Source organism: Aplidium turbinatum, chromosome 5, assembly GCF_918807975.1.
Source record: "Aplidium turbinatum chromosome 5, kaAplTurb1.1, whole genome shotgun sequence".
NCBI classification, from domain to species: Eukaryota; Metazoa; Chordata; class Ascidiacea; order Aplousobranchia; family Polyclinidae; genus Aplidium; species Aplidium turbinatum.
In genome coordinates this window covers 18226908-18287855 of record NC_137476.1, presented here as the reverse complement: position 1 = coordinate 18287855, position 60948 = coordinate 18226908, and the positions used below count along the sequence as shown (strand labels likewise).

At 39.1% G+C, this 60948-nt stretch overlaps 2 protein-coding genes and 1 long non-coding RNA gene across 4 annotated transcripts in view; 2 read left to right on the top strand and 1 right to left on the bottom strand.

Annotated features, from left to right (window-relative positions):
• Nucleotides 1–248: 248 nt before the first annotated feature.
• LOC145770316 (uncharacterized) lies at nucleotides 249–24890 on the top strand. Of its 2 annotated transcripts, XM_082581916.1 has the most exons (3): nucleotides 249–4854; nucleotides 22024–22134; nucleotides 24764–24890. In XM_082581916.1, the coding sequence occupies exon 1, from the start codon at nucleotides 324–326 to the stop codon at nucleotides 3738–3740; it is 3417 nt and encodes a 1138-aa protein (XP_082438042.1). In that variant the 5' UTR covers nucleotides 249–323; the 3' UTR covers nucleotides 3741–4854; nucleotides 22024–22134; nucleotides 24764–24890. The 2 variants fall into 2 exon arrangements, with proteins under 2 accessions (XP_082438042.1, XP_082438043.1); XM_082581917.1 differs by lacking the exon at nucleotides 22024–22134 and having other exon boundaries at nucleotides 24764–24859.
• LOC145771000 (uncharacterized) lies at nucleotides 19757–28118 on the bottom strand. Its single transcript, XM_082582740.1, has 3 exons — nucleotides 27980–28118; nucleotides 20602–20730; nucleotides 19757–20131 (listed from the first exon to the last, which is right to left on the bottom strand). The coding sequence occupies exons 1-3, from the start codon at nucleotides 28001–28003 to the stop codon at nucleotides 19757–19759; spliced, it is 528 nt and encodes a 175-aa protein (XP_082438866.1). The 5' UTR covers nucleotides 28004–28118.
• A 32435-nt stretch (nucleotides 28119–60553) lies between these two features.
• The window catches only part of LOC145770999 (uncharacterized), a 4317-nt gene continuing 3922 nt past the window's right edge, over nucleotides 60554–60948 (top strand). The window contains exon 1 of the long non-coding RNA XR_014289181.1: nucleotides 60554–60738. This is a non-coding gene — a long non-coding RNA (uncharacterized LOC145770999). The remainder of the gene's footprint in view (nucleotides 60739–60948) is intronic.

Below are 60948 nucleotides of genomic sequence, written 5' to 3'. Positions count from 1 at the left end.
TTGATTTTTTGGCTGTGCAGGGAATGGAAGAGCAAGCTGTGTTTTCCGTTGCAGATGCTCTGGTGATGGACCAGATTGTGGATGTCAGCCACAGTATCCCCACCGAAGCACTTAGTAGTGCATATAGTCATTTGGAGGACTTAAAGTTCCCTGAACTAAAAGATAGGAAGGTTGAGTTGTTATTGGGTAGCGATCTTCACCAGGCCTATCTTTTGCAGGAAGTTCGTACTGGCGCACCAGGAGAACCATGCGGACTGCACACCCTTCTGGGTTGGACCATATATGGGAAAGATGGTGGCGATAGGCAGCTCAACTCACCAGTAATGGTAAACTTTCTTAGCGTAAAGGAGTCTTGCGATAGAATGTTAAATGTATTGTTGCAGGATTTTAATGACATCGATGAGCCACAGGCCCCCTGTCCTTCAATTGAGGATAAACGTGCGCTGCAGATCATGCAGGACACGGTGAAGAAGGTGGATGGACACTATTCTGTAGGGCTGTTGTGGAAGGATGAAGACCCGGACTTGTGCAATAATCGCTCTATGGCACTCAAGCGCTTAGAGGGAATGAAGCGGCGATTTATTGCTGACCCGGAGTTATTCAATAAGTATCGTGGTAAAATGCAGGAATATGTTAAATGTGGCTATGCTGTGCCACTTGAAACTGGTGTGGTAGACACACCAGGGAAGACGTGCTATGTGCCCCATCACTGCACGACCAATGCGGCCAAGTTTAGAGTCGTTTTCGACTGCAGCGCGAAGTTTAAAGGCGTGTCATTAAATGACAAGCTGCTTCATGGCCCAGATCTCACCAATAACCTTGTAGGAACATTGTTTCGCTTCAGGCAACATCCGATCGCTGTTGTGGGCGATATTAAGGCCATGTTTTCCCAAGTACGCGTAGACGAAGGGGACAGGGATGCCTTTCGATTCTTATGGTATCCGGACGACGATCTCAAGCGGGAACCTATCGACTACCGCATGCAAACACATGTGTTTGGAGCAAAGTCGTCGCCATGCTGTGCTGCCTTCGCGCTTCGGATGACTGCCAAAGACAATGAAGCAGGTGCCGATCAAAACACTGTTAACTCAGTTTTAAAAAATGTTTATGTTGACGATATTTGTCATTCATGTGAATCGCCGGACCAGGCTATCGAACTAATACAACAACTGCGTGAACTATTACAAAGTGGCGGCTTCCATTTAACTAAATTCCTGTCTAACAGTGCAAAGGTCTTGAGTTCTGTGTTGCAGGAAGACTTGGCGTCGAAAGTCGATCTGCCGCAGTGCCAGCTTCCAACGCAGAAAATCCTTGGTGTTGTGTGGAATGCTGCGAGCGATTGCATGGAGGTGAGGGTGAGTATCCAACAAAAGCCTAACACCCGGAGAGGCGTTCTCTCCATGATTTCGCAAACATACGACCCACTAGGTCTAATACAACCCTTCATTTTACCTGCTAGGCAACTCCTGCAGCAGGCATGTGACGCTCAACTTGATTGGGATGAACCCCTTAATGGCCTTGGGCCAGTAAACATTAATTGGGAAGCTTGGTTAAAGGCCCTTCCAGAGCTTGAATGTGTTTCCATCGCTAGAAGCCTGACTCTTTTTGGTAAATGTGCTATCCGCTTTGAATTGCATGGTTTTTGTGATGCCAGTACCAGTGGCTATGGGGTCGTGTTTTATGTTAAAGTGTTTTATGATGATTCTGTAGTAATTTGTAATTTTCTATTTGGCAAGGCTCGAGTGGCTCCATTAAAGCCTGTTAGCGTACCTCGCCTGGAGCTCACTGCTGCTGTGCTCGCTGCCAAAGTCTGCAATTTTATCCTGACGGAGTGTGATTTTAAATTCAATTGTGTTGTCTTATGGACAGACTCAACTGTTGTGCTGCGTTACATTAATAATACTTCGACTCGTTTCCACACCTTTGTGGCTAATAGGCTGAGCACTATTCACATGCTTACCAGTGTCAATCAATGGCATTATGTACCGACTACCTTAAACCCCGCTGACCTCGCGTCTCGGGGAGTTTGGCCTGATAAAGTTAATACCGCTAAGCTTTGGTTTAATGGTCCTAAGTTTTTGCATGATGTCACGAGCAATTGGCCAAACCAGCCCGACTTTGTTGGCGGAATTTCGTCAGACGATCCAGAGGTTAAAAACATTGAACGTTGCTCAGCTCAGCAACACACGATTACGGACTCAGACTCTCTATGTCGGTTGTTTACCCGCTACTCGCATTTCCACGATCTGCAAAGAACGGTTGCATGGTTGCTTCGCTTCAAATTGTACCTGAAAAGGAAATGCCGAGATGACTCCTTGACTGTTAAGACAGATTCGCTCAGTGTCGAGGAGATGGACGAAGCTGAACTTGCCATTGTCACAGCCGCCCAGCATCAAGCATACCCGACGGTGTTCGCAGTTCTCCATAACCACCCAGGATTTGACGCCCCGGTGGAACTCGTGTCCGACCTGCAGTTGAAGAAGCATGTGGCTTTGAAGGAGCTACAGTCCCTAAACCCCTATGTTGTTAACGAAACGTTAAGAGTTGGTGGGCGATTGCAACAATCTTCTCTGTCAAGCGGAAGAAGGCATCCGATCATTCTCCCATATCAGCACCCAATCACCGATCTAGTGATCATGAGGTATCACGAACGAGAAGGACACATGGGATGCTCACAAGTCCTTACCGCCATTGCTTCCCGTTATTGGATTGTCAAAGGGCGATCAGCTGTCAAAAGGGTCTTGCATTCCTGTATGAACTGTCGTTTTTGGAAAGCTACCGCCGGAAAACAGCAGATGGGCAACTTACCTGCTCCACGCGTAAACAAATCCATTCCTTTTCAAGCTGCTGGCACTGACCTTCTTGGTCCATTGATGGTAAAGAGCGGCCGCAGCAGTGTTAAGCGATATGTTTGTATTTTTAATTGTTTGGCGACCCGTGCTGTGCACTTTGAGGTCGTGCAATCCCTGGAGGCAAGTGCATTCATTCAAGCCTACCGAAGATTCTGCAGCCGTAGAAACGTTTGTCCTACTGATCTGTACAGTGACAACGGAGGAAACTTTGTTGCTGCAGACCGCGAACTTCGGCAAGGACTCAAGAACCTCCATCAAAAGAAAGTCACCGATGCCTTACTTCGGCATGAAACGAACTGGCACTTCAACCCTCCGCGTGCTTCACATCAAGGCGGCTTCTACGAAATATTTTTTCGTTTATTAAGAAAATTGATGCGGTCGCTGGTAGGAAACGCTACGTTGGATGAGTTCGACCTTCTAACGCTGGTAGCAGAGATTGAAAGAATTTTAAACGATCGTCCCATCACTTCGCTCCCATCGTCACCAGATGATCTGCAAGCCCTGACTCCAAGTATGATACTCACCGGATCAGCTTGTGACACCCTACCGCCAGATGTTTTTATGAAGGCTGACGGTTATCGACGCTCTTGGAGAAAGACCCAATACCTCACAAACAAGTTTTGGGAACAATGGCTGTTGCAATATCTCCCTCTGTTGCAGCCCCGACAAAAGTGGTTTGGCACATCTCCAAGCTTGAAACCAGGCGATTTGGTACTGGTAACGGACGAGGCAACTAAACGTGGGCACTGGCCCAAGGCTATTGTAAAGGAAGTTATGCCGGACACTAATAAACTTGTCAGACGCGTGCGAGTAAAGGTTGCTGACGGTACAGAGTTTGTTCGCGACATCAGAAAGATCTGCCTGCTAGAGGGCAGTATGGACTTTTAAAATGACAATTTTGTTTTCTAGGCTGGCTGGTTGGCACGATTGCACAACTGACATTGCTCATGCTGCTTAGGTTTCATATTTGAATTGTATTGCGTGTTTGTGTTTATTTTACTATTATTATTCTTGTGCTCCTCACTACCGCAGCTAGCGCGGCGTCGTCGATGCATTTGCATCCAGCAGTTCTGCCATAACTGTGTTATTGACTCCCATTAATAGTGTTGTTTCTATTTGCATCCTGCAGTTATTTACACTGTAGCAGTCTAGCTCTGTTTTTGGTCTGACTATTTCACACACCTGTCTCACTACTAATGCTTTTGCTATGTGCGATATTATTTTTCGTGTTTTGTCAATTCATTGCTTAATTATCACGACTCGACTTAACAGTCGCGTGTTTTTTCTGGTAGCCTACTTTTGCTCTGACGTTAATGTCACTTGCGCTGGTCATAGCATTGTGCAGTATTAGGTTGTATGTGTGCTTTTGTTTATGCCATATCCCCACTTCTGCCACTGGTACCATGTATGCTATCATTTGTTTTTCGTGTATCCGTTTATGCTGACTTCCAGTTGTCGGTAGACTTATGTTTTTGTGCTTAATTTTAGCAATCGCTAAGCATGTTGGTCAAAAGGGTTTTTTAACTCCTCTTGGGCGTGTCTTCGATGTCCTTCTGTAGGCTACTGTTATGCATGTTCTATTAAGTTTGTGTGTAATGCAAGCCAGCCTTTGTGTTGCAATTGTGATCCTTGCTAACCGCGAATATTTTTGATTCTGGTCGATATTTGCATAATTCATGTTCATTGTCGTTTATTTGGCCACCTTGTGGCAATTAGTTGGTTTGTATTTTGCTTCGTTGTAATCGTTTTACAGTGGTAAAACCCTCATTTGTTAAACTCTGGTTTTGGGGGTGGGTATGTTAGAAACGATTCCCCGCCCATTTAATATTATTGTTGTATCTCTGCTCCATTCTATTTTCATGCTTGAGTGACCCGGCCATGCATTAACAATTTTTGCTAGTTGATCTTTCTTTTTACGTTTTGGCATGGACTGGAGTGGTCATTGTTTTATAAATCTGGAGAACTGGAGATTTGGAGTGACTAGGGAATATGTAAGAATTCGGTAAGCAACTGTTTGTTTCGTTTTATTATTGTCGTTTTCAATACACCATTTCTTCTAATAAGTAAGGCCTGCACTTTATCCAGTCTAGGCAAAAAACGTTTTAGACATTAACCATTAGGCAAAGTAGGAACGTGCCTACAGGCCAGTCAAAAATCCAGGCCACTTTAAAATCGATAGAAATTTAGTCATGTTTTCAAAATATTTATTTTCTAAACTAATAAGTAGGGCCATTTTTATTTTGACCTAAAAAAATATTTTTTTGACTTTATTTTGACCTAACGAAATTGCTTGTTTGTTGAGTGCACAGTTCTTCCTTGAATTGATACCAGTTACCCAAACATAATATTTTGTCAATTTCAGACCCAAACGTAGCCTAATATTTTGTCCAAAAGTCAAGGTGTTTTATAGCGATAGATTTAGGTAGACTATGTTATTTTGTCCTTGTGGAAAGGGCATTTTGCCTCGATTTTCTCCGCATGATAAATTAAATTCATCAGGAAAATCTCGAGAAAGGTCTAAATCTGAAAGCGATTTAACTTGCTTAGGCATTTTTGTATTTCAGAATGTCAGTAGGCTATTCGTAAAATCCAAACTGTTGATCTTCGAAAAGACCATGTTTGTGAAGAGAAGTGTTTTATAAGAATTATTTAAATACGTAACAATGAATAAACAATGGACAATTTGCGAGAAAAGTTACTGCTGATCCAAGTGGGCATTGTGACATATTTCCTGTTTTATGGGTTATATGGTTTAATCAAAGTCTATGGTTTAATAGACCTTTTGCATAACAAACCAACAGAGCGTGACGTTGGAGTCGTGAACGACTAGCCGCTGTTCACAATGCTGTGCGATAGGGTTAGTGGCGTAGTTTGCAGGCGAATAAATTGTTTAACGTTTGCTTTAGCTGTTGTTTTGTGGTCTTTACAGGCGTGTATCAGTGTTTCAGTATAATTTGCCAGAAAATAAAACTCTTTTAAGTTGTAAACTTAGGCCACAGAAGTGTAAACCTTCGACCAGTTCTTTGCTATATTGGAAGCGATCTTGCCAGGCAAAGATAGGAAGAAATTCTTGAATTATACAGCTTCAAAAGCTAAGCATGCAAATCAAAATATTGATGCAGAACTTAATGACGAAGCTACTTTCGAAATACCTCAAAATGCTACAGGAGCACTGCATCTACATAGATTAGCTGTGGAAGATTGAATTTTTGCTGGTGTTGAAGCTTCGCCTGGGTTTGTTTTATACAGACTTAAAGCACAAGATTTGGTATTAGTTCTGCATTTGTACTGTACTGTACATCGTATTTTTCATTCATGAATGCACCTCATGTATTTAAGGTTGATTGGTTTGAACATATTCCCTCATCGTGACGTTATCATAGCAACCATGAAGCCAGACTTCTAAAAGGACTACCCAAGCACCATGATCATCATCGACTGCACTGAAGTAGGCCTACGTCTCGAAACACTGTCCTCACTTCACCGTCAGTTGCAAACGTACTCGAACTATAAAAGTACGAACACTGCAAAGGCATTAGTGGGAGTTGATCCAAATGAGGGTAATATGTTTGTATTTCAGTTGTACACTGGTAATGTGAGTGACAAAGAAATATATCAGAGGAGTGGATTTTTTCACCTTTTGAAGCAGAAAATAGCTGCTAATGAACTGCACGTCATGATGCTGTTATGGCCGATAAAGGGTTTCTTATAGAAAAAGACTTAGCCTACATTTGAATATCTCACCGTTCCTAGGCAGAAGGCCTCAAATGAGTGAGGACAAAGTGTTGAATAAACGAAGTATTGCACGCCATCGCATTCATGTAGAGAGGACCATAAAAAAATTTGTCAGTTTCACATCTTCGACAGGAAAATACCAGTGACTATGCTTGGTATCATCAATAAAATGTGGTTGGTTCGTTGCATATTATGTTATGCAGAATGAAAATAAAATGTTGCAAGACAAGGTGCCACTATCGTGGTCCATAATTCCCGGTCAAAATGCACACGCTTCACAATGGCGTCCTAAATTGCCTTTCCTAGTCTATTAGCCAACACTATGATTAAAACGAACAAGAATTGAAGTGTGCCGATAATCTACAACAATTCATAAACACAAAAAATTTACTTTCACCTGCCACCGACCTCACGCTTGCTTGCAATAACAAGAAACGCCTTCATAAACCGTAGTAAACAAGCGATTCTCAACCCTCAGACTCCGCGTAACTCAAACGTCACGCTCTGGTGATTTTGAATGTGCAAAAGGTCTATTGTGTCGCAGTTCCTGATTTACAATGCTCCCACAAGGATTTTGACAAAAATTACTCTCAAGAAACACAAAAAGTTTGTCAAAAGCCATAATATGACAAATCATAATTTGACAAATTTTGACTTTATTTTGACCTATAAGCTTCTGAGAAACACTCCCCTAGGTGCTGAAAACAACTTTATTCTTTGATTCGTGGACATCAGACAAGGTCCTTAAAAAAATTGGACTTTATTGACTTTTGCGCCCCGACTAATAAGTATAGGCTATATCTTAACAACTCTGTTTTTCCAGATAAATTAAAGGTTGCAAAAATCGTTAAACTGATGTTTATAATGCATTTCCGACCAGGGAAGTAGCACTTAGAATGTACTTGTCTCTAATGGCTACGAATTGCTCGGGGAAACGCTCGTTTTCACAACTAAAACCAATTAAAGACGTCAAACGATCAAGAAAGTGTCAACAACGTCTTGGTTGGTACACAGGCACTTTTGTGTATTGAAAGCGATCTACTCCGTAATATTGACCTCCAAAAATTAGTTAACGCGTTTTCAATCGCAAAAACGCGCAAGTTGTTATTTAGTTAAGCATATGACCAGTGTTGTACGCGTCATTGAAATAATTTGACGGCGTCAGCGTCAGCGCAAATTGCCTAAAAACTTGACGGCGTAAAGGACTGCGTAAGCTCTTAACCCTTTGTCCTGTGGGGGGGGGGGGGGTCGGGTGGACTTGGCGCTTTTCAAAGCAATATCACTAAAGAACTACGCAATCCACACCTTTGAAAATTTTTGACTTTTCCTAAAAATTATTCAAGTATTTATTCCGCTTTAAATGGCATTGCTATTGTCTATAGTTTTAGAGATATGACATGATTTTCATAACATACTCGCATATTTTAGCCTGCTACTAGCTAGTCCTTTTGTTTTCTAATTATACGGATTAATAGGATTACTGAGCGCCGTCGTGCGCGGAACTGCGACGCAGATATCTCGTGAGTTGGCTTTGTTGTAAAGCATTCGACCGTAATGATTCCGCCTTTTGTTTGCAAACTCGAGTTTTGAGTTGCTTTGATTAATCTTTTAATTACATCTGAGTTGCTTTGAAATTATCAGAGAGTATCCGATAAGCTATGCTGAAAAAAATGTAATTTTACGTTGTTTTCTATGGCGAATACATTTTGTTTCTAACTTATAACAAGAAGCAGTAGGAAAGTTCTTGACTAAATTCTGTTTATCTCACAAAACAAACAAACTGATGTGGGAAGTTTTTTGTTGATTTCTTGTTGGAAAGCAACAAGGAGTGAGTTTTTGACCCGCCAATAAACTTCTGCATGTACCGGTACACTTATATTCACATAAATATTTATGGATGTTGTTAAAACGTTTTTATAAAAACGAGAGATTGAAGGATACTGAAAAGAACTTGACATCGTCTATCTAAACTGCTCTGCTTTTGTGGAAAAACACGCGCAGCGAAATTGTTGTGCTTTGACAAACATTGCACATACTGTATTGTCAGCAATGAATCTTTACCTAAATGGTAATTTTGCAGTTGCTTGAGAGATAACAAAATTATTTTTTCTCTACGAGGATTGAAAAGTTTTGATATATCTCAGCAGAAACACTATTAGGACCAACTCAATAATTTCAAACTTTGTTTTCAAATGTTGATCTTCAAAAGCTTATTTTCACAAAAGCTTACCTCAAAAAGGTGTAGGCATATATCATTTTCTCAATAAATTTGGATGTTTATGTCATTTGGAGCAAAGTTGTTTGTTGGGTTGAAAAAATCTGAAATCAATGCCTTGTTTTTGTAACGTATCGCAACGTAACGTATCAGTCAGCCCCTTTTGAGCCTTTTTGTTTTCGAATACATTTCCGTGACAAAAGATTGGCTTTTGTAATAACGCCATCAACCGCGAAGTTGCATTCTCTGACTGCATCTAAAACGCGATACCATACTCAGCAATTTTTCTAAAAAATTGTTGAACGAAATACATATCTGACAAAATAAGGGAAATATGTTGAATTGAATTATTTTTTATACGGATTGTTTTCCTTGTCTCCTAAAAGTAACTAAAAAAAATAAAAACGATTTTTATCGTTTGGCATAAAAATATGATATTGAGGTTCACCTTGGTTTGCATGATGAAAAATGAAAATCATAACAAACAATTGCTCGAAGTGATTTTCACAGCTATTTGATCCTTCGCGATGATATCAATTGTAGTTTCTATTACATGAAACCTGTTCAAACTATTTTTTTTTAAAACTGTGGTTGATTCAAGAATATAATACTTTGTAAATATAACTTACTTCATTTTTGTGTTTTTACTTCGACTTTTTCACAAGCAAGACTTTACACAAAACAACTTCAGTGTGAGCCTACCCAATAATGTCGATAAGTTATTTGCAACGTGAGTCGATTGACCAGAGTAGTCTCAGTGGACCAGAAAGCTGTGGCCAAAACTTGATTACTTTTATCAAAAGGTTTGCACATTGGGAACAGCAATCACTTTGTTTCAAATCAGCAAATCACTTTTTGTCATTGGTTCAACGTCTGAACTAATATACAACAAAATTGTTTTTCTGGCTCTTTGGTTCGGAAAAACATCATTATGATGTATTGTTACGTGGTCTATCAGCCAGCAGTAGTTTATGCGCCTTTTGTTTTTGGATATGTATCAATTACAAAAGATGGCTTTTGCAGTAATGCCGTCAACCGCAAACTGCATCTAAAATGTTATTTCAAAATTTGAAGAGAAAGAAATTTTCTAATGCGTAAGAAATAGCTTGACACAAAATGCATGTCCAACAAATTAGAAAAACATGTAGAAAACCTTATCTTGCAAATCTAGTTGACAACATAAAAAAGCCGTTTCAATCGCTTAGACACAAACGTGCATTTTCAAAATATCAAAAACCTTCAATTTTGCCGAAGAAAAAAGTCAAAATTTTAGTGATTTTTTTTTGTATGATAATAACAATCAGCCTAAAAAAGATTTTTTTTGCAAGATTTGATATCTTGCTAAATGTATTTATTTTTCCTATCGTTATGCCACGACTTTGAGTTTGTCACGCAGAACGGGAGTTCCCTTTGGCAATGTACAAACAACCTTTTCTATAGCCTACCAATACGATTTGACTAAACGATTATTGTCACTTCACTGTATCAAAATTGTTTCATTCAAAGTGATCATTGTTGGTAGGTATGGAAACAAATCAGTTTTGTAATGCATCGTGACATAGTTTATCAGTCAGGAGTTGTAGACACTTTTTGTTTTTGAAGTGCATGAAGGTCCAAGTTGGAACGAGCTCCTATCGAAGCAAGTAACTACCTTTGGATAGGTTGTGGTTCAAACACCATGTGACACCAATAGGCTACCTTACTTTTCTGTATCAACCGCTAGCTAGAAAGCAAATCAGATACTTTTTACATCGATTCAACGTCTCTAGACGTTGAAACAATGTTAAAAACAAATAAATAGCTCCCTGGGATGTGCTGTAAACTGCAAAGTGTTTCTTGATCATGTATGATCATATAATACTTTGTAAATATAACTTACTTCATTTTTGTGTTTTTACTTCGACTTTTTCACAAGCAAGACTTTACACAAAACAACTTCAGTGTGAGCCTACCCAATAATGTCGATAAGTTATTTGCAACGTGAGTCGATTGACCAGAGTAGTCTCAGTGGACCAGAAAGCTGTGGCCAAAACTTGATTACTTTTATCAAAAGGTTTGCACATTGGGAACAGCAATCACTTTGTTTCAAATCAGCAAATCACTTTTTGTCATTGGTTCAACGTCTGAACTAATATACAACAGTCCAACCAAATTGGACAGTATGAGTGTGAAAAGAAAACTGAACTGAACACAATTGTTACAAATAAAATGTTTACTAAAGCTTATTGCTTGATTTAGTTTTAATATCAAGCGATGACAGTACATTTGAAAATGTGTAGACTATAACATATGGCTCAAAAATGACTTGAAACAGTTTATTTTGCCGTGATTTTGTCTCATTCTCTGCAAATGTTGAGACAAAGCGAAAGATTTTTGCAATGCCTCGGGCAAAACAATAAGCAAACGCAAGTCAGACGCCAATTACGATTTCATTGAAGCGTGGACGACGTCCACGCGTAAGAGATTAAAATCCAACACAATGGAATTATCCCGTCACACTCAATTATAAAGTAATTAAGAAACGATTTCTCAAGTCAAATAAAAAAATATGACTAACCATCAAATTATTTGATTTTTCAAGTTACGCTGTTGAACAAATTGCAAAAGATTTTCGATGCTATGTTGTCAGATAAATTATCTGCATCATGGGAAAATTTGATTGATCTATTTTGCGTAGTTTTTGAGTTACACGAGCTGAAAGTGATAGTGTCGAACCGACCCCCCCCTCCGCAAGTCAACTGGCCAAAATACGTCACAGGAAATAGGGTTAAAGAAATTGACGGCGTCAGCGTCAGCGCTAATTTCTAGCGTTATTTTTGCCAGCGTCTCATAAAACGGAAATATTTCAACCAAGTTCAGGCTAACAATAGCTATAAATAAAGAACAGGTATTATGTTTTGAGACTGTATTGTAATTAGCTGCTCAGCCTATATAATTAGTTATTTCCTTGCAGAAAAACAAGCATTTCAAAACGTTTGTCTGACAATCCGCTGCGTTTGGGACGCATATTCAGGGGCGCCGAAGCAATTTTTGACTGGAGGGGCAGGAGTATGAAAAAAGGGCACCTTTGTTGCTGAAAGGCCAATTTTATTTTAAGTTTTAAGATAAGATATAGCGATAATGCTCATCTATCAGCCCATTATCGAGTAATGATACAAGTGTCCGCTATACAAAGAACAATGGCACGGAAGGGCATCATGCTATTTTATAATGATGTAATATAACTTACTGTGATGGAGAATTTTGTGTCGTGAATATTATTTTGAGGCAAAAATAGAACATTATAGCCTAATTAGGCTACAAGCGAATAGCATTGTTATATTGCAAAGTGTGCAGTAGCTTACATGACCTTAAAAGGGCACCATTGCCCCCTCTTCCCTCCCCATCCATAGAAATTTGAGGGCAAGGGGGCATCCGCTCCTCCTGCTCCCCTCCCCCGCTTCCGGCGCCCCTGCGCATATTGTCCTTTCCAAGTGAAAACATGCGTTCCACAGCAGCGCTGGTTGGTATTGGTGTGTTGTATTTCAAAAACAAGTTGAAAACGTTTAGTCGAAAAGGTATCACTGTTCCAAGCGTGCTGTGATAGTTTAGCATGTATAAATCTTTTAACGGGGTCCACAGCACCAACATCGCTCTTTTCAGGGGCATAGAGCTCTTCAAATAAAGTATATTCAACGTCCGCGATGCCATTCATGGATTTTTCGCTTTCAGTCTCTGATCCCTCGTTCTCAATACATGGGTGATCACCATTTGGCGGACTTCTTCCGCATGTATTCCAGGGAGCCATTCCAACCAACGCAAAAACTGGTAATTCGGATGAGTCGCGCTGGCAAGAATACATTGTGAAACTCTTATTGTGAAACGAGATTTTCCATGAAAACAAAAATTGACGCTTAGAGCTTGACGCTTAAAATCGACAAAATAGTTGACGGCGCTATCACTTCCGTTAACTGAAAAATAAATTGACGGCGCTAGCCTCAGCGTCAACAAAAAGTTGACGCCGTCAACGTACAACACTGCATATGACTAAGTTTTTGCACGGTAGGCTACTCTGTGTTATAGTTGCAACAACGATCTTTGTGACAATGATTTGGCAACACTGGTAATTCTAATTTTTTAGTTGGCCACCCTGATTTTCGGGCCACTTATAAAATGTGCCTACAGGCCAGCAGACCCTTAATCCGGCACTGCGCACATCCCGAGCGTCGAGCCTAGTGCAGTTAAAAGAATGCCTTCAACAAGTAGAGCATTCTACTTTCACAAACTTCGTGTGCATCATCAAGTGTCAATATGGTTTCATTTGAAAACTGGGCTGAATCTTACTTTCTATGCATACAAGGAAACAGCTTCTGGTCTGGTCCCAATAATGACAGATAATGAATGTACACCCAAAACCTTTCTGAAAGAATTTAGGCCCAATTGAGGAGTTAAGATCACAAGATCACGCGCCCACGCGCACTTGCGCTGCGTGATCTTGTGCCGGGCGCATAACCACTGAGCTGACGGGGCGGACAATAAATAAACGCAATAAATAAAGGGCGAAAATAAACATATCTAACCTACAACAAAAAAACACAGAAACAGCTAAAAAAAACATTAACTATGACATGCAACAAGTGTGGTCCTACGACCTACGTTATCTGGTTATGTAGATTAGAGATGTGCTTAACTGTTACTTTTAAATAAGTGTTACTTTGAAAATCTGAACTGCTACTTTTAACTGTTACTTTATAACAGTTAAAGAACAAAACCATGAAAGCAGCAAAAGGCTAGGCTACAGTGAACCTCAGATAACGTGTGACTAAAAACAACAATTGTGCAAACGACATAATTTTAATCTAGTTTGTCTAAAAAAAAAAGTCAAAAGTTGAAGGCAATTAGGTTAACTAGCAATTTTTTTAACTGCTATATTTCAATTTGCTTATCTGTTAATATGAGTTAAGGAAATTACCTGTTACTTTTTAGCGTTATGTTATTTTTCGCACATCTGTAATGTAGACTTAGTGGCGTACGCAGGATTTCCTCAAGGGTGAGAGCCTTTCGAATCGAATTAAAAAACGCCCATTTGCTAATACAGTAGAATTCGCCTATAACGGCTTCGTTTATAACATCAATTCGCCTATTACGTCACATTTCGCTCGGTCCCGGTAGAATTCCTATCTTTTACGTACATTGTTGTTCGGCTACAACAGCATCGCCTATAACGTCAATTCGCATGTAACAGCACCCTTTATTGGTCCCCAGATGTCTTTTGTTCGTTTATAACGTCACTTTCAGCCATCACCTTCACCACGAACGGTCAGTCTTTTAATCCAGTAAGCGCTGCTGCTTGAAAAATGCCTTTCCTTTATTTTGCTACGTCGTTCGCAGCAGGGACTTTAATAAACTGAATTAACTTTTTTCTCGCGTGAAAAACTATCACATGTAAAAAGCAGCTCTACAGCAGCTGACCTTTAAACATCTCAAAACAACAGTTGTACGTGCAGTATTAAAGTTAGGCCTACTTTATAAACTAATTATCTTTTTTTTCCCCGCGTGAAAAACTATCACGTGTAAAAAGCAGCTCTACAGCTGTGTCAAATCCGAAACAGCGCAAGATCAATGCCTTTTTTTGCGAATAAACAATGAACTTCTCTACTACTGTAGCCTATGTAATGAGCTGTATTGCGCAAATTTCCTGTACCTTTCGCTGTAGATTATTTTTTTTTTAAACAATTTCTTTGTTTACTGTATTTTCTGCCTGCCCTTTGTCAGTTTGGTGGTACAAAGTAACCCTGACTGGATTATACACCTCTTTCTTTAATCAAAAGACAGTTGTGGAATAGTTTGCGGTAGTTCGTCTATAACGTCAATTCGGCTATAACGTCAGTTTTTGCAAATCCCCTAGAGGTGCCGTTATAGGCGAATTCGACTGTAATAACCAGTTAGTTAGACTACATTGTACAAAATTTGCCTACATAGCCTACTCAGTTTGCATTGACGATAATTTTTTTTAGTTTGCTGGTCAGCTTGGTTACATTAGATAGGCTACATTTTTTATTGAAAACAAACAATATGATAGGCCATAGCCTAACTTAACTCTCTTGATGTCGCATAGCTGTAGGCTAATGTTTTAATTAGGCTAGGCCGCTAGACCACGTAGTTGACTTACTTAACCCAATGAACTACGAGTAGCCTACCCTAGGCCTATTGATTGTATTTTCGGTTGTGTGGCCTGAGTAGGATTGATATAATTTGACAATTTTTGTAAGAATAGTCTAATGTTACTTCATAGTGTGACAAAAGTTTAAGGTACCGGTACCATTGTATATTTTCATCATATTTTATACGATTAGAGTAGACTAGTAGACCTTGAATGAAAATATCTCCAATTTGTTTTGAAGCATAGCCTAGCTTGCAAGTAAAAATACATCAACTAATGTCCATAACAGGTCAGCTATCCTACACTTGTTTGTCTGTTCACCAAGAACTAGCCTAAATCCGGTCTTGCATGTCCCAGGTGTTGTCATTTGCCTGATTGTTGATCAGTTACCAGGACTCACCACTAGGCTGTGCCAAAAATGGCGAGGTTCATGGATTTTTCTTTAACTTTCTGAAAAGTTGTAGTGGACTTTTACAAACACAAACGTGAAAAACGGCCCAACAGGCCACTAGTTGTATGTCTGCCTTAGGCCGTAGCCAGGGCCGGATTTAGACTATGAGAGGCACTAGGCTATTCCATTTGTGAGGCCCCTCCCTATTTTTGAGCTCAGAAATTCTCTCTATACAACATCACATGTCATTGCTTAATGTTAAAAATATGAGTGCATTAAACTCTTCGTTCTTTTCATTTTCCACATTGATGGGTGCAAATTTTTAATTAAAAGAATAAAAATTTAGTTAAGGCAGTTTTTGCTTTTAATTTCTCTGATCAAACAGCCGTTACAATAATTGTAAAGTTTATTTACGAGCAGTGGCGTAGCCAGGAATTTTGAAAGGGGGGGTTGACGGCGTATTCGCGTAAAACGACACCAAGCAGCGGGGTTCTGGGGGGCCTCCCCCAGAAAATTTTGAAGAATTACTTTGAATTTAGTGCATTCTGAGAGCATTTTCAACAAAAATGTGGGTATGAACGTTCTTGTAAAATGGTGCTCTCAGGTGGCATAGCAAAAGAATAAGATAATGTTTTTTTCAGCATTTTTCGGAAATAAAGCTAAGTCTCTATGTTTTCTTGTTGCTAATTCCTGGCTGAGATATTTGAATGTTTGGTATTGGCAAAACTCGCTTTTTTAATGCATTTTCTTTTAAAATTAGGCAAGCTTTGTTTTAGAGACATAAAGAGACTGAAAGCATCATTCTCAATATCGTGACGTCACACGCGTGCCAAAGGGGGTGGTTGCAACCCCCAACCTCCCCCCTGGCTACGCCACTGATTACGAGGTCATAAGAAATAGTTACAGCCATCAAATAGAGTAAGACTAGGATACCAAATTTTTATTCTAGCTTTCGTCAAAGCAAAATCATGCAACTTGAGACACTGTCGATCTCAGTTTATTTTTGATGCTTTTGAGCCTTGAGAAAGATCTCTCTCCTGAGCAGTTAGTGACCATTAAGCTTAGAAACAGTCTTAATATTGCTTCCACATATTGAAAGGCAGCGTTAATTTTTTCCTTGCACATAGAAGTTCATCAGTAAATTTCCGGACTCGGGTCAACATCTTCCGGATACGCTTCCTTTAAAAGTTTTAAACCTTGGTTGTCCATTTTCAGTTTTAGCCAAAACTCTGGTGGGCTAAGGTTATCACTATCATGCAGAGCATTGCACGCTTGAGGCAAAGCTCCCTATTCTTCTTGCAAATCATCTAAATCTTCTTCGTTAACAACAGAAGGAAAGTTTATTCTGCCATTCTCAAAATTTAAAAAAAAACACTATAGATTCTCCAAGAAAACCACTGGATTATTTCATACTGTTTTTTGCAGAGAAGACTGCGGCACTTTAACATAGAAGCTTCCAGCAGAAAGCGGGCAATAAGCTAATTGTCTTTATTATGATGCAAACGAGTAACGACGTAATAATGACTGTTTGCAACTTGTGTATAGAGTTTTCTACTCTGAAAAGCTTGATATATATAAGTACTTTAGGTAGGGTTTAAACTTGTCAAGTTTTTAAAAGAATTACAAACTTTGAGATCGAATTTCGAGGCCCCTGGACGTTGAGGCCCTAGGCTGCAGCCTGCCTAGCCTATTGGTAAATCCGGCCCTGGCCGTAGCACTGCAGTGGCGTAGCCTACCTAAGGTATGGGCATGGCTTGAGCCATGGGCGCAAAAATCGGTTGGTAAAAATTAAAATTTGTGATTTCTAATTTCTTCAAAATTTAATTTGCGCCTGTGGCGCCCGAGAGCTAATTTTCTCTGACGCGACGCGCGTCACTGTGACGTCATGTCGTATTCCAGAATCTTCATTTCCAATCAACAAATAACGCGTACTTTCGGAATGCAGTCTTGTAATTCTTCTTTGCATTGTGCCTGAATCGCAGTACCACTGTATTTCATCGACTAGTGAATCCACCGTTACGTTAGATGATCGCATGTTGAATTGGTAATGCCTGTGGATGCGCCTCTCCAATTTAAACTAGAGTTCTTTTAAAGAAACTGCAATTATGATCCTTCACTAATCACTTACTATACTATACTGTTCGAGACGATTCGAGGATTATTCAACTCAGACTCGCTATTATTCCGTTTGGTAATCAAGAATGTTAAATGGTGAAATGTAATATGCAGTATTCTGTTCTCTGGAAGATGCAGTCGTAAACGAAGTTTCTTTTCCCCAAAGTTGAAGTTCTTTTTGTTGTGATGAGATTCCTAATGTAGTACGCCAGCATGCTAGTATTTCGGTAGCGGGATTGTCAATAGTTCGGTGTTCTCTTTTTGCTATGTTTAGATTTCTGTTCTTCTGAAACTAGCAGTCAAGTTAATAAACAACGCAGTCTTAAAGGATTCTATCTTGTGGTCAAGTACTATTCCGTCAACTAGTCAATAAAATAGGCAGTGAAGAAGACTATCGTGTCCTGGTCATTCCTCGCCAGTTCTGATCTCGGTTCTGCCCAGGAATGTCGCCGTCAGCACGGACGGCTGCATATGAGCGCGCGTGCTAACTACCGCGTCCGCTACACGCCCAACAAAGATTAAAAAGGGTCTCTCTTTTACTGTAGCTAATGTTAAATAATGGAATTGTGACGTTGTAAAAGCAACATTGTGCCTCTCCTGGCTCACTTTGCGTTCAGTCAGCAACAATTGGAATCAATCAATCAATGGTTTATTTGTCAGAAACTGGAACATAGTAGGCTACATTTATTTTCTTCACGATTTGTTCAAAAAAGACTTGTATGCAATATTTAACTTCAATTGTTAAAAAAGGCGAACATTTAAACTTTACTGTGGGCACCATTTTGCATAGGTACGCCACTCGTAGCAGTGGGCTACCGTGTCCGAGGTATGTTATTTTAAAGAAATAATAATAAATAAACAAACTGTTCACTCGATTGTGCAGAACTGTGCACTCGTCAGCAACAAAATGATTAACCCTGGCTAGCGGACATTTGAAAAAAAAACAATTAGCCTAGAAATTAATCTTTATTTTTGAAATTAAAATAATTCGTTTGTTCATCAACTAATCCCACAACTTCAAGTTGTACCAAATTGAAAGAATAACGTAACAAACACCACGATAAATATTTAAAATGTAATAGCCTACTTTAGCAATTCTACTTTTGTGGCCTACACCTCAGCGAAAATGAAGACTTTTCGGCAACGTTATTTATAACAATCACTCACTGGGAACGACATGAGCATTGACGCTCGAGCTGAAATGCAACAGCACGCCGCATTATGACGTCTGTTCGGCAGCGTGATTTATGATCACTCACCGGGGACGACATGGGCATTGACGCTCGAGCTAAAATCCAACAGCGCGCCGCATATGAAGCAATTTTTGTCGGCGTATATTATTGCGCGTCCCGATATAAGAAGGTACGACATCGGCAAGGGACGACATCGTCGCCACCCGTGCATGCTTACACTGCTATTTTCGTTGTTTTGTTATTGTCGTTTATTGTTGTGATTTAGATAGATTACTGGTAGGCTGAGTGCTACTTTAATATCAGTATAAATTCATTATGCTGCAATTAAGACAAGGATGGGAGGGTAAAAAAAAAATTTTAGTGTACCGTAACATATGTCTGCTTGGTCACAGCGGTAAACCATAATCTCTTCGTGGGAAAATTGTAACATAAGATTCCCAGATCCGTTCGTCTGTATGTAATGACCGAAAAGAAACAGTCTTCAGGAAACGTCTATTCGAGAATTATATTTCTGTAAAAATAGCCTCAAAGCTGTCGAAAATGGGGTGCAACGCGATACACCACTAAAAGCTTGTCACTACCCAGCAAACATTGTACTTCGGCCCAACGTAGTGTGACAGTTGGTAAAATAATGCTCCTCCGTTGGCACTACGCTGTGGCCGAAGTTGACCCAACGTATCTTGCACCATTCGTCGCAGTTGGGACAACTTCTTTAAAATGTTTGGGCCAACGTTATCCCAACTCTGCACCCAACGTAGTTCATCGTTGGTACCCTACGATGGCCCAACGTATTTTGCACCATTCATCGCAGTTGGGACAACTTCTTTAAAATGTTTGGGCCAACGTTATCCCAACTCTGCACCCAACGTAGTTCATCGTTGGTACCCTACGATGGCCCAACGTATTTTGCACTTTTCATCGCAGTTGGGCCGACTTATTTTAAAATCTTTGGGCCAACGTTATCCCAACTCTACACCCAACGTAGTTCATCGTTGGTACCCTACGATGGCCCAACGTATTTTGCACCATTCGTCGCAGTTGAGCCGACTTATTTTAAAATCTTTGGGCCAACGTAATCCCAACTCTACTGCCAACGTAGTTCATCGTTGGTACCTACGCTGGCCAAACGCACTTTGCACTTTTCGTCGCAGTTGGCCATACATATTTTGCACTAATCGTTGTAGATGAGCAACGTTGGTTAAACTTAACCTGCAATTTCAAGTTGACACTGTCCTGATGATCCATATGCCAATACGATGACCACCTTCTTGTACTGAGCAAATTTAAGTCAATGATGTAAACAAACGTAAAGTTGTTGAAAAATACATTTATTCGAATGGTAAAATGCACCACCCATGCACAATTCACAGCTACGACAAGACATGCATAAAAGTCTAAAAACACAGTGGACTGAGGTACTTCATGCCTCATCAGAAGACTGCGCCTGGATGTAACAACGTGATCTGTGGCGGCCTCAAACGCAAGTACCTATAAAACAATATGCAACATTTGTAAAGAAAACAGGGATGAAAGAAAATATACTGTACAGTGCAAATTAGGTCGTGTTTACAGCACCGTGAAAGAACAGACTCTAATTGCTACATATCCCATGGATATGTGTATGCAACACCCGGTTATGTCACAATAACAAGCATTTTTTTAATACATCCTAACATTCCTCAGTATGTTTTAATTCTGTAATTCGTAGCCTATACGATGGGGTGGGGAATGGGTATACCGTTATGTTCTATCAACCTCTAACATTAATGGCCAGTGCAAATTATTATTGTTATCGTTTGATAGATCTTCGAAGTCAAGTCTTAAAATGTGTGTATATTTCTTGAAGTTCTGCTCCAGCAATAAACTAGTCGCTGGTTAAGTAAATAAAAATGCTTTTATTGCCCTTATTGAGAGAATAGTAACGATTTGTCAGTGACGAAGAGAACAAATGAACATACCCGCAGTACTTTTTGTAGCAAGACGTTTAAGCCGGCCCCCATCGCGGTCTTCCCACGTCTTAAACCAGTCGCCCAGTTTGTGGTCGATTTCTTGTAGAGTGCATGATTTCGTATTGCTCTGGACAACATCTATAAGTAAAGCAGTTTTGTAAACAAATAATGTTACATCGATTTTTATTTTTACACAATCATCTACAGCAGTGGTCATCAGCTCTTAACCTATGGGTAATTACTCAATCTGGGGAAGTTTGAGGTCTTCCAGAGGGCAATGAGCAGGACAGTGCAAATTATTACCAATTTTTAATCAAACTTAAATCATTGTTGGGTTTGGCTTTGGCTATTCCATTCAATTGATTGCCAAAGACTAATAAAATTGGTACGAATGGAATTAATTTTATGCTGCTGTTTGGAAGTCTTCACGAGAAGATGCAGAACAACGTGTTCTTGTCGAAGGTTGCTTATTTGTGCGACTTTTTCTCTGACATAAACGCCTTGAACTGCTTGCAGGGCAAATGGACAAGGTTATGGGATTTAATAGACAAATAATAGATTTAAGATGCCCAACATGCTTAATTGCTTAAAGTGGGGTAACGGGTCAGAAAAGGTTAAGAACGTTGCTCTACAGAGTCTACAGTCTGTTTCACGTGAGTGGCATGATCATCAGGAGAGCTGTAATGAAAATAAAAGCGAGGACATCACCATAAGCATAGCCGCCGAACCCAGGAAGGTCGGCCTTCCCGACCTTTTCGCAGAGAAGGCCACCCTTCCCTGCTAATCTCATCTTTTTTATTGCACACGAGTAAACAGCAGGTGTTTTTCAACTAGATCTAGACTGAGGCATTAATCAGGGATAGTAAACAGCAAATTGACAAAAAAGATTACGAAAAAGGTAAACTTGAGATGCTGCAAAACTTATGATATATCCAAGGTTGTTATTTCATTGAAAATTAATCATGAACAGTAAGTATTCTTTCTGGAGACGATATCATACCAACAAAAGGTGAATACAAAACTTAAACAAACTACGACCATGTTCTTTAAGTTTTGCATGGAATCAAAAGAAAACTTTTTCTCTCCACTTAATTTATTTTCCCCTTCCCGGTCCGCGAGACGTAATTTGCGACTTCGTTTAACATCACCTGAGGCATCAATCGATTAACCGTGTCGTATAGGCTTTTTCCTCCTGTACGACACAGTTGTTTGAACTGCAATAGAACAGATGGATGTTGAAATGCATAAGCCGAGATCGTTAAAACAGCATAGAAAGCAGTCCCATCAAACAGTCGCGGTGCGTACCAGGCTACCAGCGTACATAGGCGTCGAAATAGGGTGGGCTTTATTTTAACAAAATATGTTTTGCCCACCCTGTTTTCATGACACCTATGAAGTGTTCGTTACAATTATTTCCGTTTTTGTTTTTAGCTGAATTATCCAACCAACTGCAGTGCAACCTCCGATGACTTGCAATAAACAAGATCACAGATATGCGTAAATCAAACGCACAATACCACATTCCAATTGACAACTTTGAAGGTGGGTATGTAAATGAACCCAAACCTCCAAACAGCAACATTGATACCAACATCAGATTGTTCCAAATTCCAGTTATTAACATCAAGGCTAAATATTTTCACCAACCCAGCAAACATCACAGTATTGCGCCAATACTGTATTTGTGTCTGCGTGTATCGGGTGTATCGGTAACGTTTGCACTGTATCGGGCCAATACCGGCAACGTACAGTATTGTATCGGCAAAATGATACAGTTTGTCTGATACAAAGCCTGTATCGGGCCGATACAATGTTGTAAGGGCAAAACTGTACAGTTTGTGTAAGGGCAATGCGGTATTGGCACAGTACAGTTTGGTAATGGCAAAACTGTACAGTTTGTGTAAGGGCAATCCGGTATTGGCACAATACAGTTTGGTAATGGCAAAAATGTACAGTTTGTGTAAGGGCAATCCAGTACTGGCACAGCACTGTGTGGTAAAGGCAAAACTATACAGTTTGTGTAAGGGCAATCCGGTATTGGCACAATACAGTTTGGTAATGGCAAAACTGTACAGTTTGTGTAAGGGCAATCAAGTACTGGCACAGTACTGTGTGGTAAAGGCAAAACTGTACAGTTTGTGTAAGGGCAATCCGGTATTGGCACAATACAGTTTGGTAATAGCAAAACTGTACCGTTTGTGCAAGGGCAATCCGGTATTGGCACAGTTCAGTTTGTGTAAAAGCAATCCGGTATTGGCACATTACAGTTTGGTAATGGCAAAACTGTACAGTGTGTGTAAGGGCAATCCGGTATTGGGACAATACAGTTTGGTAATGGCAAAACTGTACAGTTTGTGTAAGGGCAATGCGGTATTGGCACAGTACAGTTTGGTAATGGCAAAACTGTACAGTTTGTGTAAGGGCAATCCGGTATTGGCACAGTACTGTTTGGTAATGGCAAAACTGTACAGTTTGTGTAAGGGCAATCCGGTAGCCTACTGGTACAGTACAGTTTGTGTAACGGCAAAACTGTACAGTTTGTCTAAGGGCAATCCGGTAGCCTACTGGCACAGTACAATTTGTGTAACGGCAAAAGTGTACAGTTTGTGTAAGGGTAATCCGGTGTTAGCACAGTACTGTGTGGTAAAGGCAAACCTGTAGGCCTACAGTTTATAATGGCAATCCGGTGTTGCAATGGTACAGTACAGTTTGGTAAGGTGTTGGCACAGTACAGCTGATATTGGCACAGTACAGTTTGGTAAAGGCAACACTGTACACTGTAGCTACAGTTTGGTTGCAAATTATTGGGCTTGTTTTTGTGTTGATTTGGCTGTTTTGGGCTTGTTTTTTAGATTCACTTGCTTGTTTTCAAAAACCAACCTGGCATCACTGGTTTTCAGTTTACTACTAACGGGAACGGGAACACACTTCGCGTGCGAGTTAAGCCAGGTGGCTACATTTGTGCGTGGTAGAGAGAGAGAGAAAGAAAACTTTTGAGAAAGCTTGCAGTCGAGTTTAGCTGTTTGTCGTGTGATTTGCGTTGTATGCTACAGTAGAAACTCCTGCCGCGTTCCACGCATAATGCCTTTGGCCAACGCAACTGTTCAGTTGGCGCTCCCACTCTGTTTACTTGCTTGTTATGTTGAGGTGCGGTTCAGGTTGATAATCTTATTGTCTGAAGTACTAAGCTTAATTCATTTGCTTATATTCATTTAGATGTTCCATTTAGTTTGTTAAAGCTAATATAAGCTTGCGTAATAAAGTATGTATTAGTTCACGGCAATTTAACGAACTAATTGAAGATGGATAGCAAGTTTATAAATCCCAGTTTGTTCAGCGCTGATCCCAACTCTAATCAAGCTAGTAAAGAGTGGAAACATTGGCATCGAACATTCGCAAATTTTCTTGCAGTATTTCCAGCTGAACCAGAGATCAGTGATGACGATGAACTGCGATGTTTGATCGCCCACGTTGATAAGGATGTTTACGATTACACCAGTGAATGTAATACTTAAGACCTTGCAATAAGAACTTCAGAAAGATTATACGTGAAACCAAATAATCTCATATTTGCCAGACATTTGCTAATGACCTGCAAACAACAGGCAGAACAGTCATTAGATGATTACGTATTAAACTTGAAGCGGCTATCTCGAGATTGCAATTATAAAGCCGTATCCGCGAAAGTTTGCCGCAATGAAGCGATTCGTGACGCTTTTATGTCAGGGATATTGTCTGCATCAATACATCGGGTGGAACGTGACACAGTCATGCCTTCTAAACACCTTGCTTTTAAGGTGAGTAGGCATCGTCAGCAGTAGCAAAGTGCGCCTTACTACGACAAGTTCCATGTCGCACTTCTCACGCCATCACGGCTGGACTGAATAATAATGTTTTTGTTTGTCGTATCCAGGTTTACACCCGGTGGTTGAAGATTTAGATTAAGTGGACGGGAAGGCAAGGTAGCCAATCTTCGTGTCCACCTTCAGGCATGCCTTTAAGTGTCCTACCACAGACACAGCCGCATGCTCGAGCGGTGTCGAACCGGCGCCCTTTCGATTGCCGTTCCAGGGTTCTCACCACTCAGCTATGCAGCCGACTAATAATGGTGTTGATGCATGATTCTGTAAACATTACTTATTCTGAGACAATAAAATATCTGCTTTTACAGGTGCTGTTATGCGAACACCGAGCTTGGATGATGCCACTGAAAGTGCCATAGAAAAATGTATCAGCACTTGGATGTGAAATTTTAATGACCGCGAAGGGGGACGGAAAAGACGAACCATCGGTTGCTCATATGTTCAATAAATTTTCACATAAGAATTGTCTTGTTTCTGTTTGAAAGTACGGGTTAGGGTTACTGATGCAGGCTTGGTGATGGCATTGTATATGCCTGTACTGTACATTTGTAGGTATTGGCATGGTGTAGGCGCAGGCATGGTATCTTTTAGAGGTACAGGCAGATAAATGGCATTGCCCTGGCCCATTATTGGCATCGTATAGTGATATTCGCTGAGTAATGGCATTGTACAGGCCAGAACGAGGGTGTAAGGTACAAATACCGGTTAGGTAATGGCATCGTGCCGGCAACTGTAGTAATACTGTATCGGCCCAGTATAGAACTTGTTTGCACTTTCTTATCGGGCCTGTATAGATTACTGTATCGTGCCAAAAAAGGGACCCGATACAACACCGCATTGGCCCTATACCGGCCCGATTAGGGTATGTTAAAGGTACAAATACCGGTTGGGTAATGGCATCGTGCCAGCAACTGTAGTAATACTGTATCGGCCCAGTATAGAACTTGTTTGCACTTTCTTACCGGGCCTGTATAGATTACTGTATCGTGCCAATAAAGGGACCCGATATAACACCGCATTGGCCCTATACCGGCCCGATTAGAGTATGTTAAAGGTACAAATACCGGTTGGGTAATGGCATCGTGCCGGCAACTGTAGTAATACTGTATCGGCCCAGTATAGAACTTGTTTGCACTTTCTTACCGGGCCTGTATAGATTACTGTATCGTGCCAATAAAGGGACCCGATATAACACCGCATTGGCCCTATACCGGCCCGATTAGGGTATGTTAGCTGGGAAGTTGTCAACTTAAACCTCAAAGATATCAAGCATCTGCTCATGTATTTGGATTAAAACGTAGAGACGGCCTCATCACTATCAGACAAAAACTAAAGTCCCGAAAGCTGACGAAATTCTTCAATACCAAACATGATTTTAATGTTTGTGCAGACTAATACTGTGTGATGCTGAAACCAGCTTTGAAATTTTTGTGTTTTCAATATGGAGTTGTGTGATACAAACCATACAACAGCATGTTTGTAAGAATGTGAAGGACTGATTCACACTAAGCGTTTTGACTCCAATATGACATTTGAAATACAAATTTAATATGCACACAATGAATTCAGTTTATTTAAGAATTTCTAAGACAAAACTATATTCTGCCTCATTGAAGCCGAACTGTGACAGTGTGAATCAGCCATAAAAATAGTGGGTTACTCGAAGTCCACTTTGAAACTAGACTGTTTTATTGATTCTTTGATTGCTAAGATCAAGTGTATTTATACTAGAAGAGGACTTCATTTGTTTGAGTAAGTTTTTAAAAGTAGTTCTACTTGATGGGGTATGTTTCACAGTCATAAGATCAATCATTATACACTTTTGACATCGCACCCACTGCATCAGTGCTTGATTTTACTTTAAAAAATCAGTAATTTGCTTGTAACTTTTTTCTGTACATTTTTAAGAGAAAGTTCTTTGGAAATAAGATAGAAACATGTTACTTCTGCAGCATTTAAGCCAAAAAGTAACTTTCTAGTATAAGCGGTTATCAAGATATGGCAAAATTAGCTATTTTCAGCTTGTTTGGTGAAATTGCACGGCCACTAGAGGGTGCAAGAACCCAAAATTATGATAGAAGTATTTCATTTGATATTTGGGGCCATATATCAAGACCACTTTTTGAAAATCAATTTTTTTTATTTTTCACTCCACTCTAATGAACAATTCGTACCGTCAGTTACCTTGAAAAGATCAAGAGGAAAAATTAAAAAAGCTGTAGTCGCTGACCGTAGTTTCCGCAAACATTTTAAAAGGATTAGATATCGATTAGCTAGGCATCGGTATCCGCAAACAAACAAACTGAAAAGATCGAGAGAAAAAAATAGAACATTGCTGATTGCAGTTTCCGTTTTTCCGCAAACATTTTAAAATTTCCGGTAATGCAAACATTTTAAAGTTTTCCAGTAATGATTCTAAGAGTTTGCCGAAGTCGCTGAACGCAGTTTCCGCAAACATTTTAAAAGGGTTAAGGTTTAGGGTGTTTCCGCAAACAAACAAACTGAAAAGATCAAGTGAAAAAAAATAGAACAAAGCCGAAGTTGCTGATAGCAGTTTCCATTTTTCCGCAGTTTTTGCAAACATTTTAAAATTTCTGGTAATGATCCTAAGAGTTTGCTGAAGTCGCCGATCGCACTCGCAGTTTCCGCAAACATTTAAAAAGGGGTACCGGTACCTCTAAATACCCATTGTCATGCATTGTCGGGCATTAGACAAATCCTAGACAATGCCTTGAAATTACCGACAATGCCTGAAAGTAGCTACTCTACAATGCCTGACAACCCCTGAAAATGCTATAATGCCTAACAAACCCGTCAACCACTGGTAATGATCGACAATGCCTGGAAATTCCCAACAATACCTGAAAGTAGTTAGCCTACTCCACAATACCTGACAACCCCTGAAAATGCTCCACAAACCCCCAAAAAGCCTACTATGCCTGACAATACCCGACAATGCCTGACAATGGGTATTTAGAGGTACCGTTTTAAAAGAGTTAGGCTTGATTAGAGTTTCCGCAAACATTTTAAAAGGGTTCGGGATTAGGGTTGATCAAAGTTTCCGCAAACATTTAAAAATTTCTTTAAATGATCCTAGGAGTTTTTGTTTGTTTGCGAAAAAATTTTAAAATGTTTGCAGAAACTGTGATCAGCGACTTCGGCTTTTTTTAAATTTTTTCTCGATCTTTTCAAGGTACGAACTGACGGTACAAATTGTTCATGGTACTAATTAGGTTGCATCCGATGCTGCGCAATCTACTTCATAAAACAATCTGCAAAACTTGTGGTATATACATAATGCGGTGATAGTAGCAACACTCGAATCCTGATAAAAGCACTTCTCGTTGACATAATAGTCATTTTTATGCCACTTGAAAGTGAAGATACCACTTTTTGAAAAAATCGAGTAGGCTACTTCTAAAAATGTTACTTCAAAACCAATAAACAGGTCACGTAATTGCCGTAAAAAGTATTAAATAGTTTACCCTGAAGAATAGATATGAGTCAACTGAAATAAACCTTACCTGAGTTTCATGATGATCATTCATTTGGGCAGTGCTCTCATAAATGAAAACCTGAAAGTCTCCAAAGCTACGTCTAAAAATTCCTAGATTACATCAAAGTTCCCTAAATCATTATTACATTCGAACAGTTTCACGTTCTGAAACAAAAAGCAAGAGTTAAGCGGTTTAAACAACAACACTAGCAAAAACCATTCTACATAACTTTGTTGTATTAGTGGGCAAAGTCTCACAGCAAAAAGCAGTACGGTATGTTAAATTACAGTGATGTTTAACATTACAGGGATACAGTGAAGATTTCCCAATGCTCATCACATGCTAAAAATGACATAAACTGTGCACGACTATCGACTTATTCATAAGAGCTAATTCGACTAGTAATTAGTTGATTAGCTCATGTGCTTCAGCATTTGTAGCTGAACTCTTCATGAGCCCTTGCCAACTGCAACAATTTAGCTCGATCCCTTAATCCCAGTTTGTCAGCTGACTTCATACCTTGGGTGTGTAGCAAACCAACTAAACTTTCTCACTTTAAACTGTTCCTGTAGTCAGTTTTAATGTTCTTCAAGCTATCCGTACTAAAAAGTCATTCAACTGGGGCATTTAAACATGGTAGGGACATTAGGCAAGTGACTACTTTGCTATGAACTCAAATACGGAAGAAAACTTGACAAACAAACTTCCATTCATTCTGCAAGCGAACAAGACAAAACTGCAAATGCAAATGTCGTCCAACTCCATTTGGGTTTTCGCGCGTTTTTTACGATTCACGTCACAGACAATTGTAGTTTCTGACTGCGCATGCGCATCGTCATCTCTTTTTAGCGAATTTTGAAAAAGCACGTTCAGATGTCCGCCATTTTTTACAATGCACCAATTACTCGCGTTTGTCAATGCTTTAGATATGGCGTGCTGTGCATATGGATGTAGAAAACGAAGAAAATACAATTCAGATGATAAAAGGAGTAAATATTATTCCAAGATATTCACTAATCTCTCGGATCATGTGTTTGAATGCACCAATAATCATATTTTTACACTAGTCAAAACTGTATCCAAATGTTATTTAAAAATTAGGTTTTATCGCATTGGTAAGAAAACCTGCAAGCAAATACAAGCTAAATTGGTTCGTAAAACGCTTAACAAAAATTCTGTCTTAACAAACGTCTGTAGACGTTGAATCAGTGTAAAAATGACAGATGTTGTTGTATGGCTTGGCTGTAACAGCGCAGCTTTCACGCAAATTTGAGACAGTGACAATGGCGAATGCCTTTTTTTAATTTCTTCAATCGAGATGCGCTGTCTAGTTGTTATAAGATGTTTATGGTTTTTTTAAAGTGCTTGCCTGAAACACATGGTACGGGAAACTGTGGTCCAATTATTCAGTTCAGTGTTGTCATAATTTTTTTCGAAAATAAAATGAAAACTTCGAAAACAAAAATGAGCAGAGCACGTAAAAATTGCGAGATGAAACTACAGCCCTGATCAATTTTAAGAAGGCAGAGTATAGTTATATAGAGCCATAGTAGAACACTAAAAAAACTAGCTGCTGCTAACAAACTTGAAAAACTGCAGCTAAATTTGCAAATTAGTGTTTTTTTTTCAGAATTAGTGATCCTCATGGTGATGCATGACTTAGAAAAACATTTCAAATTTTTTTTTTACTTACAGCAATAACGTAAAAAAATTGAGGGGTTACCGTAGTTCGCCCGCAAATAATGACGTTGGTCCAACGTTCTGTACAACTGCACACCAACATTGGAAAAACCGACTTCCTAATTCTAAGTTTTTTTGCATTTTCATTGTCCCATTACAATTGTAAAAGGCATACGATGAAGCAAACTTAAACAATTCTTCGAAGGTATCTTCAATAAAAATATTTCAAAAGTTGGCAAAGTTGGCAAAACTACATTACCCTCAGCCAACCCGAACAACCGTCAGCCAACGTTGGGCCAAGGAAAAATGTTTACTGGGTACAGAACAGATTACTTGGATAAAAGACGGAAATTTTCGTCCAGCTGACAAGCACTAAGCAAAACAGTTAAACATGCGACCAACCTCTTCAAGCAACAATTTTAAAATGACTAGAATAATTTGCGATATCTCAAACTCACGTGAACAGTAACTGTGACGCAATAGTGAAAGACATTGTCACGCAATTCAAACAGGTGTTCAAAGGTGTTGATCCAATGTTTCATGTTTAAACAGGTTTGACACAAGTCTTACGAACGATGGTGCAATTTTGGCTCATTTTTAGGAAAAATTCCATGACGTAATACGCTAAGATTCAGTAGACCTGAACGGTTTTTATATGATGTTTGATTAGGTGAACAACTGTCTGGAACATAGCGGCCCCTAGTTATGACAGTCTGACATGGCATAACTAAAAAAGAATTGACGACAATTGTGAGCCAATGAATAAAAACATATGATACACAAATTGTTTGAATCACTCACGTTTAAGTTAATACGCAAATACAAAGGGCATGCAAAGAATGAACAGCAATAAAGTAATAGTACACGACGATACATAAAATTGGTACCAAAAGGTACACGCTAAAATGACGCTATATACATACAATAGTTCCGATAATAACCGACTGTTCTGGGCTCAGACAAGTGTCAGCCACCGCAGACAAAACCAGGCTCAAACCCTAACACTTAGGTGTTCTTTACGGGGGCGAGGCACGAAATATCCCTCAACACGTAGTCTACTTTCACTTTTCCCGTACTCTCATCATAGTTGCAGACGGCAACTTAGCTCTACGAACCACAGGCTTCCCTTTCCTAATTTGTAAAACCACCTCATGCACCCTCTCAAGTTGATACTTCCCACGTTTACCAATGTCTTGGAGAGAACCCACCACTACAAGTTGACCAGGCTCCAAATTCTCGGCCATTTTTAGCCATTTTTTCCAGCCCTGAAGCCCTGGCAAGTAAAAATCTATCCATTTGCTCCAAAACTGCTGAGAAAGTGACAAATTGAACCGATAATCCCTTCTTAGTTGGTCACGATCATGTGGTTACCCAACAGCACAGCATGGGTCTAAGAATGAGGTCAAAAGTGAGGCAGGGGTGATGACAGTAAAATCCCTAGGGTCGTCACTCAAAGGTACCAAAGGGCGTTCGTTCACGATCCGAACGGCACTACTGGTGTACGTAAGCAGTTCAATGAAATTGGGCTTGCGTATTGAAGAGTCCAAAATGTGAAAAAAATACTTGGTCATATCGGCCACGAAACCAAATCTGCCAAGCCGCAATCTAGCCAAGACATCTGCCAGAGGGTTTAACAAGTCAGGACGCGAAAACATTACATCATAAACACAAGTTCCTCGAAATTCAGACTTGCCATCATAAACAATGCGCTTTTTTAATTGTGACGTCACAAAGTATGGTAAACACCACTCTAATCCCTTTCATTTTCTGCTTCACCAGCACGCTCAATATAGCCATTAGATTTAAGATCCTTCATGGTGTCAGTAAGGAAATCACAAAGTTCAGGTCGTTTTAAAGCCTTCTTCCTTAAAGCAGCAGCTCTATCTGACGCCAACACAAAATTGTTAGGTAGATCAATATCTTCCTTCAACGGAACAGGTATCTCAAATCGACCATCTTTCAACTCAATATTCGGTTCAACAAGTTCTCTAGCCAAATTGTCATTGCGAGACAATTCACAGGTTTCATTTTGCAAGGTCAAATCCTGAATGACTTTATTCAGGTCTGCTATTTCCATATCACGAGACTCAATTTTACGCTGAAAGCCAGAGATGACATCCGACTCTGAAGACGTCTGCACTCTGCACACATTTGCAACGCTTTCATCTAAGGGCGACTTACCACCACAAGCCAACCAACCGAGAGGAGTGAGTAAAGCATGCGGTTCACTACGATTTTCACCAACACGTTCTTCTTTTGCCCACATCAAATAAGCGTTGTCGTTGCCAATCAGTACATCTACAGTACTACAATCATTCAAATGAAACATATTCACGTCATGAAAATGACGGAAACCACTTAACCCTATCTGGTCACAGCGGTAAACCATAATCTCTTCTTGGGAAAATTTTAACATAAAGTTCCCTAATCCGTTTGTCTGTATATAATGACCGAAGAAACACACACTTGAACTTCTTTTCAAACAGTGTATTCCTGTAAAATTAGCCCGAGGCTACCGAAACCGAGGGGGTGCAACGCCTACACCACTTAAACTGTCACTACACAACAGATTACTTGGATAAAAGACGGAACTTTTGTCCAGCTAGCAAGCACTAAGCCAACAGTTAAATGTGCGACTAATTCTCAAGCAACCATTTCACGAATGACCAGAATAGATATCAATATCTCAAATTCACGTATGCAGTACTGTGACGCAATAAATGAAATCAATTATGAAGTCATTCCAACAGGTGTTTAAAGCTGATGTAATATTTCCTGTTTAAACAGGTCCAAACAGGCCCAAACAGGTTTGACACAAGTCTTATTAACGATGGTGCAATTTCGGCAGATTTTCTAGTAACTTCCATGACGTAATATTCAGTAGACTTGAACGGTTTTTATATGACGTTTGAATAGGTGAAAATTGTCGGGAACACTATCTTAATACGAGCTGTTTTCGTACGCGGAAAGTTCGACACGGGCTATTTTAGCCCCGTGCTAATTAATCGCTAATAACGGGAGCTATGAAAATCACAGAACCAAAATATTTTGCAAGATAAGAGCCATGTGTGTTGTGCGTATAGAAATTAAAATTTTACCCCACAAAATTATTGAAATAAAGTGTTTGAGATGAAAAAACGATAGAAAGTCGGTTTTTATTCTAATTTCTCAAAAATAGCTTCAAACTTGACCGTTCGAACGCATATTTTTGAATTATAACATAGAGTAATGCTAAACTAAACAAAAATTTACTTTTCCTCATAAATATAAGGCATTTTTGGGCGTTTTTACATTACAAAGAAATTGCACTAATATTTATAATCTACCATATAATTTGTTTGCTCAAATATCAAGCAGCGAAAGGTCAACTCTGGATTACCGCTCTTGTCCTGACCCAATTCTCATCGTAGAGAAATAAGCACAGCTTGATATGTCCTATCGTGTCATTGCGAGTGCTAACAGCTTATAGATACTTTGCTTATGTCGATACAACGTTCAGCGGTGTTGCGATACAACCTAAAAAATCATGCGTTTGTTTCAAATTGCATTCTTCTTGAATGAATGCTTTTTTATTACGTAAAACTTTCGCAGGAATTATCGGCTGCTTTACAGCGGTTCACCGTCGTCAGACGTTGAAACAGTACAAACATTTGATCTGTGAAAGCAATGCCTATCAGCGAAAATGGAAACACATAATGTCATCCAGGCACTGTTTATTGAAAATGAAGACATGCAGCTCGTCATTGCATTGAGAAAAACTGACTTATCAAAATTCTTCGAAGACAAGAAATTCCAGTCACAAAAAAAATATGACTTGTGCGAAATATTGTGCAAAACAGACCGTATTGCAAGTGTAGTAAATTAGCATCGTCCAGTATAATGGTAATGAAATTGAACCGCACAGCTTTATAAATAATATTTCGATCAATTTATAGATAGAAAAATACCCCGCTTTTGAATAAAACGGTGATGACCAAATACTGTGATTAAAATATCTAAACCCATAATCAACGATAACATGATAAGAACAAATCTTATGATAGCCCGCTATTTCATTATGAAAACCACTGGTAATATCAAATTTGAGTTTGCTGTTAATCTATGGTTTCGTCCCAAAAATGTTGACATTGTATGATGGAGTGACCCACGTAGAATAGGTACATCATCCAATCGTCTAGACATGTGTGGTTTGACTAATGACATGGCTAGCTGCCAACCCTCCACAAAACTTTCGTCTCACTTGGCTTGTGAAAAGGACAACTCGCGGTTCAAGTAACTAATGGTCATCGCATTGACCCGCGCAACGTCTAAAATGTAAGAAAATGCAGACACAGACCATTTTGCTGACTTCGGCTTGACGCTATAATATGCCATCTTCTGGTCGACGACATCAGTCCCACCCTTGGTAAAATGGTAGAGCTTGATTATTGCAGGTTTTTTCTTTCCGTCATCTTTGGTTACTCCAAGGATTGGCTGCATAGTTGATAAGACCAGAACATTGCGTTTACCGGTAGCTTTTGGTTTGACTGCGTACGACGCCGTACGACGTAACGGTAGTGTGGTTTCTCGACTCCTCCCAGTAAATTTTGGTCCTGAAAGCTTCCCAATCAGTGAGAGATTTTAACTCGCTAACCCCTTTTCTATTGCTTTGCCATTTTCCAACTAAAGTTATGTTTTTGTTCCAAAGCCATTCTGCCTAATCAAGTGAAGTGTAAAAGCGATCAAGGGATATGTTTCGTCCTTGAAGCGAAGAAACTCTGTCCAAATTGTGTACCAGCGTTTCCATAGTGGAAGTCAGATACTGTGGTCCTGGTACACCTACTGGCTTACCCGCATAAGCTATGGCGGTATAGGTGAATGACATACGTGCACTATTTATGCGTCTTAGCAACAAATCATATTTAGCAGGCCATGAGCAGGCTTATTTTTTGCCTGAAGCTTATTGCCTGAAGGACACACCAACGCGGGATGGAAACAAAGTCTCATCCAGTGAAAGGAAGTCTTCTGGTATTAAAATCTTTTCACAATTTCCAGTAAAATATTGGAATAGTTCTATGATTGCTGTAAATCGGTCACTTTGCCAGCGATTGGCCCTTGTGCTTTTATCATCAAAACGAATATTTGCAGACAGAAATTTTAATCGGTTCAACGACATGGTCGCACTAAAGGATGTCCATATAAATGGGAAAAGCAATGTTAATTCGGTGAAATGTTCGCTTGAGTAGTCCTCTAGTATACCACAATCCAATGAATGTTGCTAGTTCCGTGGCATCAGTTTGCTGAAAATGTGAGGCATGCCAAGAAGTTCGTTGAGCCTCCGATATTCACGATAGCCTCTCTCGTATACATGTGCTGGTGCTTGAAACAATGATGTAGATCATCTCTGCTGTAAATAAGAAATGCCATGCATTATACGACTTCGTTGCATATTGATAATCGCGCTTTACTCCTGGTAAACTGTGCACCACATTGGCAGAGTTTTGTCTTCCTCTTATTGATGGTTGCTTGGTACTCCAAACAACTTTCACTCTACTTCTTTGGTCAACAACCACCGACATTCGCTCCTCTTCCTGGTCAGGCAACGTTGGCAGACGTTGAATCGTTGTTGAGTGACTGATTTTGATAGCCGAGGTGACTCAACTACTGTATCGCATTTTTCGCTCGATTTTTCCATTGTAAAAACATAGCTTCATTCTTACTTTTGACTGACGATGAAAACAGCAGTTTTCGAAACGTTTGAATAAAATGTTCGCCAATGTGTTAGCTTTGATATTCATAGTCCGAATTTCCTCTAAATCCTACGGTTATGCTCCGAAGTTTATTACTTTACTTCTGGCCTTTTCAATATCAAATTAATTGGGCTATAAAACATATTTTTTTCATATAGCCTAATGATGTAACCTGACTTGTAATATCGCCATGGTATTATGTGCATTTCTACATTACTCCTGTACGCAACGTTGGTCTTTAGCATACTAACATGTCGTAGATGTCGTTTTATTTGGACAGTTGCTCATAGTACTCCCAGAGCTAAATATACTGCCAACGTGTTGCAGATAATCTATATCGCACCTTTAGAGGAATTCATCATTACGATTTTACATAATTCAAGAGTTTGCCGCAATAATCAGGAATGCTTTGTGTCTTATTCAAAGTATTCTTCATCTCATAAATAACAAAGTGCCATGAGACATCAAAATGACGTAGAATAGCTGTAAAGTTTATAAGTTTTGCGCAAAGAAATTAAAATGAGCCAGGATACTTTGTTTTCTGTCCGATATAAACTCATCTATATTTGTCTAAACAGGTTGAATGACAGTAAATTGGCATAATTTGACGGTTACAACCGATTACACAAATATGTGAAACGTATAGGCCTACTGTTTTTAGCAATGATGGGACCGCTTGAAGTACCTCTCATTCTTCATTGTAGGGACGCTATGAACTCCTAACGAAAATCAATGACCTAGAATTCATTACACCGTGGTGCTGACAAAACACGTTATGTATGTAGCATGACAGGTGTTATATTATATTGTATCGACGCTCTACGAGATAAATATAAGTGAATATACTTACAAGAATCTAAGGTACGATAAGGCGTTGTGAAATAAATAATCGAGCAATTTTGTTATGATTATGGGAATACAACATGCATCAAAAAGAATCAAATCAAAAATAATTAAATTTGGGCTTTAGCATCTTCTAAGAAACAAGCGTATTTATGACTTCGGCAATGTCGTCGAACAAGGGTAGAGCACATAAAAAGATAAAATCGTAATGTTTGATTTGTAGTTTGTGCGATAGGCTACAATCAAAGTAAGCAACATATTGTTACAATAATGATAAAGCATTTTACGTTGATTCAACGTAGAAATGCATCGACGAAATATCAGGGACAGACTTTCTGTAACGGAATGAAACTTGTTTATTCTATCTGGAAAGCAGCGAAATGTGGAAAGCAGTCGCAATCCTAAGGGCATTGTTCAAACACACACAAGATTGTAATTAAAACCCCACAATCCTATTTTACGCTTTTACGGCGAAGCAACGCCTCGGGGTAGGATTAGAACGAATGTCCTAAAACGATATATTGGATAATTGGATCACACAGCGGGAGAAAAACTTCCCACGACAATTAACTGCTGTAATGTAGGCAGTTTCATGAAAATGTCTAGTTACCTGGGACAAAATGCCTATTGTGAAGGGCAGGAAGGTAGAAAAAAGACCAGGGTAGGTTTGAAAAATTTGCAAAGAATAAAAACTAAAAGTCAAGAAATTTCACATTTCTAGCATATTTCCTTCTGTGAAATATTTCACTACTAGAGTGGGGCGTCCTCATTTGACCCCGTGTCGTATTAAGATAGGGTTAAATCCTGTTTATGCGGTAAAGTTTTAACATCGTCAGCCCAAGCTGGGTTAACCACCGAAGTTATATCACAAAACAGTTCATCCGTCTCTAACGACTGGATGTTGAGTTTAACAAGGTTAGCACAAGTAGGTTTCTGACCAGCCAGAGTATCCATTTTAAACGACGCTTTATCATACGGTTTAACGCCAAGTTCGCACACCAAATCACTTGAAACAAACGTCAACTGCGAACCAGGATCATGCTGACAATACACCAACTTCGATTTGCCAGTTATTGGATTCAAAACACGAGCAGCAGTAACGCGATTAAAGGCTGCTTTAACATTTCCAATCTTAACATTACGCACAGGAACTCTGACACCAGCATCACTTTTGCAGATCGAATCCAGAGAATCACGTGACGTCACATAAAAATCATGCAGAAGAAAATAGTGTTTCCTATCGTTGTTAGGCCCACACTTACGACAATTGTTTGCATGAACGCAATCCCTAACCATATGCTGGCGCAAACAATTCAAGCATTTGCCAGCTTTCACAATAACATGTCTCCGATCTTTAGGAGTCAAGCGCAAAAATTCTTTACAATTAGACAAAAAATGATATTCAACTTGACCACGTGACGAACAATAAAAACATGCCGGTATGTCACTACGTCTGGCCACACCACCACGCGGTGCGCCAACAGCAGTCGAGTACTGCGAACTCCCTGAAATCACATTATGATGGGGTTTTACCGACGTCTGCCTAACCAGACAAGAAGGCAATTTTCCTTTGCCAAACATTTTAAAATGCTGCGACTCACCAGAATCGCCCATTAGCATAATGCTAAAATCAGTCGACTTACGCGTTTCCTCTCGTACTACAAATTCAAACAAACTCTGAAAAGTAGGCTCATCAGTGCCACCATAATGATCACCTAAAAAGTCAAGATAACGCTGCTTAGCGTCAAACGGGAGTCGCTTAGCCAAATCCAAAACAAAACGTCCTTCCAATTTATCACGCTGACCATAAGCTTGCGCGTAAAGCAGACACTGCGACAATTCATCTTTAAACTCTTTCAAATCACTGGAAAAGATAGAAGTCAATTTGCTACCATAGCGATACTTTCTAATTTCTGGTTCTGCGAAAAGACCTCCACGAACTCCAAAACGTTGAGACAAGCGATCTAACGACATTTCTATCCTGTCTTCTTCTGACAAGCCAGGAGTGTCGGAAACCAAATTAGCAATCGTTTGAGCAGCTGTCCTAACACAAGCTGCTTGTAACAAAGTCAAACGAGTTCCTTTAAAGGGCAAAGCTGCCATTAAGGCCGTAACACGATTTTAAAGAAGATAAATGGCATATTATTACCATCGTAACCAATCAAGGCCGCCTTATCGAAAAACGTCCTACTATTTTGGTATTCAAAAAAACAATCCTGCTGTTGAGAACTCGATTTAGCGGGAGAAGACAAGCTATATCCCTTAAGGGGCTGAGGAGGCTCAGTCACGTGCACAGCACGATCAAGATCCTCACAAACGTTAAAATCAGTAGACGCGACACGCCTCTCACAACCACCCAAATTACGTGTAGCTGGGCGATTAAAACCTAGCGGCGCAGAAAACTGTGAAGAGGGCAAAGCATTACTGCTAATGGCGGCCCCGTGACCTGTACGCTCTGGGGGAGGAGTTCTGTTGTAATTCGCAGGCCTTGGCTCTACAGCCTTCGGAAGACCCTTAGCCGCGGCCCCGAGACCTCCTGAAACAGCTGGAAACCGTGTGGATTGTACTGGACCACTTACGGATTGAACAGGTGTCTGGAAAAGGTTATGTAAATTAAACTGCGATTGATATTCATTTCTGGAATGCCTAGAAAATCCCTTCTTAGAGCTACGCCGGGAGCCCAACTCTGAACGATATTCAGCTAAAACTACGTCTTTACGTTGTTCAGCCCTCAACTGAACGTCTTTGAGTGCAAACTCAGCAGCTCTAGCTTCGGCTCTCGCGGCGGCCTCAGCAGCTCTCGCTTCGGCCTCAGCAGCTCTCGCGGCAGCCTCTGCTCGTGCGGCCTCAACTCTTATGGCCTCAGCTCTCGCGGCAGCCTCTGCTCGTGCGGCCTCAGCTCTGACGGCAGCCTCAGCTCGCATAGCCTCAGCTCTCGCGGTGGCCTCAGCAGCTCTTGCTTCGGCCTCAGCTTGGATCTGGAGCTCCTCTCTTCTGAGCTGTAGGTTAACCCTTACGAGGTTGGGCTCCCTGGAGTCTTGCTCAGTTTGGGGGGGGGGCTGTCGATTCTTCTTATGCTTTAGGAGTGATATCTCTGTTATTTTTTAAGGTACGGCTTCAAACTTTGGGATTCACTTTGTAAAATTATTCACGCTGAGCATATCCGAAAATTAAACCTATGTGAATTTTAGAACTGCTCATAGACGTTGAAATGTTGAGGTGACTTATGACTTTTGGATTATTTTGCGATTAAAGCAATTGTAGCGTGAGTTTACACATTATTTTTTGGTAGAGTAATGAAGAACATGCATTGCCATGTTGTGATTAAATTTTTTTTACATAATCTCAATTTGAATCTATATTTTTCATGCAAAATAATAACTTTTCCCACGCTCAAAATAAAGCTCGCTTCTTGACTAAAAGAACAATGCTTCATCAATTACATGCAGTAATGAGATTTCTGAACGCGTGTCACACCAATTTGGATTATGATCTTGTGACCTCGGTTCCAAGAACAGCAACTCCTACGCTTTATTAACAAATGTAGACCAGCTGAAGAAGCAGGGTGGCGTTTATCAAATACTATTATGTAATCCACGAAACGAATGGAAGATCATGCAACAAAAAAGCGGTTTAAATGCAATGTATTGTAGTTGCAACAGCGTCTCTCAATGTAAGTTCAATGTGAACTCGGCTACATACAAGGCTAGTACTAGGAGTAAGATTACCCGATAAAGTCGATGATGCTTTACATAAACAGAAGTCAGAAAGAAATTCAAAATAAAACAGTTACGGTTCATTAATTAACAGAACGTCACAACGCTTTTCATCAAAAGGAAAATCTGTAATGCCTCGGGTCATTTTCTTGTGGATTCAATAAGCTCTCTAAGATTCATATGCCACACACTAAAATCCAAACAATATTTAGATTTATTCAAAGTAGTATTTATTATGCGTCAAATCATTGTGAACCTGGAGAAATACTTTACAAAGAATCAGCTGCCTTTTTTTTTGCCTAATGGGCGTTTATGCGATAAAAATGTCAGTTTGGCAGCAAAATATTGATAAGTATTTTGATTTGGTTACAGCAATACCGGACTGCAGCAATTGGCACAAGGCTCTTGCAGCAACGTTTTTCAACTTGATTCAATGGTAAAGCAACCTGTGTTCTGTCAGGTTATGTACACACAAATTCAGAAATATTTAGGAATATGCAATGAGGCACATTGAAATTACAAGTGGCTGCACATTTACAGTTCGATAATACGAGAAATTGAATACAACGCTAATACAATCATTTCGACGTGGATTCAACATTGCAAGACGATGTAAACATGCGCGGGTTTGCAATTAGATTACTTCTCTTCTGTCCTTGTTTGTATAAAAGTCATAAAATCAGTCGTTGTATCCGTGCTAAAATTCAGCTATGCTCAAACCGCATTATATTGATATTTTCTAAATAGAAAATGGATTTATAAAATATGAATACAATACTGTTTCAGCATATAAAAATGCTGAATTTTACATCGAGTATTACGATTAGTTTTATGACCCACTTTTTATACAAAAAAGGATAGATGATTTTGATAAACAATCTAATTGCAAAACCGCACATGTTTACAAGTATTCAACGTCTTGATATGTTGAATCAACGTAAAAATAGCTATCTGTCTAATAAAAGGAAAAAAGGAAAATCTCTCATTGAGCTCCGCGTTTTATTTAGGCTGTGGTTGAAGCCAAAGTTTATAAAACCGCAATCATTCAAATAGTTTATTCTGCGCAAAAGCAAACTTGACATACTCGTATGGAATGTGCAGGGCATAAAGGCTTTTCACAGCATTGACATTGGCCACGGTTTTTTGGTAGTTTATTTTTTGTGGCTTTGGCACCTTCTCAATAAGCAAACGCAGTAGTTGTCCACCGTGGGGACTTCGCTTTGCACGTGAATGAACCAACCCATCCTTTGGTCGATGATATCGGTGCCACCCTTTGTGAAGTCGTAAAGCTTATACAAGCCTGGCTTCTTTTTGCCGTCATCCTTGGTAATCCCCAATAGAGGTTGCATGGTCGTCAACATCAACACATTCCGCATGCCAGAATTCTTCGTTTTTACTACATAAGAATGTAGGCTGAGATCAGCCTCACTCGTCTGCCAATAAATTTTGTACGAAGATTTCTCCCTACCACTCACTTGCTTCACTTCCAGGGGTATTCTTCTACGTATAGCGTTGAGGGTTCCAGCTGACGTTATACCCCTGTCAAGCAACCACTGCGCGAGTGGTATGGAGGTGTAAAAGCGGTCATACAAAATATTCCGACCTTGAAGGTCACCGTGTTGTTCCAGGCTCATCACCATTCCTTTTACCAGTTCTTCTGTTCCACAAACGTAAAAATTAAATGGCTCTTCCTTCGGTTTACCTGAATAGACCGATGCCGCAAATGTGTATGGGAATCTGCTGGCGTTTACCGACTTGAACAGAAGGCCATATTTCGCAGGCTTGTTTGGATTATATTGCTTGAAGGCAATTTGTGTCCTCATGGGGTATAGCGTTTTGTCCAACGACAAGTAGTCACCTGGAATGACATGTTTGCCGCAGTTTTCGTTAAACATTTCGAAAACGACTCGAAATGCGGCCAACCGGTCATTCTTCCAACGTTGCGGCCTAGTATTTTGGTCGTCGAACGAAATGTTCGAAAATAAAAATTTAAAGCGGTTCTTGCTCATTGTTGCACTAAACACGGGATGTCCTTGCAGTTGATTGAACAATACATCCGTGGAATGACCAGCCTGTCCTAAAAGCCCCCGAAAATACTCCAATTCAACAAAGGCCAGCATCTCCTCGTTGTTGGTTTGGCCAAAATAGCAGTATCTGCTGTCATCTAAAATTCTCTCTGGCAATTGAGAAATGAGTGTGGCAATTTTTCTATTTGTTTCTTGAACAATAATGTTCAAAATGTTTAAAGAAAAAAATAGTTCCCATGCTTGCCGAGGGGTCTTGGCTTCTTTGGCTTCTCCTCTAACACCAATCGGGCCAGATATAATGTTAGCCCGGCCCCTTCTCCCATTGTGCACCGGTCTCGCATTAGACCAAGTAATGCTGACGCCGCCCTCTTGTCTGTTCTTTGGCTTTTCTACAAAGTTGTATAAGACTTCAGTGTGTCAGGAAAACTCAACAGCATCGTAGTTGTTCATGTCGAGATAGGAATCTATGCTGTTCACCAGTCTTTTCGATGTTATAATCCGTCCTGATGGCGCAAACTCCGGTTGAACATCGCCCATGGAAGGTAACTGGTCGTCAATCTCGATCGGAATCGCTGTTGCGGAAGTTGACGGAGAAGAATCCGCTTCTTCATCTGAATCGGAGTGCCATAAATCCTCCAAATCATCCGCCTGGCTTTCGTCGTCAGAATCCAGTAAAACATGTTGCAATATTTCTTCAGCACTGAATCCTTGCCTTGCCATGTTTTATTTAAAAGTGAAAAGGACGTAATTTTTTTAATAATGGCGTTGAAATACTAAAGAAAATGTATAATGAAACAAATTGTTAGTCCCATAGAAACTAGTTAGAAAAAAACTGTTACACAGAATTATAAAAATCGAGAATAAATCAAAACTTTGCAATATAATAAATTGTCAGACCGTTGTTAAAAATTGTGAAGTGCACTTTACATATTTACTGATGATGAAACTATATGAATGCTATGGTTATCTATGGTGATTCAGATTAGCTTTTTGAGCAATGCTTCACGTTTATGATAAACTACACGTAGAAGGGAAATCCAACAGGCGTTTGCACAATATCGTCGTTTAGCGACGTAGATTCGACGAAAGCGGCGTAATAATTAGTAGGCCTACCTGGTATCAATATTGGCTGTTTCTGCAATGTTGCGTTATGACCATGAACGCCACGTGGCTTGAAAAACAACATTATAACGCTGAATGAAACCATGTGCATGAAACTGATAATCTATCTAATAAAATTATCTCTGATGTAAATTCAACGATTGGGCAATGGTATGTCTCAACAAAATTACCAAATATTCCATCATTTTGACGGCTAGAATGCATTGTTGAACCTAAACCGAAAAATATAGATGCGCTGTTCATTCATAATTTTTGATATTTGTTTATATGTTTAGTGAAAATAAGCTGTCATTCTTGTTATTATATTGAAAATGAAAAGAGCAGTTTGCAAAACGTCTATATTACCATGAATGCGGTTTCATCTATTTTGATTGTCCCTTGCTGTAGGCCTACTCAGGCAAGTTGTAATTATCACAATCTAACTTTTCCAAACTGTGAGCACTATATCTCGATGCGCATTTGTGTATTGTGAGAAAATTTTGATGGTGTCCAAAAATCAAATACTATTTACAAAATAACTCGGTCTCTTACAATATCCTCATATGTCACATCAACAAATACTTTCCTGACTTACCAATAGGCCTAACTAAGGTAATAAAGAAACATTCTACTAACGGACAGTTCAGTGATAAAAAAAATCCAAAAGTTTGATATTTCTTGCAAATGCAAACAATATAAGTTTTTCATAAAAAGATGAAGTTCAATAGCATTACAAGAATTCCATCACCATAATTCAAAAAGAACCTTTCCATTACTTGGGTTGACCCTTGCGATTACCCCGCATATGGGTTATGTTATGTACCACTATAGTTCACCGTACTGCCGATTGCCTAAAGCATGAAAAAAGTTGCATCTGTCTGCGGTTATAAGTTATATTTTTTTCTAAATTCAACTAAAACAGCTATTCGCATTATGAAACAGTTGGATAAGTGCCATAAATCAAACTATGGAATAAGTTTGTATCTCTATAAAAACGCCTGCCTGCAAAATGATACCATGTTCATAAAAATTACTAGATGTACATAACGCAATATACTTTATGATATTATATTTTCTGATTATACATTTCCAGTCCTTGTCACAGACTGCATAATGCTTACTCATTCACTTTCAATGTAACTGAAAGTAGTTGTTAGATAAAACCTATATATCACACGCGCTATCAAGTAAAAGCGTTCTATTTTACATTGATTGGATTGGCTCAATATGAGATGGCTACTTCTAAACTACACTTATGAAGGCAGAGTCTGCAATTACTTGAATTTTTGCAGGTGTTATCTACAATAAATAATGCGATTAATCGAATACAATTCTCACACAACTCGTGAATATGTCTAGTCAATCAGCGCTGACATAATGCTGGATGATGCATTATTGTTTATTGAATAATTTAGTAAATATGCGTAACTTCATTTGTTTGTTATTGTGAGACGAAACTAGGAAGAATGGAAATAGAAATGGATAAAATAAAGGTATTTTTATTCAATGTAAACGCGCTGCCGCGTGTCATTATCTAACTAAAATATCTCTCGCCGCTAGCCTATGTCGATTCATCGTTTTCTGACGTCACGTCCATTCGATAATAAACGATTTCTTTCATGCATTCTCAGTTCAGTTTGGCAGTTACCCGCCTTTCCGTCGATTCAACGTTGCAAGACGTCGCATAAGTTCATATCTTTAGTTTGGTAAACGGAGATAAGATTTCATTGTGACATTGCTATGCAAACTTATATTTCACATGAGACAACTTGACAAGTAATTGCACAAGTTTTCACAATTTATGACGAGTTATAGCACATGGAAATGTTACGCTACAATTGCTTTGCGAGGTACTGCATCGCGGTTTAGTTTATCAGTGACAGTGAACCTGGTACAAGAAGCCTCGAATATATTGATTCAACTAAGCTGCATCACGTATAAACGTGGTGGAACGATCGTCCTTTTCACAAAAGCGTGATGTTCTGGTTTATCCTACACAAATGAGAAGCGTATTGCATTTCAAATCTTTACATGTCGACTTGGAAATAAATGTTTACAAGTATATGTGAGAAGCTTTGGGAACATCGACGCCTTTTCTGCTTTTGATAGTGTGTCGGACAAAAGGAAAGATTTGAAACCAAAATCATAATATGTTACAGAGCAGCTTCTATAGTAGGCAATAACGTTGTAGCCTATGCTTTGTTTGATTGAAAGGACATAATTGTCTGCGAAAAACTATTCTCGCTCTAGATGCATTGGCACCAAGTCTTATGTTTAATTTTACGCAATTTCAACCGCAAGCGACGGTAACTCATCGTATCAAAGTTGAAGCTTTTCTTGTATCGACGTCGCTTATAAGCCGTGGTGAGAACAAAAGGTCCACGCATACTGTCAATTTCCTTCACGCTGTGAAGCAGTTAGGATTAACGAGACATGGGCCAAATTAATTACTTTCATCCAGCTGGTGGGAAAATTTTGAACAATAGAATATGAAATATTTCAGAGGATGTGCTGAGAAATGCCTTATATCTCTCAATTTATAACCTTTATTCGCTCAAAATTTCAGCTCAATAGAGGTGAATGAAAGTTAGGAAAAGTCAAGAAATCTCATAGTCGCAGCCTCAGTGGTTTTAGAGATACAACTGTTGATGCAAAAAAGTTGAATTGACAGCCCCCCCCCAACCTTCAAACAGTTAATTTGTGCCACTATCCGTGACGAGCTCTCAGACATCCTAGTGCTTACATTTGAAGCGCTATCCTCAGGATGTATGTCAGCGTCCAACATATCTGAGAACTCTCTTACTTTTTCTTCGAAGTTATTTTTTAACGAGTTAAATTTGAGATCTACCCTATCACGAAGTTCTGCCAAGATTGCAGAGTTAAAAATTTTAGTCAAAAGAGCATGGAAATGCCGTAAATCCTCTTCCAAAGTAGATAAGTTAGATCGAAAAATCAACAGTTCCTGCTTATCACTCAAAGAACCTAGGGCTACAGAAAGTTCCCAATTTGAGTCAAAATATCCCGTCTAAGATGCCGGGCCTCTCGAACTGACTTAGCCTCATCGTCACTGGGTCCCTCCCCAGAATGGCCTGCCCGACCGCAAAGAACATCATCAGGCTTAAAGTCAGTCGAGTCGACGGCGGTCGAGTCCCTGTCGCCACCGAGGGTAGACATATTAAATGTTGGGGCTCAATTTAACAATTAAAAAATTGACACAAACACACAAAATATTAAGTTATAAAAAACTTAACTGCAAAGACCGTAAAAATACAAAAAGAATTTAAATGCACAATACCGTAGTTGTACGGGTATATGAAGTCCTAAAGTTCCACAAAACTTGCTTGGATTCGTTCACTTGAATCTTCAAGCACAGACGGATTGTCTTTAATCTTCTTTCTTGCCAATGAATGTCAAAGTTGTTTTCCTTCAGAACCAACAAAGAAACGCCTTTAATTTTTAGCTTGAAGTTCTTCAGTACCAACTTAGAAGAAATGTCTTTAATTTTCTTTTGCTTCTGCACCAAACACTAGACAGAGTAACGTCTTTTATTCTTTATGTGCTTCTAGTGCTTCTTGGCCTACCAACTAACAAGCCCCGTCTTTTATTTTTTATGGTCACAGCGGTAAACCATAATCTCTTCGTGGGAAAATTGTAACATAAGATTCCCAGATCCGTTCGTCTGTATGTAATGACCGAAAAGAAACACTCTTTTATAACGTCTATTCGAGAATTATATTTCTGTAAAAATAGCTTCAAAGCTGTCGAAAATGGGGTGCAACGCGATACACCACTAAAAACTTGTCACTTCAGAACAGATTACTTGGATAAAAGACGGAAATTTTCGTCCAGCTGACAAGCACTAAGCAAAACAGTTAAACATGCGACCAACCTCTTCAAGCAACAATTTTAAAATGACTAGAATAATTTGCGATATCTCAAACTCACGTGAACAGTAACTGTGACGCAATAGTGAAAGACATTGTCACGCAATTCAAACAGGTGTTCAAAGGTGGTGATCCAATGTTTCATGTTTAAACAGGTTTGACACAAGTCTTACGAACGATGGTGCAATTTTGGCTCATTTTTAAGAAAAATTCCATGACGTAATACGCTAAGATTCAGTAGACCTGAACGGTTTTTATATGATGTTTGATTAGGTGAACATTTGTCTGGAACACTGCTATTTAAGTATAATGCTACCGTAGTTTTCGGATCTGGATTGGAACTTTTGTCCAGCTAGCAAGCACTAAGCCAACAGTTAAATGTGCGGCCAACTTTCAAACAATCATTTTACGAATGACCAGAATAGATAGCAATATCTCAAATTCACGTATGCAGTACTGTGACGCAATAATGAAAGACAATTATGAAGTCATTCCAACAGGTGTTTAAAGCTGATGTAATCCAAGTTTCATGTTTAAACAGGTTTAAACAGGTTTAAACAGGTCTGACACAAGTCTATGAACGATGGTGCAATTTTGGCACATTTTCTAGCAACTTCCATGACATAATATTCAGTAGACTTGAACGGTTTTTATATGACGTTTGATTAGGTGAACCATTGTCTGGAACATAGCGGCCCCTAGTTATGACAGTCTGACATGGCATAACTAAAAAAGAATTGACGACAATTGTGAGCCAATGAATAAAAACACATGATACACAAATTGTTTGAATCACTCACGTTTAAGTTAATACGCAAATACAAAGGGCATGCAAAGAATGAACAGCAATAAGAATAAACACGACGATACATGAAATTGGTACCATAGGTACACGCTAAAATGACGCTATATACAATTGTTGCGATAATAACCGACTGTTCTGGGCTCAGACAAGTATCGGCCACCGCAGACAAAACCAGGCTCAAACCCTAACACTTAGGTGTTCTTTACGGGGGCGAGGCACGAAATATCCCTCAACACGTAGTCCACTTTTACTTTCCCCGTACTCTCATCATAGTTGCAGACGGTAACTTTGGCTCTACGAACTACAGGCTTCCCTTTCCTAATTTGTGGAACTACCTCATGCACCCTCCCAAGTTGATACTTCCCACGTTTACCAATGTCTTGGAGAGAACCTACCACTACAAGTTGACCAGGCTCCAAATTCTCGGCCATTTTTAGCCATTTTTTCCGGCCCTGAAGACCTGGCAAGTAAAAATCGATCCATTTACTCCAAAACTGCTGAGAAAGTGACAAATTGAACCGATAATCCCTTCTTAATTGGTCACGATCATGTGGTTGCCCAACAGCACAGTATGGGTCTAAGTATGGGGTCAAAAGTGAGGCAGGGGTGATGACAGTAAAATCCCTAGGGTCGTCACTCAAAGGTACCAAAGGGCGTTCGTTCACGATCCGAACGGCACTACTGGTGTACGTACACTGTTAATCAAAAGGGTGGAAACCTTGGGGTGGAAATTTCCATGGGTGGAAATCTCTCGCGACAAGGGTGGAAAGCGAAAAGAATGGTGGATATTTCCACCATCTAGAATTTAATCCACCCTAAACTGTGGAAATACACACGTTGTTAACAAGGAGGGTGGAAAGGTTGAGTTGGAAATTATTGAGGGTGGTTATTTCTCGCGGCAAGGGTGGAATGAAGGAAAGGGTGGACTGTTCCACCCATCTAAAATTTGTTCACAGAGAGATAATTAGCGTATAGCATCAGTAGCTTTGCGGTATGGTAGGAAGAGAAGATTTCTACACTGTTTAATTTGAAAAAGTTGCAAAAGCTTTTTCAATTGCCTTTGTAGCCTAATTCAGTGCATTGTTTCTGCAATAAGCTAAACCAGCTCATTAACCCAAAGATAAATATAGATATAGTATCTGTGGGTTAAAGATTATTTACTTGTAGCGTCTGTGGCATAACATATGTGTTGTTGAAAATGCTTAGATTGCTGGTGTAGGCTATAGCTTAAAGCGTCTCCGAAATGAATTTCTTTGAATGAAAAGAAGCTTTATTTCAAAATCTGCAGTTTGAATTGAAATATCACTAAACATTAGGCTAATACCAAAGAATAAAGGGAAAAATAAAATTAAAAATTTATTTTGAATAATCTTATACTTATAGGCTATTCATTCATTGAGCAACGTACTTTCTATTTTTAACGGTGCTGATGAGTTTCTCTAATATAATTCAAGCTAATACAAATAACAAAAGTATGTCTACCCAACAAGCAAAACTGGTTCTATTTACATTGATTCAATGTCTGCGGAAGTTCAATCAATGTAAAAAATACCAGTTTTGCGGCTGGGCATGGGTTTCAAAAGAAGGAATTTTTTCCAGAAAGTTGAAAACGATGTACAGACAATATCAACTTATTTTTCATTTCGACGTCCTAATCAGAACGCCACCCCATAAAATATTGTGTTAACAATAGCTAAGTGGTAAAACACTATGAATAATGGCATATACCGCACCAAATGCTTTTTGCATTGCTTAAACAAAATACTAGTTCTTGCTTACTGCTTTGCAGTTGAGATTGAACTGATATTTAAAAAAACAAGTATGTTTATCGAAATTACCGTTTTGGAAATACGATTCAATGAGAAAGAACTTACCTAAAGAAATCAAAATGAAAAACTAGTGGGCATGCAATATAATCATAGGCTATCCAATCAAAATGTTGGCAAAAACAAACACAAGCACTAATTTCATTGAAAATCTTATCATCTGAGTGAGAAAACTTGTTGGAAATTCCTTCCTGGCAGTACTTCAAAGTTCACAGTTGCAGATGTTTTCAATCACAAAGAGAGGACTGGTCACCAAGGTCAAAAGTATGAATTTGCCACTTTTTATTGTGTTGTTGCCTGTAAATTATTTCATCCACTTGGTGCCGCTAACTAGAAAGCTGTTCCTGTAACGAAATGCTCAAAGACGTATTCCGACAGCTGAATCATCGCTCCTTGATTTCGAGAAATTTGGGTTTGCTAAACTATTTCCAAAGTGTTGTCGGAACAAACAAACGAGTTCAACTATAACAAATTTATGAGAAATGTTCAAAACAAATTTTATTCTATGAAAAAACTTTTTTTCACTGGAATGTCTTAGGACTACAATTTTAAAATAAGTTGGTTTCAAGCAGTACTCAAATTTAGTTTACGTTTGTGAACAATTGTAGAAATTGGGCAACCTAATAGTTTTAGAAATGAGGAGTGTTCGAAACGAACTTTGCTAGTGAAACAAATGTAAGGATTGTGAATTCATGTAAATATCGAATGACTAACTTTGAAATTACAGAATCAAGACCAAAACAAATATTGATTACCAAAGCCTATTGCTCACCATCCCTATGGAAAACCATGTTCTGCTTAAACACATCAGCTCAAATCTTACAAAATGTTTTCAGTAATCTGTTTTGCCCCAGAGCCCGTGATTTTTATCACAGAACAATATAACAGCTGTTAGACATTTACCTTGACATTTAATCCAAGCAACAAATATAAAAAGAAGCAGACCCCCGACCCTTAGACTGGGGAAGAAAGTTTTTACAAAGAAAATAATATACATTTATTATAACGATTTCCCCATGGGGCATGCACGGCATGAAGAATGATGTTGCGAACAATTTTTCATTTGCAATTTTAGCCGAGCTTTATGTGTTGCGAGAAATACTACAAGTTAAATGTTTCTATCTGGGACATGAAAACTTTGATTTAAGCCATCAACATTTTGATAAACATCGCTTCAAAGAATTGGTTTTGAACAGAGTATTTTCAAAATACCTGAGAACGACATTCTTCTAAAACGAAATGAAATTTCGAAAAAAGGAATAACGAATAAGATTTCCATGAGACGAAATGTACAAAGCATGGCAACAGCGCCGCAATTAACTTTAATTAAAAATGGACCTCATTTCTTTTTCTGTATTTGACTATTGCATTCTTTTCATGTTTATACAAAGGATTGGACTTTGTAATCATTTTAGCTAATTCATTGTTTTGGTAACACACTGAGAACCGTCCTAGAGCGAATCGATCTATCAGCTTTCGACAGAAACAGATCTTGCGTGACCATTATAATCTCTTTTGCTTGCAGCTTTTCCTTATTTTCTGTTTGCTCGTATGCAGAGTAATGCTCGTATACAAAGTATTTACGTTTTGCAACGTGTTTTAATTGTATCTTTGTATTGCGCTAGCTGGTAATCACATAATCACATGGCTTGGAAGGCTGTTGTTTTAACTTCAGCTCAGTTGTTTTTACTTACTGTACTTCGACATCAGGGGTCTCCAAAAACAACAAATCACAATCCACAACGAAGTCAGGCACTTCATATTTTTCAGATCTTTCTTATGATTTGCATTACCGTTTCGAACTGATAACTTGACAAAACGAAATAGCTTGTGTGAGAATAAATTTCTTTGCATTAGCTTGGACTTGTTTGCGTTTTTCCGAAACAAGTCCAAAACAAATGCACTGTACCCACTGTAAAAATAAAATGTACTGTATCCAAACAAATTGCGATGGTTTCTTCAAGTTTTCTGGCCCTTAAGTAGGTTACAGGCCCCTAAAATCATCGCGGGTGTCCAAAAGTATTTTCTGGACCCACTGTCAATGCCATTGTCAACGTGCAATACGCTTGTTACACACATCTGTCACAAAGTTAAGAGTTGGACTTTGTTGTCTCTGGAAATTCTTTATGGACCCATTGCTTACAATTCATGAATCTAAGCGTTGGATCCAATCCTCATCTTGACTTTCATCACAGACCAAACCAGCATAAACTTTGTTGAAATATTCTTGAAAACGTGTTTTCCATACGCTTGTTTCTTGGACTCTTTTAAGCTTAATATTGATGGAGGGGTTGGCGCGTTGCTAATAATACTTCGTCCGTTATCGCCAGAAAAAATAATCCTTCAGCAACTTCAATCGGAGTTGAAGGCTACTCCAGGTAATATCGGCGCTGACAATGCTGTCATCGAAAAGTGCAACTTCTTGTCTAGTACAGTAGCACACCCAGAAAAAAAGTTTGGGGAGGGGGCTAATTCAGAAATGTCGGCCGAGTGATTTGTGACAGTAGGCCAATGCCCATCCCTTTGATTAATATTTAAAAGCACTCACAGCCAGTGGCGTAGCCAGAAATTTTGAAAGCGGGAGAGGGGTTTGACGGCGTGTTCACCTAAGACGACACCCAGCGGCGGGGGTCTGGGGGGCTTCTCCGCAGAAAATTTTGAAAAATTATTTTGAATTTGATGCATTCTGAGAGAATTTTCAACAAAAATGTGGGTATGAATATTCCTGTAAAATGGTGCTGTCTGGTGGCATAGCAAAAGGATAAGATCGTGTTTTCTTCGGCATTTTTCCCAATAACGCTAAGTCTCTATGTTTTCTTGTTGCTAATTCCTGGCTGAAATATTTGAATGTGTGGTATTGGCAAATATAATATAATAATATTTTCAGCAAAACTCGCTCTTTTAATGCAGTTTCGCTTAAAATTAGTTTAAAGACATAAAGAAACTGAAAGCATTATTCTCAATATCGTGACGCAACAGGCGTGCCAAAGGGGGGGGGGGGTTAACCCTCGGCTACGCCACTGCTCACAACCCACCGGTTGCCAATTCATCAGGATTCGTTCTCTCAATCAGATTAGAAGTTGGCCTAGTGAACCCCATGTTACTAGCACCATATCAACTTCCTCATCCCTACGTCCACTCTTGCAATCTTCTATAGATCTCGATGTTTTCGTCATGTGTGACAAAATAGAATTAGCTTTCCGTTTGCCAACACAAATCAGTGCGAAAACAACAATTAGCACGAAAACAGTTTGAAACAAAACACTAATTTTGTAAACAACAAATTTGATGTGGACGTTTTTTTCTAATCACAATACATTCAAATTTAGTTCGTATTTTCAACTAAAGTCCCAGACGCCTTCGTCTCTCTGCTCAAACGTCGTATACAGTTTACACGTCCGTGTGATTCGGCATTGACGTACGGACACGGTAGGCCTACATAGGTGCGCTACGTATGTCAACCAGACATTTGACTACGAGAGTACATGAGCATCTGAACTTTAGGGAGTTAAAGAAAAGGGCCATTAAAGACCATATCATGGAGTGTTCTTTTTGCTCTGATCGAAAATTCTCTGTCGACTCATTTAAACTTTTACGCAAACACAAATCCCAATTTGACACCAAAATTTAAGAAGCACTGTTAATCAAACGCTATAACTCAAATTTAAACAAACAATTATTTGCTGGAGGCGAGTCCATTCTTTTCAACACTTACTTGATGTATCACCTTCCCTGTGGAGCAAATTTTTTCGCAGTTATTTATGTAGTTGCCTTTCCTAGTGTAATTTTACCTTCAAAAAGTTGAAATTTATTGCGTTTTTATAAATATTTTCAGACTCTTGATGAGGGCTTAAGTTAAACCGAAAACGTTCTACTGTTAAAACTATTTGTAAGTTAAATATGTAAAATATATTGTTATAATGCTCAGCCCAGTTGTGTTGTTGTGTCTTATTCATACCTAACCTGCATGCAAAATATATAAATGAGGAGCATACAAAAACTTCATTTTTAGTGTCGGGTTTGGGGGGGGGGGGGCTTGATCCCCTTAGCCCCATGCTGGGTGCGCTACAGGTCTAGTATCCTCTGTCATAGGCCCACCTTTATCATTACGGGACCTAAGCGTTCACAACCGCGCTTTCTCGAGAGTATATGACAGATCTGTCATATCTCCTGGGCAAAAATAATCGGTTTCAAACACAAATCATTAAAGCGTTGATAAAAAAGTTAATGAAACTTTGTAAGCCTTTTCACTTCTGTGTCAACAGTAACAACTTTCTCAATGCTTTAGGCCTACGGTACTTAGTTTGGTGACTGTATGTCCTTAGAAGTGTAAAAATGTAGCCTCAGAGGCAATGGTTGCATCTTGTGTATGATGGACATGATTTTGATATACTGTAGGCCTACGTTGCAATGCAGAAATAGCCTAGGTAAATTTTGATGTTGTGGTTATTTAGTCTAAGGACAATTTTGTGTTTTTACTCGACTTAAAATTCTAGATAACATTTTCACACAATATCCAAATACAGTAGCCTATCCTAAATATATTTTTTTTCATGTTTAGTTGATTTCAGCAACATGGTCCTGTGTTTTGCCATGTTCGACAGTTAGCCACTACCTGGTCTAGCTCCTTGAAGAAGTCAGTCGTGTCTGATTGACGAAACGTCTGAATAAAAGCAGATTGTCACTTTATACATCGTGTGATAGTTTAGCTTAATTTGCACCAGTAGAATGCTTCATGTTATTTAACTAAATGCCGGATGAACAGACTCATTCAATTTTCAACATTAGCCTATAACTTCGCAGTTGGCCTATTTCTTTTTTCAAGCATTGATAAAGATATTAACCACCTGACAAGCAATCAGACGTCCAAGAGGAACAACATCCTGCAGAACAGCTTTGGTAGCTACTGTGTAGCCGAAAAATGGTTTTGTACACGATTTCTTTGTGTATTGAGGAAAAATCGAATCATTGCCTGATCAGCCAGATTTTGGAGCCAGTTCCAATGTGGTAATAAATTTATGCAGATCTGTTTCAAGGGGTCTTGACCATTTGCTTTACTTTGACAGATGGTTTACATCTATTCCTCTTGTAACCCATCTGGAAAAATCAAATATGCACTGTTTAGGGACTGTGTCAGTTAATCGGCTGCCAGGGATCACATTTTCCGGTGACAAAAAGGGGTGCTCATGATGAAAAGAAAGTTGTGGTTGATGGCACGAAAGTGCGTCCTGTAAAATTGATAGGCAACAGATCTGTCACTTTATTGTCCACCTTTGCTGCTGCACAACCATTGGGAGATTGCAAACTTTTGACAAAAAAGAAAAATGTTCTAAAACGGTACCTTACCCTGCAATTGGGGAGGAGTACAATCAGTTTATGGGAGGCGTTGATCTCATAGACTCTCTCATGGCTCTATATCGAATCAAAAAGTCTTACCATCAATCATTTTCAGTACTAACTATAATAAAATGCTGGCTGTTGTATGGAGAGGACTCTTTCGCTGTCAGTGGTTCTGAGAAAACAATGATGCTTCAAGAATTCAAGATTTGTATTGCTGAAGCTTTGCTTCTTGAAGGAAAACCTACGAAACCTCGCAAAAGAGAGCGGCTATCACAGACAACGACTTTACAATTCATAAAAAAAGAAATTAGGTGCTGCTACCAAACCAAAACCTTCTGTTGAAATCCGAACTGATGGGTACCATCACTTTCCAGTAGTGATGACAAGAGGAAGATGCAAGAACCCCAATTGTAAGGCAGCCCCTGTGTTTTACTGCGAAAAATGCAAAGTACATTCATACCAAGAACAAAATTGCTTTGTTGATTTTTACCGAAATTACACTGTTGACAACTGATATTTCTAATATGTTTCAAATGTGGCTTCTAATTTTTTATTGTGCTTTTACTTGGAGATTTCCGTACGTTTGAGATGGTGGTTCTTATGACGATGTTATATGGCGTAGGCCTACGCAGGAGCCGCCGTGCACCGTCTCGACAACACTCCTCTGCTCAATAATCACCTACGCAAGTCAATAATGGGATTCCTGGGGAGAAGTAGCCTACTGCTAGTAGACTACAATACAACTACAACCAAATTATCAGCCACAGCCATTCAAAAATCGTTGTGCCATATGTGTAGACGACATCAGAGGAACCGGATATTCCAAAAAAAATGAATAATCTCACCAAAGTTTCTCATCGTTGCTTCAAATGCAATATGCATTGGGCATAGCTGGTCATACAGGCACATGTTAAAAATTTCATGGAAACAAAAGATCACTAAGGAAGGATGAAGTATTATCCAAATTTAATTCAAGCAAAATTCTCTTACAAATAGTCAAAAGAAGAAAATTGAAGTATTTTGGACACACAATAAGGCAAAACTCGTTAAAAAGATCATTAATACAGTAGAAGGGAAGATAAACGGTATAAGAAACAAAGGCAGACCAAGAATGATTTAGACATCAAACATCACTAAATGGACAAAATTAAGTTTTGAAAATGCAGTACGAACAGCTTCAACAGCTCATGGTAGAGAACAATGGCGCATTGTATCCAACCCTCAATACGAGGAAGGAACATAATGATGATGTTGATTTGTGCTCAAAGCACACGTTGAAGTTATGTACAGTATTTTCTTGGATAGAAACCGCGGCTACTTTTTATTTTTTGAACGTTTTTTGCGGCTTCTATTTGAAGGTGGCTTCTATTATTTTTTCTATGAACGTTTTTGTCTTCGAATTGGTGCTCACTGCTCAGTCTCAGCGGGCATTCGAGTTGTTCGAGTAACAAGAAAACGTGATCAGTAGGTCAGCTGCAATTTTAATGTCTCTTTTTGTGAAACCGCTAATCCGACAGCTGCTATTATGTTCGCATCTGTGTGAAGAAAACAAAACCAATTCAATTACCGTGCTCACTGCTCATCCAATTTTATGCAAAGCGCTGAAACACAATGAGCCCGCTCCAAGGCAATGTGTAGTGTGTGCGCTCGTGTATTATATTAGATAGCTTTGCGTGCGAATTTTACATCGTGTTTTACTTCTGAAATCTTCGATGCTAGAAACCGATAGATATTTTAGTGGTTGGAAAATCTGAACACGGGAAAGGAATTTTCAATATGAGAACTATATGTGAACGTTACAACCAAATCAATAAAGATGTTTATACTTGCTTTATAGACTATGAAAAGGCCTTTGACCGAGTTAAACACGAAAAATTGATGCAATGTTTGGCTGATATAGGTTTAAATGGAAAAGATCTGCGACTAATAGCAAATCTATATTGGACGCAAAAGGCGTTTATTCAGATGGAAGATGGTCTATCTGGTGCAATGGACATAAAACGTGGAGTTCACCAGGGATGTATACTATCTCCATGTCTATTCAACCTGTATACTGAAATGATTTTCAGACAGATTGATGGAATGGAGGGTATCAGCATAGGAGGTATGAACATATCCAACCTAAGGTATGCAGACGATACTGTTTTATTGGCGGAATCAACAGAAGCTCTCCAAACAATAATAGAAAAAGTGAACAATATTGGAAAGGAATATAACATGAAAATCAACATAAACAAGACGAAAACTATGATTATTACAAGAAAAGAAAATGTACCAAGTTTAAATATTACCATTGGCGGAATGCTGGTCGAACAAGTCAAAAGCTTGACCTATCTGGGACACACAATAACTGAAAATGGCAGATGCGATACAGAAATATTGAGACGAATAGAAATAGCAAGAAACAACTTCGTGAAAATGAAAAAGACATTAACAACACGCAAAATTAACATCAACACTCGAAAACGAATTGCGAAATGCTATATATGGACTACACTACTCTACAATGCAGAAACATGGACACTGTCATCACAAATGGTTAAACGGCTTGAGGCATTTGAAATGTGGATTTATAGAAGAATGCTTAAAATTTCATGGAAGGATAAAATCACAAACAAAGATGTACTATCCAGAATACAAACCAACATGGAAGTTCTACAAACAATTAAATCAAGAAAATTGAAATATTTTGGCCACATGATTCGCAATAATTCTATTCAAACACAACTACTAGAAGGAAAAATGAACGGCAAACGAAATAGGGGCAGACCACCAAGAATTTGGACTAATGATATTGAAGACTGGTCAGGACTTAACTACAAAACTGCAAAAGAAAAAGCTCAAAACAGAGAAACTTGGCGTCTCATTGCCTCCAACCCTCGACGAGAGGAAGGAACTTAATGATGATGATGGAAAATCTGACATTGTTACATTATGTTACAATGTATACAATGACTAGAATTTTCAGTAAACAATGACGGTTTACTTAATTGTGCAATGCAAAAATGACTAATTACATCGGCCTGATATGAATGGTTTCTATCGTTTCCAATATCAAATTGAAACAAATATTGCATTTGCTTTTCACAAACCAATGCTTTCCGAAACTCATGATTTCTAGTTTTTATGGAAACAAACATCCCTTATCAATAGTACCTATACAATATTGCCTTTTTTGTTTGTGTGGTTTTGCCTTACAATCGCATGTAAACATTTCGATGTGAGAAGAGCAGCTTGCAATAGGCCTACTATTGAAATTATCTGAAATTTCTCATTTGCAAACTTGTTGATTTTTAAATTATTGCGTTTCACGACAGCGTCTAACAAAGAAGCAAAAGCAATTCCATTTGCACTGACTTCTTTCTAGGAATAGTTTCTAACAAGAACAAAGAAATTGTCATATGGTTTCAAAAAAAAGAAGTGATTTCAGCGTAGTTACAAAGTTTATAGTAATAGTTGACATTCAGCTACAACAAAGAACATTTAATTTGTAGGCTACCCGATTATTACCTTCTTTACTTTATTCAAATCTTTAGATACAGCACAGGATTGATAGAATAAAGCTGTCACCGTTTATTAGTTATGTTGTAAAGAAGTAATTTTGCTGTACTATAGACAGAAGCAAAACAAATCAATTGGGTTTGAATGGCGCTATTGAAACCCAATTACCCTTCGGTCTACCATCTGTGCGTTGTAGTCCTCAGTTATTGCATAAAGCTGAAAATTACGTTTTGTTGGTTACTTGGAAGAGAAGTTATTTTGTTGTACCATAGAGTAGACAATTGATAGACAACAACGTAATTGGGTTGAAAAACACTAATCAATCTCAATTATGACAGCGTGGTCCAACTGCAGGCTCGCGAGCCAAATTTGGCCGGCGAGCTCCCTTTTGTTTGCCCAGAGAACTGACAGACAGCTTTGCTTCAATCTAGCAATATCACTTCAATTGTTGTTTCTTTGTTGTTGTAATTGACAAAAAAACTTTGTGAACGATCCTTTGTGATGCATAACAACAGTAGCGTTAGCAGGGGGGGGCATTGGGCCATGCCCCCCCCCCCCCCCCCCCCCCTTAAAAATGTGTTAGTAGTTAACGACGTAGATTAAGGCATTTAAAATGTTTTGCATTGCTCTGTCAAAGCAATTACTCTAACAATGTTGTTTTACAGTCTAAGCCAATACGAAATAGGCTACATGGCCCAATCCACCTGCCCCACCCCAGGTATGCCAATGTAGCATAGTGTTCTGTAAGCCTATTATAGTGATTCGTGAGAGATAAATCGATAAAGTCTAAACTAAAACCATACTGGGATATCATGAAGACGTCTGGGATATCAATGGGCAGTGGTATAGCCAAGAGGGGCGGGGTGAGGGGTTGGGCCTTGGGGGTTACAACCTCACTTTGGCACGCGTGTGACGTCACGATATTGAGAATGATGCCTTCAGTCTCTTTATGCTGGGGAATGATGGTTTCAGTCTAAAAAAACTTGCCTAATTTTAAACAAAACTGCATTAAAAGAACTAGTTTTGCCAATACCAAACATTCAAACATCTCAGCCAGGAATTAATAACAAGAAAACATAGAGACTTAGCTTTATTTCCGAAAAATGCCGAAGAAAACATGATCTTATCCTTTTGCTATGCCACCTGACAGCATCATTTTACAGGAATATTCATAACCACATTTTTGTTGAAAATGCTCTCAGAATGCACCAAATTCAAAGTAATTTTTCTAAAATTTTCTGGGGGACGCCTCCCAGACCCCCCGCCGCTGGGTGTCGTCTTAAACGAAAACGCTGTCGGGCTTCGCCCGCCGGTCGTCAAAACCCCCCCTTTCAAAATTCCTGGCTACGCTACTCTCAATGCCCCCCCCCCCCTTGAGAAAATCCTGCGTACGCCACTGCATAACAATGTTTTTAGTTACTCGCCTTGTTGTCCTAGCCTAAAAAAACTAACCAGTTTCGCAAAACCTAAGGGTTCTACTTCTAAAAAAAAGAAAGGTGGAAGAAAGATCGTTTTAATATAAATAGGAAGAAGATCATTTATTTGCAGAAAATTCAGGAAAACCACTCTGTCTAGTTTTCCAAAAACAAACAGTTTCAGCTGCTAAAGAGTATAACATCAAGCGCCATTATGAGTCTTTTCACAAAAATAAGTATAAACTGACGACATCCAAAGCGACTCTCTGTGGCCTTTGGCCATTGCGATTTAGGGGGGCCAGATCAGGCCTGAGGATCTAAGTGTTAAACGTAGTAGCATATTTTGGGTGGAGTGTAGAGTATTATAACATTTTTGTTTGTGCTGTATTTTGTGTGCGACATCACGCTGGTCAGATAAATGGAGCGTGAATTGGATGGCGAAAGAATTGTTTTCGCTTTGTCGACGAAGAGACCCTGACCTCATTTACTGGTATCTCTGTGCGGTCGAGTGTAACGAGGATTGATCGATGAACAACACCATCCATGCCTCAGAACACGAAAGCGTTGTTTGTATGTTGTAAATTCTTTTCGCTGACCAAGTTTTTTTGTGCAGTAGGCTACTTGTTTTGTTTAGTTTAGTTCCAATGGCAGAGCTAGAGGTAGTCATATAATGCAGAGAAAAGCACGATTTAAAATGAAGTTACAGTATGTTATTTGTTTATTTCACAGCAAAACTTTGTATGAAACCTATTGTAATGATATTGTTTTGTTTGTCGCTGTGACTTCATCGTGGATTATTATTAACAACTAGTGAACTGAGTTGTTTACACATGAATTTCCCCTTGAAGTAGAATATTGGAATCACCTACATAATTGCGTTACTGTAGATGATCTGCACCCTTGGATACGAAATAGTTTGGTAAGTAACATTGTGACTTTATTTAAGTACCGTGCTATATTGTCAAACTAATTAAACCAAAATTATTGACTTTTCTGTTTATCTAGTATTTTGTGTATATATGCTGTAACACCAGTCTAAACTGCAACAACAAAAAACATGTAGGTCGTAGCAGATTATATATTATGTAATCTGTGTATTTTTGTTTACCCTGTTGTGACCTAACCTTGG

Bases quoted from the DNA above. Each gene is read 5' to 3' on its own strand.
- LOC145770316 (XM_082581916.1), top strand. From the start codon at position 324: ATGGTAAACTTTCTTAGCGTAAAGGAGTCTTGCGATAGAATGTTAAAT.
- LOC145771000 (XM_082582740.1), bottom strand. From the start codon at position 28,003: ATGAATGATCATCATGAAACTCAG. The intron at 20,731-27,979 runs GTAAGGTTTATT...CTTTACTTATAG, and splicing joins ATGATCATCATGAAACTCAG to ATGTTGTCCAGAGCAATACG. The intron at 20,132-20,601 runs GTATGTTCATTT...ATTGTTTTATAG, and splicing joins TGCTACAAAAAGTACTGCGG to GTACTTGCGTTTGAGGCCGC.